General features: G+C 51.2%; 2 protein-coding genes and 1 pseudogene across 3 annotated transcripts in view; 1 reads left to right on the top strand and 2 right to left on the bottom strand.

The window, feature by feature from the left end:
• Nucleotides 1-2,591: 2,591 nt before the first annotated feature.
• On the bottom strand, nucleotides 2,592-4,279 carry LOC129148682 (eukaryotic translation initiation factor 5-like; annotated as a pseudogene).
• Nucleotides 4,280-18,117: 13,838 nt separating this feature from the next.
• On the top strand, nucleotides 18,118-48,165 carry NSMCE1 (NSE1 homolog, SMC5-SMC6 complex component). The gene is made up of 8 exons (XM_008152774.3): nucleotides 18,118-18,183; nucleotides 22,928-23,073; nucleotides 41,048-41,169; nucleotides 42,012-42,089; nucleotides 43,530-43,676; nucleotides 46,516-46,632; nucleotides 47,434-47,554; nucleotides 47,970-48,165. Exons 2-8 carry the CDS (start codon nucleotides 22,938-22,940, stop codon nucleotides 48,047-48,049), a joined length of 801 nt encoding a protein of 266 aa, XP_008150996.2. The 5' UTR covers nucleotides 18,118-18,183; nucleotides 22,928-22,937; the 3' UTR covers nucleotides 48,050-48,165.
• A 3,947-nt stretch (nucleotides 48,166-52,112) lies between these two features.
• Nucleotides 52,113-67,275, bottom strand: part of KDM8 (lysine demethylase 8) — a 19,322-nt gene continuing 4,159 nt past the window's right edge. The window contains exons 3-8 of one of the 2 annotated variants that reach the window (XM_008152773.3): nucleotides 67,240-67,275; nucleotides 65,342-65,474; nucleotides 59,468-59,512; nucleotides 54,360-54,509; nucleotides 53,462-53,554; nucleotides 52,113-53,386 (exon numbers count right to left, since the gene is read on the bottom strand). The exon at nucleotides 67,240-67,275 is cut by the window's right edge and continues 131 nt beyond it. In XM_008152773.3, the coding sequence (XP_008150995.2) occupies nucleotides 53,222-53,386; nucleotides 53,462-53,554; nucleotides 54,360-54,509; nucleotides 59,468-59,512; nucleotides 65,342-65,474; nucleotides 67,240-67,275 (622 nt within the window). In that variant the 3' untranslated portion in view covers nucleotides 52,113-53,221. The remainder of the gene's footprint in view (nucleotides 53,387-53,461; nucleotides 53,555-54,359; nucleotides 54,510-59,467; nucleotides 59,513-65,341; nucleotides 65,475-67,239) is intronic. The other variant, XM_054714445.1, reaches the window with a different exon arrangement.

Genomic DNA, 67,275 nt, shown 5'->3' with positions numbered 1-67,275 from the left:
CCGTCCTGCTGTCAGCCCGGCGACTGGGGACCTCTGCTCCTAGCCCCTCCCGAGCCCCAGTGTCTCCTAATAGGGTCCCGAAGCTGCGCCCCCAATCCTGCTGCCCTCTCCTCGCCAGGGACTGGGGCGGCGGCATGGGGCGCAGGCGTCCCATTTTCATTAAAATGTTCAACCCGCGCCTGCTCCACCAGTGTCTGCAGGAGGCCCGGGGGCTGGCAGTGATCCAGGAGGCACTCGCCACCCCCACCAGAGCTCAGCCACGATGGTCCAGGGTGAGACAGCCCCGCCAGGCCCCATGGCTGCGACTTGGACTCGCTTCCTTAACCAGGGACCTGGTGATGGGTGGGCGGCAGCAGTGCTTCCTCCCCAGCCCGTGCTGGAGCGGGTCCCTGCAGTTTCAGAACCGAACTCCGAGGGCCTCCCAGGGTGGCAGCGGCCCTGAGCCCGCCAGCTCTCCCTTGATCCCGCCAAGGCTTGCTTCTCACACTTGCTGAAAACCTTCTCGGTCCATTTGCCATAGTAATCAGTTCAGGCTAAAAGGACTGGGGGACTTCGGCTGCCCCCCTGGCAGGGCTGAGGGGACTGGGTGCTGCCATCTTGTGGCTATGGGTGCTGGCATCTTTGCGATGGTGTGACGGTCAATTTGCATATTCCGTCTTTATTAGATAGGATTGCTACTTGCAGTGGATGTTGGTTGCCTACCCAACAGTCGTCCCAACTCCTTTTTTCCACTATAGAGACTGACAGTGCCATGTACTCTCCTTCCCATCCTTGCTTGGGGCATGAGCATGTGACCCAGTCTGGGCCATGGTACTTGGATGGAGGCATGCAAAGCCTTCTGGGAAAGATGACCTCTCTGATCAAAAGACAGAGAGGTAGAAATAGACTTTGTGTTTTTTTTTTTTTAAATTGTAACATTGTTTTAATCAAGTAATGTAGCAGTTTAACCTTTTGCACTCGGATGTCGAGTGTGACTCGACATGGTTAGCATCGGTAGCAGCAATCGAGAAAAAGCAAGCGAGTGCAAAGGGTTAAAACAGGGAATTTTAAGACAGTTGAATAGAGCAAAGTGAAGGATCACTCTATTAGGATAGCCTCTGTGAATAAAATTTTTATGTGGATTTCAATCTTTTGGAATTTTGGCACCAGACTCAACACCAGTCTATGCAAAAATTTTATTTAGTGTTTAGAAGCCCTAAATATAGTTTCCTTCAGGTTAAAAGGAAAACAAAACAAAAGCCTCTATAACAGAACCTCATTAGCTTGACACTGGGTATGCTGAGTGCAACCTGGCCTATACCACCAGTATCTCCTATAGGATGTCAGATAATGAAAGCAAATTAGTCAATGGCAAAGCATTTGAAACCTAGGTGAGATGTGAATTTGCATCTCACCTTTTCTTTGGTGTGACAAAGCACATTCCCTCCAGATACAGCGTCTGCTTCACTATCATCAAAATCGATCAAAAGGCAGCTGGAGACTAATTCATTCTCTCCAGTAAAATTACTAGATTGTAATTTCTTAAAATATCAAGCTAACAAGACTTTATTATATCAAATGTTTGTATAATTTCAAGGTGAAACATTTTCTACATACATTTGTTAAGGTCTCATTATAATCTGAGATGGATCAAAGAAAATCAGAGGTGAATGAAGAACGCCCATGCTCCAAAAACGAATCCCGTGATTCTTGATTCGCACAGAACCCTTTTTATGCTAAGAAATAACTGCAACAATTTCTCAAAACCCTTTTAGATCATCTTTTTGGGCAAAGAATTCACAAGAAGTTATTTCCAAATCTAAAGACCAGGATGGGCTGGGCCAGGCCCTAATCACTTCTATTCAGTGGCCATCACCAGACTTCATGAGTGTCTAACTATATTCAATGTGAAATAAAAGGCACCCAAGTCTCCTGCCAAAATATAGGCTGACTTAGAAGTACAATTTTAGTTTTCTTTTTAAATAAGACATTTTTTTTTGGGGGGGGGGCGGGGAAATCAAGCTCAAGATATAGCAACACTAATTTTGGCAAGATAACAACCAAAACCTATATATTCAAATGTAAAAGGCATTCTAGAACAAGCCATAGTATTAGGGAAAATCCACACTGAACAAAATATACAGTATATGTCTAAACATTTTGAAATTGTAATTTAAACCATAAAAGCTGAAAAATTATGCTGTTTTTTGCTAGAGATTAAGTGCACCTTTTTCTTCCTCCCCCTCCCCCAAATAAAACCATGGAACTTACTATCTAATCAGACCCCAAAGCTTGAGCTTTCTCTCAGCACAAAGCAACAGCTCCATAGATATAAAATGCTCATTTGTTAATAATTCCTCTGGCTCATCCAACTCGCAATGCATATGACTTCAAAGACTACAGTTTGGGGCAAGGGTATGTGAACTGGAAAAAAAAATTCAAGTTTCAAAACCTGCTCTTAAAAATTAATTATAGGACACTCAGGTCATTTTTACTCTTAGTAAGATAAAGGTGTTGCACTGTCCACCTTGGCATGGTAAGAATGTACAGTACCAGATGCCAATTTGAGGGACTAGAGATAAGACTTAAAAAAGTACTGTATTTATTAGTGGCTAAATAAGGTAATTAAAATAAGTTTATGCTCACATTCTGCTAAAGACCTGTTTACAGTCTCAGCACCGAACAGTTTCTAACAGGCTCCAAGAATCCCTATGAGGTTAAATGATGGTACAGTGTTTTTAAAAGGAGCCAATGGTTTCAGCAGCTTAAGTCATTCAGAGCCAAAAAATTTAAGAACGACCAAAATCAAATCTTTATTTTTATAACTGTATAAATGTGATCCAAATGTGTCCACCACTAATTTTTCAAAAAGAAACATGCTATAAATAAGCAAACTACATCTGTTCACTGATATGTGTATGGACTCCCGAGGTGTCTCCTTGGGGCTTTAATTACAGACCACTCACAGCAATACGTTTTTAGCAGAAAGTGTAGCATGATGTTAAGCCATGTTAGCTTTTGCACAGACATGTTGCACCTCTGGCTGATGATGCAGGAAGGTTCTCAGCATTACAGATCAGCTGGGCTGCACCCACCCCTTTAAACGGCATCAATGTCAATGTCATCGTCCTTGCTGTCAGACTTCACAGCTTCCACTTTGGGCACGCTGGCCGTCTTCGAGGACACCACCTCCATATTCTCATCTTCATCTTCACCACCACCAGAGATGCCTCCTCTGCTTCCTTCAGCCACGTTATAAATGGTTCTGCTTTGACACGAATCTCTTTGGCAAGTTCTTTTGAAACATATTTCTCTGAGGCCTTTTCTGACCAGCTGATGGTGACGTCTTCTTCCAAAAAGTCTGCGTCATACATTTCCTTCAAGATGTGTGGAATCTCGGAGAGCAGCTGAGCTTGATGCATTGCTGCCACACACTCCAAACCATGAAGAAGGTAACGCTGAGCTTTTTTATTGTCGTGACAAAATCGTAGGAAATGGCATCTGTATTTTTTTAATCTGTTCTCTAATCTTCTCATTAAAAGGAACTTCAGTCAAAACAAGAGGTCCCATAGCTTTTACACACAGTCTTTCTGCTTCAGCAACAATTTCTTTGTCCGATGAGTCGATAATACCCTCTTCTTTCTTTTTCTTAACAAAATCAAACAGGATATTGACCCTTTCTTCAGCAGTTCTTTCCAAATCACCACTGAGTGTTAGAACTTTTGCATGGTCACTGATTTCGTCCATTCTGCGCCTCTGAGCTTCCTCGGTCGTATCCTCCCCAGTCACCATCCTCTTCTGCTTCCACCGCATGTGGAGGGAGACGGATTTCATTGGTGGTGGTGGAGGTGGTGTCTCACTGCTGGACACAGCCATTTTCCTTGTCTTTGCCCTTCCTACTTTTCTTTTCTTTTCCTTTCTTTCCTGCACCACTGCCACTGTTCTCAGGTGGGTTTTTGAGAATGAATGTGCAGAGTTTATGATGTGTCAAGCATGCCTCGATAACCGCAGGCTTTACGGGAATTAGCTATTGTTCGCTTCTTTGGATTGACATGCAGCTCTGTTTCAGGATTCTCACACTCAGGACAAAGAACAAATTTTTTAATGAATCCATCCAACATGTCTTGCAGCTTATTCGCCTCATGAGATCCATTGACAATGTAATGGTCATTCTTAACATCAGACTGGGTCTGTGTTCCCAGCTCACAACCAACATATTTGGTGGGATCTTGGCAATCAGACGGGGCATCTTGTAGCGATAGAGCTGGTCTGGCACGCTGCGGTGGACGCTGACAGACATTCTGGCTTATTAGTGGCTTTATCAATACGATGAAGAGGTCTTTGATTGCAACTTTTTGGTATCTTCTGTCTGGAGAAGAAGGGATGACATAAACGACTGCAAGAGTTATCGGTCTCTGACATGAAAAGGTTTTCGCCACTGAGGCTGTCAGCTCCTTGCTTGTGTGCTATTTCCCCCCAATACAGGTACCAAGGGCTGCGCAACTGCTCGTTTTCGTCAAATAAAGACATAAACCCAACGCTGCTCGCCCGGGACTGGGATGAAGTGAGATGCTCGTGAACCCGAGTCCGGGACTGGGATGAAGTGAGATGCTCGTGAACCCGAGTCCGAGGAGGGGCGGAGGAGTGCAGCAAGCAGCGGCCGGGCAGGTGCCCCGGAGCAGCGGGGAGGGGCTCTCCCAGCGACATCCGGGGTCCACACCCTTCAGCGCCCGAGGCCTGGCGACCTCTGGAAGGTTCTCACTCTGACTCTAGAAATAGATTTTGGACTTAGTCGTGGAGAGCGGCGATGCCTGGAGCTACGGCAGCCAGCTCATGGCCGAGAGGGCAGAGCTAAGGCTAAAAGCCAACAGGTGGAAGCTGTCAGAGCAGAGAGGGACGGCGTGGGGCCTTTACAGCATTGCAGCAACTACCTGAGAACACCTTGTTCAGTTACATCTGAAATGTCCTTATTGTAAAGGCCACTTGTCGCTGGGTGAGCATCAGCAGCTGAAATAGAGTTCATTGAATACGTTATCACAGAAAGTGATACTTGGCAACTCTTGAGAGAAAGTGGCAGTGCCAGGATGGAGACCCTGATCACCGAGGCCCAGGTGAGCGGGCTTTCGATGCGTGCCCCTGGTCTCCAGCCCCCACCCCCTCCAGACTCACATTAGGGAAAGAGCTGGCTGCCAACTGCGGTCACGGCTGGGTAATGCTTCTTGTCCACCGGCACGTGTGCTGGCTCGGGCAGCGGTGCAGTCTGCCCGTGGGAAAGTGGGCGGACACGTGGCAAAAGCGAGTGCCAAGGAAGGGAAGAGTCCGAAACCCGGGGCTTTGTTTTTGCTCAGTCTTATCCCTTGTTCATTGAATACGGGCATCGCAATCTAAACTGCAACCTTGAGTTCAGTCCGCTGCTGGCTGGCTAAGAAACCACTGCCTGCCATCTGGCCTTGCTTCGCCGGTGTTTCTAACTTAGTTTTGGTCCGTCATTCATTCTCTTCTACGGGGGACTCTGCCTTTCTGTTGCTGAGAAAAGGGGGAGGAGGCTGTGCTTCTCTTGTTTCTGGTTAATTTTGTGGCTGGAAAAGTGTTCTGGGAAAGGCACCGGCACAGCACAGTTTTACCACAACTACCGGTGCGCCGGCCACGCAGGATGCAGCAGGGATGACTGGTGTGAACCTCGAAGAGGTTCGTGTAATACTTACATTCATGCTTCTAGGTGTGCTGGTCCTACGGCAAGTCAAAAACTAGCTAAAAAGTGGTGGGTGGTGGGGTAATTTTAGGAATATGATTGGCCACCTGTAGCCAGCAGTGTCCTCTCTGTGCCCGATGCTTTCTGAGCTGGTGCTCTCTGCTGGTGTCACCACGCTTCCGTGACTCTGACCGTATTTCATCTCCACCTCGCGCACTGTCCGGGGTCAGCAACGGCGGCGGCACCGAGCGCACAGGCCTCTGCTCCGGTCCTCGCCTCTCCTCCGGCTCAGCGGCCGCTCCTTCCTCACGGAACGTTCTCCTGCGCTGACTCACAGGACTCGGGACCGACTCTCCCATCACGTTCTCTGACTTTTCATCCTGTTCTCTGAGTGGAATCATTCCCCGCGTCCTCCCTGTTCAGCTCCTTCAGAAACTCCCTTTCCCCTCACTGGGTGCACGTCCACTTGCACAGCTTCAGCGTGTGTGCGTACGCAGTCAGCGGACATTCCCCCGGATCCACTGCGCCCGGTGCCCCCGCCCGGGAGGCGCCTGGAGGAGCCCTTGGAGATGCGCGTGCTGGGGACCGCGTGTGAGCAGAGGCCTCGGCGACGGCGTGGCTTTGACTGCAGCGCCGCGCTGATGCCCGTCCCTTCATCGGGCCCTGCCCGGGCTCCCACGTCCAGTGTTGGGCGCCCACACCGTGCAGGCATTTCCCCCGCTACCCCTCTGACCCCTCACACCCCAAAGGCCTGCGACCAAAGTCACCACCCTTCTCCAGCCCTGCTCCCCTCTGCGTGCTCAGCCGCAGTGCAGGCGTCGCCTCCAGTTAGGCAAGTTGGAAACGATGCCATCATCTCTGACTTCCCTCTCTGTCTCTGTCTCTGTCTCTCCCCGTCTCTCTCACGTAGACAGCCAGGAGCCGCCGTGGTCTGTCCGCTCCACCTCTGCATTCCTTTTGGCATCTGGCCTATTTCCCTCTCCCACTGCTTCTGCCCTGGTCCAGGCCCTAACTCCCTCTCGCCCAGACTAGGGGGACCTCCTTCCCCGCTTTCTGTTGCCGGTGGCAGCCGCTGTGCAGAGCCTACCCAGCCCCATTGCTCCCTTCTTCCCTCCACTCCATCCAGCTGCAGGGGCCCTGCCGGAGACTGACTCGTGATTGGCAAAGCCAGTGACAGCGATCCTAACCCCCCAGCAGATCCCCACTGTCCGGCTCCTTTGCAGCACGGGGTGGCAAGGTCCCCCTAGCGGATCCCCACTGTCCGGCTCCTTTGCAGCACGGGGTGGCGAGGTCCCCCCAGCAGATCCCCACTGTCCCGGCTCCTTTGCAGCACGGGGTGGCGAGGTCCCCCCAGCAGATCCCCGCTGTCCCGGCTCCTTTGCAGCACGGGGTGGCGAGGTGACTCGGTCTGGCCGATAGACATGCAGGGGAAACCCGGGAAGAGGCCCGCGGAGAGGAAGGCCTCCGCTCACTCCTCCCACCAGTGCCATCACCAACGCCCATGAAGCATTTACACTTTAGAAGTTTACTCTCCAGGCTGGCATGTAAGGCCTGGACCACCAGCTCTCCACTCCTTTTCCTCTAGCTTTTCCCACTTCTCCCCACCTTCCTCACAAGGAGCCTGGGGGTGGGAAGGCCAAGGGCAGGTATGTCCTCCACGGTAGCTGGTCCCAAGGATGGCCCCGCATGAACCATCTCCCGGTTCACAATCCTGTGCAGCCCCTCCCCCGCGTCTGCCCTGGGCCTGTGAAGCAGTTTAACTCCCCGGATGCAAAGGGTGTGAAGCTGTGCCACCTGGGCCACAGGGACAGACACTCTGCTTCTGCCCCTCAGTAGTCCCAAGCCACCCGATGAGCCACCAACGGCGCCGAGACCACCGAGCGGTGAGGAAGTGCAACCCGACCACAGGAGAGGCCCAGCCAGCACAGAAGAGCAAGGCCCAGACGCTGAGGGAGCTGGGGCTACACCAGCCAGCCCTCCCCGCTGTTCCCCTGAGCTGACGCCGTGTGGAGCACAGGCAGGCAGGGTAAGCTGGGGTGAGAAAGTAACTAAAAAGTACTTCTAGTTAAAGTCCATGATGGCTGCTCTTCCGCATGCACGCTTTGCTTCTATTGCCCCTTCAGCTTAGACTAGCTCTCCTTCTCACCACACATACCCATCTGTCAAGACCCTTCTTGAATGCCACCTCTTCTATAAGACCTTCTCGATTGCGTCAGCTCTGAGCACTTGGGTATTTTGACCGGCTCTGGAGCAAGTATGTATTTTTGCCCACCTGTAGCAGCACACCAGTTTTGTTTGGATACATGATCCCTCCCCCTTTGTGGTGGAACTGTCAATCAAGTTGTCCACTTACCCCTGACCAGGCCAATCAGCTGCTCTCTCTCTCCAGGGCAGATCCTCATGGAGGACAGCCTGACCGAGCTCCTGCAGGCCGGGTCTCCCAGCTGCTCTGATCCCTGTCCAGGGCAGGAGTTGATTCTTCAGCTTTTCCTTTGAGTCTCTGAGCCCCCCTGGAGCAGAGACAGCAAGCTCACCAATTATTCCATGTGTCCCCAAACATTTATTTCTCACCACCTGCAGTGAGGGCAGACCTTGTAACTAGCTCTGATGGATGACATTAGAGTAGAAATGACACATGCCAGTTTCAGGCTGAGGCAGTAAAAAAGCCCCCATGCAAACCTCCATCCCTAGAGACCCCTGCATGGTCATCGAGGAGGCTTTGTGTTTCCGGTGTTGTAGGTGATGCAGCTGCAAGAGCGCGGATGCTCTGTAGGCTGAGTCCCTGAGTGAGTGCAGAGTGGAGTCCCTGCAGACCCACGTGTGATATGTAGTATGACCTAGAAATAACCATTTGGAGGATGTTGTTACAGCACCATAACCTGGCCTATCCTGAATAACACATACCCAATACCCTTCCAATATGCTTTTTTTGTTTTTGCTCAAGTTACCCGAGTCACGTTTCTTGCACCTAAAATTGTTTAACTGACAAACTCTTAGCCCTTAGCAGTTTCTTCTTTATACACTTACTAATGTGCATCTGTCTTATTTTTCCTTCTCAGCTGAGAGCAACTTTGCATCCTATCACACTAGCATACACGTATAATGCTCTTGATAATTATTTGTTGAATGAATGCAAAAATGGAACGAAAGTGAAAAATTTGATGAATCAACTAGATACTTTCTGTTCAACCTTAGTTTCTAAATCCATTTTCAAGAGAGCATTAATTAAAAGGAATCCTAAAATATGATTGCACCTCTGGTTTTATGATGATGGTGGCATATATTTTCAATCATATTATGATGTCATGACTTCAAAAACTTTATTAAATGCCGAAGAGTAAAATACCTTGGAAACATCAGAACAACAGCAAAATTCAGTGAGCTCTTAACTCCTGACAGACGCCACATGCCGGCTGCTTAGTTTTTTCATCTTCCTGTCCCACCCCACTCCCAATCCTGATGTTTAACATCGGATTGTAGACAAAAGGAGAAGCAGCAATTTGGAAGTATTTGTCTATTGTTCCTGAAGAAATTAATAATTTTTACACCAGTAAAAAAAAAAAAAAAAAAAAAATAGTGCCTCAGGACTCTGCTGGACCAGATCCTCCACTTTAAAAGAAAAACCTATAATAATTCTATATAGAAAAAACCTATAATAATTCTATATAGAAAAATAAGCTTATCTTGACATAATGATATTAAAGTAAGCTTGTCCCTCATTATTTAAAAAGTTGGCAATTTTTTTGCTTAAATAAATTATGTCTATACAAAGTAAAAAATACATAAATAAAAGTAACACCTATACCCTGGGTCTGGGAGAGGCCACGCGCCCCTGGGTCCGGGTGAAGCTAGATCCTGGGTCCGGGTGAGGCCGTGTGCCCCTGGATCCGGGTGAGGCTGGGTCCCGGGCCCAGGTGAGGCCACGCGCCCCTGGGTCTGGGAGAGGCCACGCACCCCTGGGTCCGGGTGAGGCTAGATCCCGGGTCCGGGTGAGGCCGTGTGCCCCCGGATCCGGGTGAGGCTGGGTCCCGGGCCCGGGTGAGGCCACGCGCCCCTGGGTCTGGGAGAGGCCACGCACCCCTGGGTCCGGGTGAGGCCTCCCGCCCCTGGGTCCAGGTGAAGCTGGATCCCGGATCCGGGTGAGGCCGTGTGACCCTGGATCCGGGTGAGGCTGGGTCCTGGGTCCGGGTGAGGCCGCTCGCACCTAGGTCCTGGTGAGGCCACGCGCCCCTGGGTCCGGGAGAGGCCACGCGCCCCTGGGTCCGGGTGAGGCCACGCGCCCCTGGGTCTGGGAGAGGCCACGTGCCCCTGAGTCTGGGTGAAGCCGTGCCCCTGGGTCCGGCCGAGACCAAACCAGAGGGAGTCGGACCTGCATTACCACCATTTGTCCACCATCCAGAGCTGAGGGGTCAGTGCCGACATATACACATAAGGAACTGGTGGACATTAAAATTGGGTCTCAAAAGAACTGTTGGTCCAGAAAGAAACTCACTACAGACTGATTCATTTGCCTGTCAGCATAACTATTATTGCTCATCTCACATTCAGTTCTTATAAGTATATCTCTAGTGACACATGATCTCGCTCATCTAGGGGAAATGATGAACAACATAGACTGATGAACAAGAACAGAACCAGAAACAAGGAGGCATCGATCGGACTATCGGGCCTCAGAGGGAGGATAGGGGAGGGTGGGAGGAGGGGGGAGAGATCAACCAAAGGACTTGTGTGCATGCATATGAGCCTATCCAACGATTAAGTTCAACAGGGGGTTGGGGCATCCGTGGGGTGGGGTGTGGGATGCGAATGGGGGGATGAGGACAAATATGTGACACCTTAATCAATAAAGAAATTAAAAAAAAAAGTAACACCTATACTACTGGCAAGTGTGGCCCAATGGGTTGAAGCATCTTCCAGTGCACTAGAAGGTTGTGGGTTAGATTCCCGATCAGGGCATGTACCTGGGGTGCAGGTTCGATCCCTGACCCCAAAATATCTTTGGTGAAGATTTAAAAAAAAAAAGAAAAAAGAAACACCTATAAATGAAAATGGTTTACAACCTGCTTCCAATGAAAGAGAGAGAGGGACAATCTGCTCCCAATGAAGAGAGAGAGAGAGAGAGAGAGAGGTTTCAGAAGTATTTTACTCTTTGGCATTTAATAAAGTTTTTGAAGTTATGACATCATAATGTGATTGAAAAAATATATATGCCACTGTCATGATAAAAACAGAGGTGTAATCATATTTTAGGATCTCTTTTAATTAGTGCTCACTTGAAAATGAATTGGGAAACCAAAGTTTAGTGGAAACCCTCTCTAATAAAAGAGTAATATGCAAATTAACCATCACTCCACTACATAAGCCACACCACCAGCCAAGCCACGCCCACCAGCCAATCAGGGCGAGTATGCAAATTAACCCCAACCAAGATGGCTACCAGAAGGGAGGCTTGGGTTTCCCCGGCGATAGAGGAAGCCAAGCTTTACACACACTCTGGCGGGCCCAGGCCTCCACTCAAGGATACAAAGTTTCAATTATAGAAGGTAAACAAATCCACGGTGGAACAGGAGGCTTGGCTCTGCTCCAGGCTACAAAGTTTCAATTGTACAAGGTAAATAAATTCCAGATACCAGGGCCTCTGCTTGGGTCGCCAGGGGCGTGGCTGGCCTGCAAACCACCACAGGCCCCTCGCTCAGGCCTCTCCACGCCCCAAGGGAACCCCACCCTGATCCAGGACACCCTTCAGGGCAAACCAGCTGGTCCCCACACGTGCACCAGGCCTCTATCCTATCTAATAAAAGAGTAATATGCAGATTGACCATCACTCCAACATACAAGATCAAGATAGCTGCCCCTATGTGGTCAAAGATCCTGCCCCCATGTGGACACAAGATGGCCACCACAAGATGGCCAGCAGGGGAAGGGCAGTTGGGAGGGACCAGGCCTGCAAGGGAGGGCAGTTGAGAGGGACCAGGCCTGCAAGGGAGGTCAGTTGGAGGCGATCAACCCTGCAGAGGAGGGGAGTTTGGGGTGACCAGGCCGGCAGAGGAGGGAAGCTGGGGGCAAACAGGCTGGCAGGGGAGCAGTTAGACATCAATCAGGCTGGCATGGGAGTGGTTAGGGGGTGATCAGGCTGGCAGGCAGAAGCGGTTAGGGGAAATCAGGAAGGCAGACAGGCGAGCAGTTGGGAGCCAGCAGTCCTGGATTGTCAGAGGGATGTCCAGTGGGATCGGGCCTAAATGGGCAGTCAGACATCCCTCGAGGAGTCCCAGATTGGAGAGGGTGCAAGCTGGGCTGAGGAACACCCCCCTCACCCCCGTGCACGAATTTCGTGCACTGGGCCTCTAGTATATATATACTAGTATAGAGGCCTGGTGCATGAGATTCGTGCACTCGGGGTGGGTGGGGGTGGATGGGGAGAGTTCCCTCAGCCCAGCCTGTGCCCTTTTGCAGTCCAGGAGCCCTTGAGGGATGTCCGACTGACGGCTTGCCAGCCGTGAGCCTGGCTTTTGGGGTTCTGGCTGAGCAGTGCTCCCCCTGTGGGAGCGCATTGACCACCAGGGGGCAGCTCCTGCATTGAGTGTCTGCCCCCTGGTGGTCAGTGCGCATCATAGCGACCGGTCGTTCCACAGTATGGTTGCTTTGCATATTAACCTTTTATTATATCGGGTTTTTAAATATATATTTTTATTGATTTTTTAGAGCAAGAGGAAGGGAATAAGAGAAACAACAATGAGAAACTTCAATCGGCTACCTCCTGCATGCACCCTACTGGTGATTGAACCAGAGACCTCTTGGTTCATGGGTTGGCACTCAACCACTGAGCCACACCAGCCTGGCACAATGTTTTAGTTGGAATAAACTTGAAGGGCATGGGACATCGGATATGTGAATAAATTTAGGTGTGTTAGACCACGTGCATGTGATTCACTGGGGATCTTGTTAAAATGCAGATTCTGCTGCAAGAGGTCAGGGCGGGACCTCAGACTCTGCTGCCGCTGGTCCACAGCCCACCTTGGAGGAGCAAGCTGCAGATGCTCTGTGTGTGATAAGAATCACCACGGCGATTCAAGAGCTCCTGACAGGCCCACCTGGGACCACACTGAATTGGGGTTTTGATCAAGTTTCCCTGAATTCAACCTTTGATCAGTTTTCTTTAAGTCTGTTAGGATATCACCATAACCTTGTCTCTTATCTTGAAATCACTTCTCCAGGAACTTCACTGTCTCTTTAGAAACGAGTTGAGAACACAGAAGCAGGCAAAACAGAAGCCTGAGAAGTGAAAAAGGTGTAACCAATTTCACACACTAAAACGTGTGCATTTTACTGGTATTTAGCTTTATTTATTTTCCCCATTTTACAATAAGACTGGCTATTTATTTGCTCAGGCCAGGGGTTGTTGAAAGAAGATAATTATAAGAAGAGATTAGGACTGCTGATACTTGACATTGAGGGAAGGACATGAAAATACTATGAAAAGCTGACTCTATAATACAAAAAATGAAAAACTCATAAAATTAATAATGAAACACAGAGGTGTCAGAGGAACAGGGATAGTCTTGGGGTGAAGGCAAAAAGCCTGAGATGTAGAAATTGTCCTCAAAGACATTGCTGTGCCCATCATGTCATAGGATAGAGATAAGTATATATTTTAGGATTATTAATACAGGGAATAGAATTTTAAAAAATGTTTGTGCTTAAAAGGGTAATCTAGTTATATAGAAAATTCACTAATGTATAACAATTCTCTGATGAAGCTGGATAAATGTGGCTTTAAGTATATTCCAATTTTATATAGTATTGATTTCATTATATCTAAAATCTTTGTGATCACATAGAGTCCATTTATCTTGAAAAATAGTATTTCTTGTGATTATAAAACATGCTCCTGGAGACAGTTGAAACACATAAAAAAGTGATAAGAAAAAGTTTACCTATAATCCATCCAATCAGGAATATTCACCAATAATATTTTGGTATATAGTCTTCTAGTTTTCTCTCTCTCTTAAAATATACCGCATTATGGGTTTTTTTCCTTCTTACATCAAGTATTCTTTGAAAACATGATTTTCAGGCTGCGTAAGATTTTCACTTATTTCGACCATTTTCCTTTGTATTTGGAGACATGTGAGCTGTTGCCATTTCCCCCGGAAGAACCAAGGCTCCGAGGCACTTCTCTGCACATTCACCTTGGTGAGCATCTCTGGTTATTTCCGCGGGCAGGTCCCAGAAGTGGGATCACCAGGTCAGACAACATTCACGTCCAGGCTCTTAGAGAGTGCGCCGCCCCACCGAGTGCTCTGGGCTGAAGGCTGAATGGTCCGCACTGCTTCCACCGTGTGCATACTTCCCCGGCCAGTGTCCAAGCCTCCCCGGGCTTTACACAGGGACCGTTTTAAAGATGACCTTTGGGGCCTGTCACCATCCCTCTCTGGTGAGAGCTAAGTTGAGGGGAATCATTGTCCCTCTCTGCTTCACCAGCACATACCCATCACCTCCACCAGATCCAACTGAAAATGTAAGACATAAATAAAAATGTGAATATACTGTTTCCATAAGCAACTTTATTTTCTTTTGCTTCTTGTTTTACTCATTTCTTTTTACTTTTATTTCCTTCCTTCCGTTTTCTCTGTGTTTATATATTTTTCTACTTTTTAAATAGATACAAATTAAATTTTGTTTTCTTGTTTTTAGTAAGTACACTGAAGGTTATAAATCCCCCTCTAATTATTGTTTTAGTTGGATTCCACAGGTTTGATTATGTAAGACTTTTGTCATTCACTACTATTTTGTAATTTCCATATTGATTTAAAAAAAAATATGTGATTTTGTTTCCAGCCAAAACCGGTTTGGCTCAGTGGATAGAGCGTCGGCCTGCGGACTGAAAGGTCCCATGTTCGATTCCCGGTCAAGGGCATGTACCTTGGTTGCGGGCACATCCCCAGTAGGGGGTGTGCGGGAGGCAGCTGATCGATGTTTCTAACTCTCTATCTCTCTCTCTTCTTCTCTGTAAAAAATCAATAAAATATATTTTAAAAATATGTGATTTTGTTTCCAAATGTATGTTCTTTTTCTTTTTAAAATGTATTATAAAACCTGTCAACATAAAAAAGTATAAAATATAATAAAACTAGAACATATGCTTATAAATTTTATTATTGATAAGTCATAGATGTATAAGATAAACAAACCATCCTGTCCTCCTGGTCCTTCCTCAGAAGTAACTGCCATTATTAACGTTATATTTTACGAATTGTATGGGTTTCTTTTTGGATATCTTTTTGTTGTTGATTTTTTTAAAAAAATATATGTTTTACTGATTTTAGAGAGAGGAAGGGAGAGGGAGAGAGAGAAACGTGGATGACAGGGCATGTTGCCCTGCCTGGGAACAAACTCAAGGCCTTTTGGTGCACAGGATGTTTCTCAACTAACTGAGCCACACCAGCCAAGGCTTGTTGATTTTAAATTTTATTTCATTGTGGTTCGTGAATGTGATCTATAGATTCTTCGGAATTCACTGAGGCTTCCTTTGTGGCCAGTACACAGTCAATTTCTGTAAATGTTCCAAATATGTTTGAAAAGACAGATATGCCAATGTTCTTTTTCTGAAATACAAACCAGATGTCACCACTTCCTCTCTCAGCCTCAATGGTCTTCAGGCGAAAGACGGAGCCCCTTAGCCTATGATTTGGCCCTAAGCTTCCTCTCTAGCCAAGGCCTCGGCCACCTCTCTATGTACAAAAAATGGATGTTCACATAGCTTTGGTACCTTGTAGGGTCAACTTTCTGAAACATTTGAACTGTCAGAGTTGCCTTGTAGCGGAAAGTCCAATGTCTGGCATAGCAAAGATCCTAATAGAATCTCTCTGAATGAGGTGTCTTCTGAGGGTGGAGTCATGCTGAGGTTGGATAGTTGCCCTGTGGTGGGTCACTCCCTCATCGCCAGTTCCAATCTTCACTCACTACCTCTTCCTTCTGAACCCAACCCACCTCTCTGAGACCTCTAGTTGCTGTGACCCTGCACGCCAATTTCTCCGCACTTCCGCCTTCCTACCTCTGCCTGCCCATTCCATGGTGGATCACTTCAAGGACCCTTCCACAATGCTGTCCAGTTGCTTTGCCTTCTAGAGACAACTGCATAAGCCCAACAGAGATCCATCCCAGGTGGAGTCCACACTGAGCTTCTGCTCGGAGGCCCCTGGCATGGGGATGGGAGATTGTGGGGGAAATCAGGTGAGCAACTGTCCTCTCTACACGTTTATGGCTTCAACCTTCGCTGGAACCTCACTTTTGTATTTCCTTCGGAATCTGTTTCAACCTTTTTGATCCCCTTCACATCTCCCAAGCTCCTTTATTCAGTCCAATGATCGTTTGCTGCTTTATGGAGAAAACAGAAAACATTAGGGTGAGCCTTCATTTAGCCTTTTCTACTTCCCTTCCTCCTGTTTCAGAAGTGTCTCCCTTCTCCAGGGTAAGAGTAATCCTGTCTCCATATACCCTTGACCCCATCCTCTGTCTCCCCTGTGTTTATCTATTGATTACTCACTCTGATCCCGAGTCTCCCCTTCCAACACCATCCTTCCTAACAGCAATCAGCACTCCTCTTGGAGGCTGACATTAGCTTCCTCACCTCTCTATGGGCTCTTATTGACCATTAACTTCTAGATCAGCATAGCCTACCTTTTATTTATTATTTAAAAAAATTTCTTTATTGATTTTAGAGAGAGATAAAGAAATAGAAACATCAATGAGAGAAATATCGATAGGCTGCCTCCCGCACTCCCCCTACTGGGGATTGAGCCTGCAACCCGGGCATGTGCCCCGACCAGGAATTGAACAGGTGACTTCCTGGTTCAGGGGTCGACACTCAACCACTGAGCACACCAGCCTGGCAGGCCTATCTTTCTTGATTTCTCCAGATCACTGACAATCCTGACCACACCCTGCTTCTCAAAACTTTCTCTTACCTTTTTGCCTCTGTTACCACTCAATCTTGACTCCCTTTCTTCTCTCTCTACCTCCTTCTTTGTTCTTTGACCCTGAAATGTCAGGGTTCCAAGTGTTTTCTATTGACAATCCTCACTTTTTATTTCTTTACACACCAGGAAAGCACACGTTTCATTTCAAAAGGGTAGAGTTTCTACGAAGCTCTCAAGTGTGGTCTATTGTTGCCACATTGCCCCATTTTTCAGGAGCTGTCAGGTATCAGTTTTATGTGAAATCCCTTAACTTTAAATATTGAAAAGGAATTCAAACGTGTACAAAAGTGTGCAGGACAGACAAAACACGGGTGGTCCTGCTTAGGGCTGTTCTCTTATTTGACGGCCCCTAAGGCAATTTGTAAAGTACTTCATTAGTAATGGTAGCTCACACGTATTGAGGGCATACTATGTGCAAGACACTCTTCCAAGTGGTTTGCACGTATTAACCCATTTAATCTTCACAACAATTACATCAGCAAAGTGCAACCATTCTCCTGCGTTATAGATGAGCAAACTGGAGGGATGGCTTCAGTAGTTGTCCTGGTCACAGAGACGCGGAGTTTCAGAACCTTGACTCAAGTCCAGGTGGTCCAGCTCGGACCTCAAGCCTTGAACCACGACCTTCCGCGCGCTTCCCTGCTCAGCAGAGGAGGAGACTGAGGTCCGGGGAGGCGGTGAGGGTGTCTAAGGCCACGGGAGTGGGAACTGGCCGAGCAGGATTTGAAGCTCCCGCCAGGGAGGTGGGTACTGGCGCTCTGTGCTCCTCCATGATTGGCACCGTTTCCCGCCGGGCTGCGCTCCCGGCTCAGACCTGCGACCCGAATACACACGTGGGCCAGGGGCGCCTGGAGACACACCAGTCATCCACTCCCTGCTGTTGACCCCTCATGGACCTCTCACAGCACTCCCTGCAGGGCAGCGGTAACTTTCAGTGGGCGCGGCCACGTGTGTTCTCTTGTCAACTTCACAAACACGCTGTCTCCCAGGGACTGTTACCCCGATTCACAGACGAAAGAGGCTCAGCGCCGCTCAGTGACTTGTCCAGGATCCAGCAAGTAGCGAAGGGCAGAGGCAGCATTCCAGTCAGGATATCTGACGACGGAGCCCTCATTCTTGGCCGTGAGCTCACACGACCAGTTCTACACACGGGGGAAACTGAGGCCCGGGCAGGGCAGTAGCTTGTGTCCGCGGAATCGCGGCCATGGCGTGGGGTACGCTGCCCTCCTGCTCTTCCTCCTCCGGGGTCGCGGTCTGTCACTGCTGGGCAGACGCGGACGCCCTTTCTCCGGCGGCACGGAGAGCGGAGAGCGGCGGGGAAGCGCGCACTTCCCTACCTAACGGATGCTCCCGCGGCACCATGGCAACGGGCCGGGCGGGAGAACAGGAAGTGTGTAATCCAGTGGGCGGGGCTAATATGCGTAACCACCAATGGGAGCGCCGCATCCGCGTTCGCTCCGCCCGGAAGGAGGGCCGAACCGCTTTTCTGCTAACGCCGCCGGCTGGGTGACCCGCGCTTCGGGGCCGCGGAGGGTAATTCGGTGGCGCGCTTGGGGGCCGAGGGGGCGGGGGCGAGCCGTCCCGAGAGGCGAGGGAAGGCGGGAGGTGGGGTCCGGCCCACGGTCGGCCCGCGCTGTGCCGAGGGGGCGCTAGGTGCGGGACCCGGGGGTTTCCCATTTCCTGAGGGGGAAACCGAGGCCCAGAGAGGGGCAGTAGAAGCAAATAGACCTGAAACTCGTCCCTCTCACACAGACAGCCTTAAATCGTAATAGTAGGTGAAAAAAACACTTTTAATCATATTAGGTGAAAAAGTAAAATACAAAATAGATCTGAACTGAATTCATAAATAGGCCTTCGCCGAGCACCCTCCGTTATCTCGCCGCACTTGGTGCTCCCCTCGGTTTTGTGTATGAAACTTCTCTGTACAGGCCCACAGCCCCTTATTTTAAAGCCCTGGGGCTAGCTGTGCTCAGAATCCCGCATTTCTCGGGTTTCGGGAGGTGATATGGTGCATATCTATGTTCTGCATACATTCAGCAGGCTCCGGGGCAGTGTTTGAATCAATACATTAGTATGTTCACAGATACATCTCTATCTATCTATCTATCTATCTATCTATCTATCTATCTATCTATCATCTGTCATCTATCTATCTTTCTGCACTAACTCTTTAAGGGATAAGGAACAACCATAAGTAGCTTCACCTGAGATCAGATCAAGTTTTCCAACTTAAGAGATTTTTCAGAAAAAAGATCGGAGAATTGCAGATAAGGGACTGGGCTCCTAATATCACTGTCTGCTCCTCCTTCTCGCGGCCTGGGTGTGCCACAGTTGAACTGTGCTCTTGTATGGGCACCCCCTGCCTCCATCACTAACCGTGTGTGCCACCTGGTGCCCTCTCAGCTTCCTCATCTGTAAAATGGACTCAGTGGAGCTTTCCTCCTGAGGTTCTGGTGAGGAGTGAATGAGACCATGGGTGCGAAGCACTCACACTGTTGTCTAGCACGTGGCACAGATGGTTATGATGGAGATTTGCTTATTCCACAAACGTTTCTATTTTGGAATTATTTGGATAGGCGGTACATGCCCATGGTTAACCTCCCCTACCCAGTCAGTCTTCAGAGAGATCACTGATTTCTAGACATAAGCAGGCCTGTCTGTATCTCTCACCCCATTTCCCTCTTACCCCAGATTAGAGCATTCTATACCTTCCTGTACTTCCTTCTCCTTAACATTTATTTTGGCTGTTACTTAACACATTTACATAACTTCTTCTTTATTAAGATATGTAACATACCTGTAAAAATGTAAGTTTGAAGAATGAAAATTAAACGAACACCACCAACTTAAGAAATAGAACATTTTCATATCTTCAGAACCCCCACTGAATCTTTTACTCCTCTTGCCAAATACTGTGTAACCACTGCTCTGAGAATTGTAACTAATTTTCTTGTTTTTCTCTGTAGTTTTTTACTGTTGATGTATCACTCATGAATGCAATGCACGGTTTTGCAAGGTTTTGAATTTTTTATAAATGGGATCCTAATATATATTTTGTGTGACTTGACTTTTGCATATAATATAGATGCATCCTTGTTGATGTGAGTAGCTCTATTTGGTCTTTGTTGCTTTGAATTCCATGGTATGATTATACATGTTTTATGTAGGTGTTCTTCAGTTGATCGTCATTTGTACTCTTGCCAGATTTTTGCTATTACTTGGTGCTTTTACAAACGTATTTCCTGGGGCCAATGTGGAAAAGTTTCTATAAGGTATATATCTAATAGGTTTCTAAGGATACCCAAATGAGCTAGCAATAGCAAGTTGTCTGATGTGGTTGTAAGAGTTTATACTCTGCCAGTGGTGGATGAAAATTTTGGTTTCAGCCACTCTTAAGGATTTTTACCTATCTGGTGATGGTTAAGACATTAATCACGGTGGTTTTAATATTCATTTGTCTGATGACATTGAGGTTGAGCATCTTTTTATGTATTTATTATTTGTGTATCCTCTTTGTAAAATTTGTTCCTTATTTTTTTCTTATGGTTGTCTTCCCCTTATTTGTAGGCGTTCCCTATATGTTCTGAATACAAATATTTTGTGGCTTAAATTTGTTTTAAATACCTTCTGGTTTGTAGCTTGTCTTCTCTTTCTCTTTCCCATTCTCGGGTGTTTTTGGTGAACAGAGGTTATTAATTTTAACAAGGCTGAATATATCATTATAATCCTTTATGATTTGTACTTTTTGTATCTTTTAAAGAAATCCTTCCCTACTTTTGGTCAAAATGATATTCTCCTAGGCAATGTGGCCTGGGTGGGGGAGGGACGGTGGTGGTGGGGGAGATATTCTCAATGTTGTTTTACCAAAGTTTCACAGTGTTTCCTTTCTTATGGCTTTAATCTTTAGCAATAGATTTTTGTACATAGTGTGAGGTAAGGGTCTCGTTCTTTTTTTCTTTTCCACGTATGGATAATCAGTTGTTTTGGCACCTTTTATTGAAAAGTTTGCTTTGATCTGGCATTCCATTTCTCCAACATGTCAAGTACCCATACATATTTACAATTCTGTTTCGGGGTCCTTTATTCTGTTTCATTGATCTTATTTGTCTATTTCTACACCATTATCACATTTTATTCATTACTCTAGCTTTACGATTACTTGGTACCTGGTAGGACAAGTCCTCCTCCTTCATCTTCTCCAAGAATGTCTTTGCCGTTTTGCCTTTATGTTTTCCATGAAATTTTAGAATCATCTTGTCAGATCACACCCAGACATAAAGCCTGTTGGGAATTTGACTGGAATTGCGTTGATTTAGTTGCATTGGATTAATTTGGATTTAATTTTTTAAATCCTCACCTTAGGATATGTTTTTATTGATTTTAGAGAGAGAGGAAAGGGGAGAGAAAGAGAGAGAAACATCACTGTGAGAGAAACATCAATCGGTTGCCTCCCACACACACCCCGACTGGGGATGGAACCCACAGCCTTTTGGTGTGTGGGATGAAGCTCCAACTAAGTGAACTACCTGGCCAGAGCCTAATTTGGATTTTATTTATTTATTTATTTATTTATTTTATTTATTTTTTTTAAAAAAATATATTTTATTGATTTTTTACAGAGAGGAAGGGAGAGGGATAGAGAGCTAGAAACATCGATGAGAGAGAAACATCGATCAGCTGCCTCCTGCACACCAGTTTTGGCCCTAATTTGGATTTTAAAGTGATTGCTTTCAACATCTTGTCCCTAAGTATTGTTTGCTGTAGGTTTTTGTAGACAAAGGAATTTCCTTCTCACCTGAGAATATTTTTTCCATTGATTTTAGAGAGAGTGGAGGGAGAGGAAGGGAGGGATAAAGAGGAGAAAGGGAGAGAGAGAGAGATAGCCGGATCTGAGATTGAGGGCAACGAGGATCAGGTCTGTGGTGTTTGCATGACTGGACTGTACCACATAAACCAGGTGATTTGCAAAGAACACTTGGGAGGAAAAGGGTTGAAGATGCTGAAAGGAGAAGGAATCCGGTGTAGGATTTGTTGAGGTTGAGATGCTGGTGAAAGGCTCGAGGAAAGCTAGTAGGCAGGCAGAGAAACTGATCCTGAGACTGCCATCATCTTTCCAGCTTGGAGGTCCAGTTGGTGATGCTGTTGAAAAGAACAGTAACTAGTCTTTGTGTGTCTCCTATGTGCAGGTCCTTGGCAAACATTTGGTGGTCATATCTCATTTAAACTTATTCCTTAAATATAGTTATTATTATCCTCATATTATAGATGAAAAGACTAAGGCTCAGGGAGATTAAACGTGTTAGCTAAATATGTTTCTGTGTTATATTTGCCTAAGTAATGGCAACTTTCTTGTCAGATCATGGCATAACCTGAAATGAATGTTAAAAGTCTCAGAATCCCAGGCCTTTATGCAGTCAGAACCTCCAGGAAAGAGGCCATGGATGTGTATTTTTAATACACAGATGACGTGGTTTTTAAGCTCAGGCAGGCCTAGCAAGAACTGGTCTCAAAGCCATCTGTCCAGTTCTGAGCCCACGCTCTTCACCCCCTGTGAACAACTGGACCTCTGGCAGGCGCGGGCTTTTTGATCAGCTCTGATCTTTGTGGTTCGTGGAAAGATACTGTTTTAATAGAGAGCAGGAGATTTAGAAAATACCCTGCAGTCCTACGATGTCAGTTTTATTAGTGGTTTGGGATAAAGGAAGGAAACTAACACTTATTCAATGTTTGCTAGCATTTCTCTAAGCAGTGAATGTTATTCTAATTTTTTAGTGAGAATATGGGACCTCAGCTAAATTTATCCAGGGCCATAGAGCTGGTAAGTGACTAAATCAAGTTTCAGATCCAGAATCATCTAATAGTGAAAATAGCTAACACTTATTTAGTGCTTAGTCTGTTACCAGGCTTCTATGTGTATTATTTCATTTAATCCTCATGGTAATTGTGTGGAGAAGGTTTTTATCATTATTCTGATTTTACAGATCAGAAACTGAAGCACGTGAAGGTGATGTCTCCCAGTTTCACACGCTAAGTGAGGGAGCAGGCTGTGAATGCAGGCCTCTGGTTGGCTCCCGAGCCCACGCTTTTCACCACTGCCCAGCACTCATTTGACTAGCCCCTGACTTGTGTCCTTTTCATTTTTGTACTATTCAGCATGTTGACCTGGATTTTTAAAACCATAACAAATTTATATTTGATAATGCAAATTCATACAAAATCTAGAACATTGCTTTTGGTGTGTTCAAAGATAAGTTGATTTCATTTACTTCTTTTTTAGCTCCGTCACCATGCAGGGTAGCTCAAGAAGAACGGGCACCATGACCGATGTCCACCGGCGGTTCCTCCAGTTGCTGATGACTCACGGCGTGCTGGAGGAATGGGAGGTTAAGCGCTTGCAGAAGCACTGCTATAAGGTCCATGACTGTAAGTATCGTTTTCCTGTGCCCAGAAGGCTCTGGAGCTGTGTGATCAGGGACTAGTGACATTGGTATAATGCCAGGTAACCAGTCAACCCATACTCCTGACCTGGCCATTCAGGTCTCTCACAATCTCCCTTTAGCCCATCTTTCTCATCTCATCTTTGACTTGTTTTTTAAGTAAATCTTACACTTAGCCCAGGTTAGGTAAGACTTGACCTCTGAAGCAGTAGAGTCATGGTTCACAGCAGGGCTCCAGCACCTCCTCGAGCTGAGTTTCTTCACCACTAACATGGGGATAATTAATTGTATTTGACATTCTATGGTTCAGAGACCTAAGGGCCATGATACATAAGAAACACCTGGCACAGGAAAAGCGCTTAGTTGGCTATTGGTAGTCAGAGGGCAGCTTAGCATAGTGGTTCAGGGCGCAGCCTGGGACTTGGCCATCCCTGGAAAAGTGCCTTTCCTGCTGGTGCTGGCTGTAGGCATTTGGAACATCTCAGTGGTTGTTGGGAGGGTAAATAAGATAATGCATGTGGAGCACTTAGAGACAGGACCGCTGGTGCGTACTAAGTTTTCAGCAACTGGAGGTTTCAATAAAGCAATGGGATCAATGTGGATAGATTGATAAAATCAGTATTAGGTCTTGTCGAATGTCAGCATAGGTAGGTCTTATGGAGTGAAAAGGAAAGTTTATATTTTTAAATATTTATTTATTTATTGTTAATCCTCACCAGAGGATATTTTCCCATTGATTTGTAGAGAGGGTGTAAGGGAGAGACACACAGAGAGAAACATCGATATGAGAAAGACACATTGATTGGTTGCTTCCTGCACGCACCTGGACCAGGGCCACAGATTGAGCCTGCAACGGAGGTATGTGCCCTTGGCTGGAATTGACCCGGATGCTTCAGTCCGGGGACTGATGCTCTATCCACTGAGCCAAACAGGCTAGGGCGGAAAGTTCATAAATTATTCTTGTTGTATGATGTCGTTGTGTTAGGTTCTGTGTAAAGCTTAGTGATTTTTATTGTTCATGAGTCATACATCTGCATGTGAAAATATGAAAGTGGACTGGAAAGATATGCAGCACACTCATGCTTGCCTTTGGAGAGAGGAAGAGAGGAATAGGCTTGTCAACAGAAATCAAAGGACTTCATCTTTATCCTGTTTTGTTGTTTTATTGTAAAAAAAAAAGACTTGAGGCAAACATGGCATTACTAGTTTAGTCTAATGGTTGTCACTTCTGATGAATGGGAATATAGGATTTTTATGCTATGTTTTTGTATTTTCTCTATTAAAATTTTTTTTAATTCTTACCTGAGAATATATTTTTTTACTTATTTGAGATAGAGAAGAAGGAAGAGAGAGAGAAAAAACACATTAATGTAAGAGAGAAACATTGATCAGTTGTTTCCCCCACGGGCCCAGATCAGGGATCAAACTCACATCCTGGGCATGTGCCCTGACCAGGAATTGAAGCCCCCACCTTCTGGTGTACAGGATGATGCTCCAACCAATTGAGCCACACCAGCCAGGGCCTCTCTCTATTTTTAATTGTTAAAAGAAGAGTGGAAAAAAGACGTGAGCCAAGTCAAGAGGGGTGAGGAAAGGTATGGGGGAGGCTCCAAGTGCCTAGGTGAAGGGACACGAGGCCCAGGGTCACATTGGAGAACTGCAGTCTGCGGCATGATAGAGGCGGAAGCCAGATCCCGGAGGGTGGAGGAGTGTGCAGTCAGAAGGCAGAGAGTACAGAAACAAGTCCATGCATGATATGCAGAAGGAAGGTGGAGAGGGTGGCATGTTAGAGAAGAGGCACGGATTGAGCCGCTGGTCCATGGAGGTGTTCTGTGGGGAATTCTGGAAGCTTTGTTAGACATCCACAAATAAAGGCTTGGCGGGTTCTACAGTAAGGAAACCTGTGTACCCAAACTTAATCCTGTGTATCCAAACTTAACTGACAAACAGATAACATACTTCAGGAAACCCTAGATAAAACTATATGAGGTGTGGGAAGAGAATACGTTTTTTGGTGTGTAGGTTTACAGATCTGGAAAAACCCATAGTATGTATATCATAGTAGTGGTTTTTTCTTTTGGTGTGTGTGTATGTGTGTGTGTTAATCCTCACCTGAGGATATGATTTTATTGATTTTTGAAGAGAGAGAGAGAGAGACATTGATGTGAGAGAGAAACATCGATCCGTTGCCTCCTGCATAGGCCCCGGCCTGGGATCGAACCCACAACCTAGGTATGTGCCCTGACCTGGAATTGAATGGGGTGATGCTCCAACCAACTGGGTCACCCGGCCAGGCCTACCATAGTAGTGTTGTTCTCCCCTCTTAATTCTGTAGACAGTGCAGACCTCCAGGAGGATTTGAAGCTAGAAGTGACATAATTAGTGTCGTGTTTGGGAATTCTCCTGGTGAGAACATATCTGCTCTCATTGCCTGCACTGTGGTGGACGGGGTCTTTGGTGAGAGCCTCCTTCATGGAATATTACACCTGTCAAGCTAGCTTCTCTTGCTCTTTAAAAGGCACAACAAGGCTTTAAACATACCCCTCAATATTCTTCAGTGATGGGCATACCAGGCTTTTCTTGTCTCTACGTAACAATTCATTCCTTCTCCCATTAGTATCTTATATATGTCTGGGATATGAACTTCACTATAGATGGGGCAGTTTCATAGCTCACTGCAAAGAGCCATATGATGCCTTAATACTAAGATTGAAAGTGTTTTTGCCTTTATTTGACCTTTAAAGTAGTTATGATCTAATATAGAAAAGTCCTGTAGAATATGTCTAGGAAATGATTTATTCTCGCACTTTATGTATCATTTCTGCATATCAAGATACGGTTATGGTCATCAGGATAGAACTATAGTTTGTTTTCTCTTGTTGTTCATTAAAAAAAAAAGGTCACTCACAGTATTATTCTTACTTGAGAGGTTTTAAACAAAGAATGATGGAAAGAAAAGACCTAAAATTAAGTAAATACTTATAAAACCAATATTATCAATCTCTTATCTTTTGAAGAGATACCTAGGAAAGGCCCCTTTCACCAACTGGAAACATATTTAGTTTTTAAGAGAATTAAAAACAAAGGAGTAATTGAAACTGCAAGTTACTCTAATTGCAGTTTCCTTGGGTTTTGTCCAGTTTATCAAAGAACTTCCTATTTTGGGGTCTCTTCTTACTGTCACTAGGGGAAAAAAATTTCCCAAATCTCCCGGCTAGTGAAGAATTTAGACTTTGTTCTGATGTCCTGGTGGAAAGTCTTTCTGAATGGCATTGGGACTTGTATTCTTAGTGCCCCTTGGATTCTGTGCCAGGGCTTGCATACATGCATGTGGTCGTTCAGCACAACTTCCTGAGACTCTCCCGGGCACCAGGCCTCTCTGCTAGGGACTGCTGGTACAGAGATCAAGTTTTGCTGCATCTTGGGTCTTGTGTGTCCTACAGATTTAGAATCAGATGATTCCAGTAGACACTCCTTATGGAGGTAGGTACAGGAGGCCTCAGGAGTGGTGGTTATGAAGACTTGGATTTGCCCTAGCTGGTTTGGCTCAGTGGATAGAGTGGCGGCCTGCAGACTGAAAGGTACCGGGTTCGATTCTGGTCAAGTGCACATACCTTGGTTGCAGGCTCCTCTCCGGCCTGGGCCCTGGTCAGGGCGCATGCAGGAGGCAACCAATCAATGTGTTTCTCTCTGTCTTTTCCTCTCTCTTGCACTCTCTTTAAAAGATCAATGGAATAATATCACCCTAACTGGTTTGGCTCAGTGGATAGAGCGTTGGCCTGTGGACTGAAAGGTCCCAGGTTTAATTCCGGTCAGGGGCATGTACCTTGGTTGCGGGCACATCCCCAGTAGGAGATGTGCAAGAGGCAGCTGATCGATATTTCTCTCTCATTGAGGTAATTGATGTTTCTAGCTCTCTATCCCTCTTCCTTCCTCTATCTAAAAAAATCAATAAAATATATTAAAAAAAAATATCCTTGGGTGAGGATTAACAAAAAAAACAAACAAAAAAAAGGAAGACTTGGATTTGAGGATTTCTGCTTTGGATTGAGACAGAGTAACAGGGACCAGTTTATCCTCTGTCTGAAATAATTAAAAATGGACAGACTATATGAAACACTGGGCATCCTATCTAATAAAGAGGGAATATGCTAATTGACCCTCACGCTGTTGCAAAGATGGCGGTGCCCACAGCCAATAAGGAGGGAATATGCAAATTGACTGCCCCGCCCTCAAAGATGGCGGCGCCCACAGCCAATAAGGAGGGAATATGCAAATTGACTGCCCCGCCCTCAAAGATGGTGGTGCCCACAGCCAATAAGGAGGGAATATGCTAATTGACTGCCACGCCCTCAAAGATGTGGCACCCATAGCCACAAGATGGCGGCGCCCAGTCTCCTCAGCCCCGTGGGGTGGCAGGCAGGCTGCAAGGCTGGGCCAGCCCCCACGCAGGCCCGGCCGCTCCGCGCGCCTGCCTCCAGAGTCCCCTAGTCCCCTCAACCCCCCAGCCACCCAGGGCTGGCCTGAGGCGCAGGCAAGTCTCAGATGGTGGCTGCCTAGCCTCCCATGGCCGGCCCGAAGCGCAGGCAAGCCTCAGATGGCGGCTGCCCAGCCAAAGCCCGAGGCACAGGCAAGCCTCAGATGGCGGCTGCCCAGCCACCCAGGGCCGCCTGGGGCTCAGGTAACCAGGGCCAGCTGAGGCTTGTGCTGCCGGCAGTGGCAGCAGCAGAGGTGTGATGGGATGTCGCCTTCCCCTGATTGCTGGGTCACCTCCTGCCCCTGGACTGTGAGAGGGGGCAGGCTTGGCTGAAGGACCCCCCCCCTCCAGTGCATGAATTTTCATGCACCAGGCCTCTAGTTAGTCAATAAAGGACAGTAATCTTTTGATAGAGAGACAATGAGCATTTTCCCCCCTTTTATTTTTTTTTAAATCCTCACCAAAGGATATGTTTTTCATTGATTTTAGAGAAAGGAAGGGAGGGAGGGGGAGAGAGAGGAGAGAGAGAGAGAGAGAGAGAAACATCAATGTGAGAGAGAAACATTGATGGTTGCCTCCTGTACATGCTCCAACCTGGGATTGAACCTGCAAGATAGGTATGTGCCCTGACTGGGGATTGAACCTGAAACCTTTTGGTGCACAGGACGATGCTCCAACTGAGAAGGTTACCCCCACTTCAGATTACAGTCACAAGTCCAAGGCCACCCTACTTCTATGACACCCTCCTCAGGTTCAACAATTTTCTAGAATGGCCTACAGATACCAGGAAAACACTCTACTTATGCCTGTCTGGCCTGTTGCAGCAGATGTTTCTTACAGAAAACTAAAGAGACCCTAAGGAACAGGGCATAAGCAAGATAAACAGATCCTCTGGGCTTAGAGCGAGAGAGGAGGGACTAGTCAACAACTATCTGCACAGAGTTTAAAAAGCCAACTGCTAAAGGGTTTCTGATAAAAACCCTTAAAAAAGTAGGAAAACTAGGGAACTTCCTCAGCTCAATAAAGGAGACCTTTGTAAACATCACTTAATTGTGAAAGACTTAATACTTTCCCCCAATAGCAGGAGCGAGACAAGATCATCCATTTTCACCATTTCTGTTGTAACCAGTACACTCAGGCAAGAAACAAATAAAGGCCTCTAGACTGGAAAGGAAGAAGTAGAACTCTATTCACAGACACGATCTTCTGTGCAGAAAGTCTATGGAGTCCGCCCCAAAGCTACCAGTCATGGTGAGTGAGTTTAGTCAAGTTGCAGGGTACAGCATCCCACTTTCTACCCACTAGTCTTAGCGTCTGTTGGTGTTTCTTCCCTAAATTCACTCATCCTTTATGGGTTACCAACTTGCTATGAGGAGCTATTATATACTCTAGCACCAACCTTTGTAATTAATTATGCTGTGTTATGTTTTATTTTTAAACTGTTAGTGGGTTTTATTTTTTAAATTTATTATTATGTTTTATAACTCTTGGTCTTAAAATTATCTCTTGTCCTAAGGACAAATTAGATAAAATATCTAAAATTTTAGATTAAAAAATTAGGATCTGGCATTATTTCACTGAGCAGAATAAATAATATGATGTTCAGGCAAAAAAACAGTTAATTTAAATACCTGTACCAAGAATAGATTAGTGAGCACAGTATCAGAAGGACGTTGGGGTTTGATAGATAGTTTCTGTTTTGTCAAACCTTTATCCGCCTTCATCCTAGCTTTCTTTATCTCATGCTGACTTAGGAGACTAGACTTGCTTCGTTGTTTTGGTGAGTACTTAAGGACCCACGCACACAGTAGGCTGCACACATGCATGTGAGTCACAGTGATACTGTTGACATCTTGGGTTAGTGTGCCATCTCGTATCTGTATTGTAAATACCTTCTCTTTCCAAGGAGGACTCCGTGATATTGAGAAGCTGGCTCCAAATACTTTTTCCTCCTACAGTCATTTCATTGTACATTTCTCCTCTTTGGACATGATGAACAGCTAATAAACTTACCACTGTCGGCCTGCTTGCCTTTCCAGTTAATCAAGGGGAATTAGATCTGTGATCATAACTGAAAAGCGGCATTAAAATTAGCATGAAAGGTAAAATCTAACATGTAAATCTGGGCATCTGTTTGGTCATCTCAGCTTTGCTCAGCTGAAGTCTCAGGAAGAGGAAGCTTACACAGCAGGAATAGAGCGAGCTGCTCTGGTTTCAGGATGGTCGGCCATCCCCTGCAGAGCCTTCATCAGCAACTGGGGGTTCCCCGAGGCGGGTGGGAGTGGGGGCTGCCACTCATCTCAACAGACCACCTGTTTTCAAAGAATGAGACAAAAATGAAATGCACATTAACAGTATCAACAGTAAAGTTGAGGTGAAAGTGGTTTAGTTTTCTTCGTTGCCTCAGTTTGGACTTCGGGACTTGCCCTGCCTCAGTGCCTTCACGATGAAGAGTTGGTGCTGCTCTGTTGCTCACTGGAGTACTGACCAGCACAGCTCTGGTGAGAGGGATGGCGATAGGTGTGTTTCCTGCACACGTGGGGACAGGGGCCTATGTCCCTGTCACCACTCCAGCCGTGTTGTCTTATGGGTTTTAGGGCGTGCGGCTGACATGCAGGAACTGTGCCAAGCACTGTAAAACAAGTTTTATGCACTGTCATTTGAAGAAAGAACAAAGAGTAAACTTCCTAACTGAAATAATCTCTTGATTAAAAAAAAAGATTTATATATATGCACCTGGAAACAGATCTCTAAATCAAAGATTTGAAAAACAGTCCATTGTTAAAACCTTTCACCCTGTGCCAGCAGAGTCCTGAGCTAACCCACCTTGTCACAAGGCGCTGTCATTTTTCTCTTTTTGATTCAGACTCCTGAGGGTTAAGGTGTCAGGTTACATTGTTGTTGAACACTGAAATGGTTTTTAAGCTTTTATTATGGAAAAAGTCAAACAGAGAGAAAGTAGAATAATACAATGAGACCTCTTGTACCCCTCACCCAATTAAAATGATAACTCATGACTAATCTTGTTTTATCTATACTCAAACCTACTTACCCCATGTTATTTTAAAGTAATTCTTAGGCATCATTGCATATCTAAATAAGAATTTCTTTTTTCAAATGCATACTCACGTCATTTGGTCACTGCACTAAACTGAAGTCCAGACATCTGATTTCTGGTCCAGACTTTGTCACTTACTGGCCCTGAAATCTCAGGTAAGTCCCTAACCTCTGTGACCCTTAATGTCCTCTTTTGAAAAACATCCCAGCTCACCTCTGTGGAGGGTCTGATGGACCGTAAGGGGCAGAGCTTAGCACAGAGTGAGTAATGTGCAGATGTAGAGAATTACTTGTCTAATATATTTGCTGCACAAAAGACAACTCTCCTCCCTCCCTTCTTTTCAGCACTGTTCACCAGCCACACTTGGGGAGTGCCATTGTCACCTCCCATCTTTTCACTCACATATCTGAATTTTGAGAGAACCATTATCCCCTGGAAATTGATGCAAAAGCCACAGGCTGAAAAGTGACCCCTCACACGCTTCGGCCCACTGTCCCTGCTTGCCAGCCTTTCCTGGGTCTGGGGTCTGCTTTCTCAGGCCTAATGTGCTCCCCGTCCCGCCCCCCTGTCTGATCCAGGGCCCAGGCTACCCCACTGTCAGTGCCACAGTCAGCAGGACTTCCCAGCCAGCCTCATCAGATGCAAGGGCTCTCACAGGGCCCACAAGGGGTTTGGTCCCCTGGGGTCTTATTTTTTGCTGTTATTTCCTCTGCCTAAAAATAGCATTTCCTATCTGATGTCTAGTTTGGAACAAAACTATTTATTGTTCAGCAGTTAGGGCAGCAGACTTCCGATTGCCTGCTGCCCGAGAACGCAGCGAGCCCTAGGTTCTAGTACCTACTGGGAAGTGGGGGCCTTGATTAGTAAGAAGGTTTGTTGGTTAAATTAAAATTTCATTTTTTAGAAAAAGGAGATAATATGTACAGGGGTCGCCAGGAAAAGAAATCTCTCAGAATGAATTGAACCAATCCCCGCTTCTCAGAGGAGAAGTGTCCCATTTTGCTCAGTGTTGCCCCAGCCTGTCCACTGTCCAGTTTTTTAATTTCCCCAACAAAAAGGCATTTCCTGCCAGAGAAAGTGCTGTTCTGTCCTTTCCTGGGTCTTTGGCCTTTAGTTCAGCCCCTCTTGCAGCACTGTATGCTGACCCCCGTGACCTGGACCCGTGCTCAGGGCTGGACCTCCCTTCTTTGCCACGGGAGTGATGGTGATGGCCTGGGCCCAGCTTCCAGTGTGTGCTCTGAGCGCAGCCCTCTGTCTTTAGCACTCTCTCAGGCACTGCCAGACACTTCCATCCTTCTCTGGTGTCTGAGTTCCTCCTTGTGACTCCGAAGATGCAGTGCCTGGTTCAGAGGATGCCGATGTGACTGTGGTAGGGTCTGGCATAGGCAGTGTTCTCAGCATTGGCTGTGCTCTACAGAGGCTGTGGCTTAGTGCCAGGAGCCTGGGATCTGGAGTAGGGCAGGCCTGGGCTCCATTTCCAAGTTGTGGGAGCTCTGGAGAACTTATTTAACATCTCCAAGCCTCTTATATGTAAAGATGATATTAATAACTCTCAGAGTTACGGTTCTTGCAGTGATGAGAAGAAACAAGCTAATGAACAGTAGGCAGCACATTCTAAAGTGAATTACAACCCCACATTTGCAGGCCTAACAATAGCAACTTCACAGCCCACAAAACGTGCCCAGGTATAGCCTGCTGACAAGTAGAGAGAACACAGGCGGCACCTAAGATCTGTAGACCCTTGCGTGGTTCAAGTGCAGTGCTCAGTGCGTGGTGAGGGTGTCTCTGCTCTGAGGAGAGGCACATGTGATAGGCGCAGGGCCTTGTCCTCACTTCTCGTAGCCGTTCATCCCACGTCACTGACTGCGGGTCAGTAGTATCGAGGGACATGGCCTCTGATCCAGCTCTATCTGCAAAAAACCCCTGATATTTTCATACTTACATGAAGTTTGTAGTTTATTTTTTCAACTAGTTAGGGATTCTGAAGGGAGAACTGCTTTATTAATTAGTTCTGTGAAGTCCTTAAAGTGGTAGAATGAAGACTAGAAATGAAATAGTTACCTCAGAATTGTGTGACCCCGTTTTTATGTTGTGCACTTTATCTTGAGCGTGGACTCATAGGATATTGGAGCCAAATGGATCCTCCGATGCTCCTTTAGCCCAGTGTATCCCTGCGGATTTGCAAAGTGTAGCCTCTTGACCATGAGCTGTAGCCATGGGGGAGGGCCTGGGGCAGAGCAGTGAAGATGAACTGGTCTGAAGACGGTATTGGAAATACTGGTGTAACCTTGACACTTAATGAGCATGTTAGGGATCTTGTTAGTAGCAAGAGACCCCAGCTATGGACAACTTAAAAAGGAGCGTACGTGTTGAGAGGCTACTGGGGGAAGGGGCACACAGGACTGACTGATGGCTAGGTGCCAGGCTGAGGAATTGGCAGGAACCAAGGAGCACACGGGCTCAACCGTAGCTGCACCTCATGGCCAAAGCCACCTTCCCTCTGAAGCGGCTGGGCTGGAGCCACCTCCAGCTCTCTCTCCCCTGTGCCCTGCCTCAGAGTGAGTGTGTCTGACAGGCTGAGCATAGCTGCTGGGCCCACTCCTGGCTGACCTAAGATCTGCCTCTTTAGCTTCCTGCCCTCTGGTTCTCTGGATATAGGAATAATTCTCCCACCAAAATCTTACATATAGGGGAAAGACCATTTAAAACAACAAGGAAAGCTAGGGTCTGGTTAGGGTTGAAAATGGCTGCTAGGCAGCCAGATATCACCAGATGACTTCAGTGGGGCAGCCGGGTTTGGTAACTGGAACAAAGTGTGCTGTGGAAGGCAGTGCTTGGGAACTGTGGAGGATGGCGTGGGAACCGCATCTGGTCGGGTCAGGGAGGGCCTGTATAGGAGGGGACATGTCCAGGAAGCTAGAGAATTGGAGCCTGGGTGGTTGGAGCCAGCGGTGGTGGTAGAAACACGATTGGAGGGATGTGTGCGAGGCATGTGTGAAGTTGGAGGTAAGGCGATGGGTGGCCTTCAGAGATGGGAAGAAGGGAGAGACTTGCCAGGGACCCACAGAGAGGATGGCTGGAGCCCACGCACTGATGGCCCCATGGCACCGGCTGCCTCTGTTGCTGCCAGAAAGTTAAGTTGGTGGGGGAGTGTCACTGAGCAAAGGAGAAGTTTATTCTCAGGTTTATGACACAGGGTGTCTGTGACACGTAGAATATCAACAGTGAAGAGGACATGTGGCCCCTGGAGGAAGCTTGTGTGGTAGGAGAGGGTGAGATTCAAGGGAACGTGAGCAACTGAGCAGATGGCTGTAATAAGTAAGGACAGCAGTCGGAAGTAGTTTTAAATAAAAATACAGTAAAAACATTCATGTTTTGAAATATGAGACTAGACAGCAAACCAGAGGTGGTGGGGAGAGGGGAAAGTGCAGGGTGGCTATAAGCTCATGTTCATGTGGCCCAGATGTCTGGAAAGTCTGATGTATTAGAATGCTTTTCATCTGCCCCCAGAGTGCATTTTTCTGAATGGTACCCAGGAGAGGCCTTTTCGGTGGAAAATGTGAGCTATCACTTTCAGAGGGAGGTGGGACTTGCCACTGTGCCATACGAGGTGAGCAGGAGTGGTTCCTGCCTATGAAGAACCCTGTCGGTTAGTCAGTGAGAGGCGGTTCTTGCAAGTCTGAGGTTCCGAGTGGTGTGCTCTGCAGGTTAGGTTTCCAGCAAGCCCAGGACACAGGCCTATGCAGAGCAGCCGGGCCCACCCACCGTTTTGGGGGTGTAAGAAGAGGAAGAAGGTGCAGAAGCACTGCACTGGGGGCAGCAGGGAACCTTTCATGGAAACAAGTGTCATTTGAGTTGGCTTTCATAACTAGTAGGCAGAAATAGGAATGAGAAGGAGGGAGGCCTTTCACAAAGGAAGGACGTAAGCAAAGGCACGGAGGCAGGAAATACGGTTGGGTCTCACTCCTCTGATCACAAGTTTTCAGCAGTTGTGGCTAAATGTCATTGTCATTCTACTGTCATGATTCTTGTCTCTCTCCTTTATGTGGCCCACATGGCTGTGCTTCCCCTGCCACCAGCGTGATCTTCTTTCCTTTAATAATCTTTTTTTAAAATATATTTTTTTATTCATTTCAGAGAGGAAGGAAGAGGGAGAGAGAGAGAGAAACATCAATCATGAGAGAGAATCATCGATTGGCTGCCCCCTGCATGCTTCCCACTGGGGATTGAGCCCGCAACCTGGGCATGTGCCCCTGACCGGAATCGAACCTGGGACCCTTTAGTCCGCAGGTCGATGCTCTATCCACTGAGCCAAACCGGCTAGGCCTCTTTGATAATCTTTATGTACACAGGAGCTTAGAAATACCTTTCTCTTCAGAAGTCAAACACAGATAGCGTTTAAGTGCCCATCAGCTTGGTGGGTAACCTGCCAGGCCTTTTTCCCGCAGTAATGTTTCCTTGGTTTTATTACTGTTTTTAACAGAAATGGTACCACAAATGTGTTTTCTGCTGGTTTTTCCCTCTCAGAGTGATTTTTAAGGCACAAATCTTTTGAAATCAATTATTTAAAATTTTTTTTATCATTTTTTATTTCCAATTACAGTTGACATACATTATTATATTAGTTTCAGATGTACACCTCAGTGATTAGACATTATATAACCTATTAAGTGATCATCCCCATAAATTTCACACCCATCTGACATCATACATAGTTTATAGAATGTTGACTATATTCCTTAGGCTGTACTTTATATCCCCATGACTATTCTGTAACAATCAATTTGTACTTCTTAATCCCTTCACCTTTTCACTCATCCCCCCAACTCCCCTCCCATCTGGCAACTGTCAAACCATTTTCTGTATCTGTAAGTCTTTTTCTGTTCTACTTGTTTGTTTTGTTTTTTTTAGATTCAATTGTTGATAGATACGTATTTATTGCCATTTTATTATTCACATTTTCTGTCTTTTTTTTCTTCTTCCTAAAGAAGACTCATATAATACTGGTTTGGTAGTGATGAACTCCTTTAGCTTTTTCTTGTCTGGGAAGCTCTATATCTGTCCTTTGATTCTAAACGATAGCTTTGCTGGGTAGAGAAACCTTGGTTGTAGGTCCTTGCTTTTCATCACTTTGAATACAAACCTCAGTTCTCAAACATCTCCCATCTTGAACAATTCAGTTCTCAACCAACTTGTTTGTGGTAAAAATGTCTGTTGTCCAACAAAACTTCAGTTCTCAACCCGATAACCCTTTAATGCTGATACTTGTGTCATCAGTCACGTGTCTCAGGCAACAAAGGAGAGAATGCATGAGTATAAGTCAGTTTACTGCTAAACCTCACATTATCAACATCCCAGGAAATTGTTCTATGATTATTTTCATGTTCTTTTGCTTTTTGTTGCTGCATATTGTTGTCATTAAATACGTACAGTAACTCGCCATGGGTCCTAAGAAGGTTAGTGATAGCAGCAAAGTGAAAAGGAAAGTTGAGAGAACAATGATAGAGCTTAAAAAGAATATTTGCACTCTGGCTGGTGCCCCCAGTGGTTAGAGCATTGGCCTGTGCAGCAAGGAGTCACAGGTTTGATTCCAAGTCAAGGGCATGTACTGGGTTGCAGGTTCGATCCACGACCTCTGGGGCGCATGCGGGAGGCAGCTGATTGATGTGTCTCTCTTGAGTTGATATATCTCTCTTTTTCTCTCCCTTCCTTTCCATTCTCTCTAAAAAGCAATGGGAAAAATATCCCTGGGTGAGGATTTTTTTTAAAAAAAGGAAAAAAATAATTGCAAAGTATGATAGAGGTGTTTGTGTGTGTCTGATCTGGCTGCTGAGTATGGCATGGCAACATCGACTATCAGCACAATTTTAAAACATAAAGAGGCCATCAAGAGTGCTGATGTTGCTGAGGGTGTTAAAGTGCTCACGAAACAATGATCACCTGCAATTGAGGAAGGTTAAAACAGGGAATCATTTGGGGTCTGGAATGGATTAATTCAATTTACTTTATTTCTAATGGGAAAAAATGATTTGGTTTTTGAACAAATCACTTCTAGAACAGCCTTCTGGTATGATTAAGTTTGAGAACCAAGGTTCTACTGTATTTCTTGCCACTCCCTTCTGGCCTGCAGTTTCTTTTGAGAAGCCAGCTGACAATCTTATGGGAACTTCCTTGTAGGTAACTAACTGCTTTTCTCTTGCTGCTTTTAAGAATCTCTTTGTCGAAGAGAGCTGCAGAAGGGAGCAAAGCTGCGGAGAAGTAAGCAAGCCGAGGGGAGGAGAAGGGAGGAGCGGAGGCGGGGCCGGGGGCGAAGGAAGGAGAGCGGGTGGGCTGGCGGAAAAGGGAGAAAAGCAGGCAGGCTGGCGGAGAAGGCGGGGCGGGGGAGAAGGGAGGAGCACAGGCGGGGCCAGGGGAGAATGGAGGAGCGGAGGTGGGGCCAGGGGAGAAGGAAGGAGAGCGGGCGGGCTGGCGGAGAAGGCGGGGTGGGGGAGAAGGGAGGAGCACAGGCGGGGCCGGGGGAGAATGGAGGAGTGGAGGCGGGGCCAGGGGAGAAGGAAGGAGAGCGGGCGGGCTGGCGGAGAAGGGAGAAAAGCAGGGGGGCTGGCGGAGAAGGGAGGAGCGCAGGCAGGGCAGGGTAGAGTGCAGCAGGAAACCCTATTGCAGGATTTTTCCTGCAACGGGAACGCTAGTCCTATCTAATAAAAGGGTAATATGCAGATGAACAGTCACTCTGTCACAAAGATGGCGGCACCCATAGCCACAAGATGGCGGCGCCCAGTCCCCTCAGCCCCGCCGGAGTCCCCCAGTCCTGAGAGAAGGCAGCGTGAGCGGCCTGGCAGAATGCTGGCAAGTGTCCCGCCCCGGCATGGAGGGCCTCTGGTGGGAAGGGAGGCGGGCTGCAGCCTCCATGGCCAAGCGCAGGCCTGGAGAGGAGAAGGCGGGTCTGCCTCCCGCAGGATCGGCGCGGCTCCCTCCCAGCTTCTGTGGGCACCGGCAGCTCGCTTCTGCCTCCTGCGGAAGCCGCACAGCTCCCGTGGAAGCAGTGAGGCTCCCGGTGGCGCCCTCCAGTTCCTGCTGGCTCCTGCAGAAGTGGCAGGCGGCCTACTGTGCACGACATCACTTGATGGGCTACTAGTTGAGAATATAATTTGCTCATCTCTCTCCAGCTGGAATACATCACTTTAGTCCAGGCCACAACTTCTCTTACTTAGATTTCAGCAATAGCCTCCTCACTGGTATTTTTGCTTCTCTACCCTAATCCATATTCAACTCATTTTTTTATTTAGCATGTGACTGATGGAATAACACTTCTTAAGACCTTCTAACGCCTTGACATTACTTTTAAAATAAAACCCGTACAAAATAAACAAAATCCAACTTTCTCACATGAAAAAAAAAAAAAAAAGAATCTCTTTGTCTTTAAACTTTTATATTCATTTGTGATGTGTCTTGGTGTAGGCCTCCTTGGGTTCATCTTGTTTGGGACTCTGCGATTCCTGGACTAGTATGTCTATTTTCTTCACCATGTTAAGGAAGTTTTCTGTCATTATTTTTTCAAATAGGTTTTCAATTTCTTGCTCTTTCTCTTCTCCTTCTTGCACCCTCATGATGCAAATGTTGGCATGCTTGAAGTTGTTCCAGAGGCTCCTTACGCTATCCTCTTTTTTAAAATTCTTTTTCTTTTTGCTGTTCTGGTTGGGTGTTTTTTGCTTCCTTATATTCCAAATTGCAGATTTGATTCTCAGCTTCATCTTCTCTGCTGTTGATCCCCTGTAAATTATTCTTCATTTCAGTTAGTGTATCCTTCATTTTTGACTGGTCCTTTTTTGTGTTGTTAAGGTTCATTGAGCATCTTTATAACCAGTGTTTAATCTATTAGATTGCTTGCCTCCATTTTGTTTAGTTCTTTTTAAGGAGTTTTATTCTGTTCTTTCATTTGGGACATGTTTCTTTGTCTCCTCCTTTGGCAGCCTCCCTCTGTTTGTTTCTATGTATTAGGTAGAGCTGCCACGTCTCCCAGACTTGATAGAGTGGTGTAATGTAGTAGGTGAACTGAAGGGTCCAGTGGCCCAGCCTTCCTGATCACCCAAGCTGGGCACTCGAGGTGCACCTCCTGTGTGGACTGTATACACCTTCCTCTTGTAGTTGAGCCTTGATTGCTGTTGGTACATCAATGGGAGGGATTTACCCTTGGGCCAATCAGCTGCAAGGACTGGCTGAGACCACGGTCCACTGACTTCCGACCGCCATGGAGGATTAGCTGTGCAGGAGTCTACCCCACAGATCAGGACTTACATCAGCAGGTCTCTGGTGCCCACTGAATCTGCCACTTAACTGTCGCTTGTGAAGGTGGTTGGGTGGTGGTGCTTTGATGTGCTCTGAAGCTGTCCACTGGGTGCGCTGGCTCTGGGCCTCCTGGGATGTGCAGGCTAAGGTCAGGCACTGCCTGTGTTCTGCCCAGGGCCACCTGGCATGAGCTATAAAGCAATCTGCAGGTGGCTGCTACTTGTGTGGGGTTTGAAGGTGCCCTGGGAAGGCCAAGCTGTGAACCAAGGCTGACTGCTGTTAAGGCTGGGCCTGGGCCACTTAGTAAGAGGTATGGGGCTTGCTGAGGCCAAATGCTGCTTATTTGAGAGATTTTAGGAAAATCTGAAGCATGAGCCAAGAGAGGCCATTCATGTGGAAAAGCCACTGGGAAACAGCTTGGGTGGGCCCCAAAGTTGGGTGGAGCGGGGCCTCAGGGAATCTCAGATATGGCCCAGACTGCTGTCTCTGGGAGCAAAGGGCTCATCAAAGGAACAATGGCCTCTGCCAGCACTTCTCTCTGGGAGAAAGCTGCCCCTCCAGCTCTCACCCTGATGTTGGACAATTCAGTTCCCCCCATATGTCTCTGGCGCCTTTCAAGCTGCTGCCCCAGTGCTGGAGCTCAGAGCCAGTGAGTCTGAGTAAGTCTGCGCATGTGCCCTTTTAAGAGGAATTGCCTGGGACTCCAGCAGCCCTCTCTCTCACTCAGCCACAATCCTTGCTGGTTTTTATAGCCAGAAGTTTTGGGGACTTATCTTCCTGGCACTGGAATCCTAGGCTTGGGGGCCTGGTGTGGAGCTGGAACCCTCATTCCTCAGGGGGAACCTCCACAGCTGACATAGCCCTCTTGATTTTTATCCACCACATGTGGATGTGAGACCAACTCATTCCACACCTCTGCCCCTCCTACTAGTTTTGATGTGGCTGCTTCTTTAAATCCCTAATTGTAGAAATTCCATTCATTCAGATTTCAGGCAGTTCTGAATGATGGTTGCTTTGTCGTTTAGTTGTAATTTTGATGTGATTGTGGGAAGAGGTGAGTACTGTTTATCTAAGCTGCCATCTTGACCAGAAGTTCAATTGATTATTTAAATAAGTGAAAAGAGTAATACATAGTCTTGGTTTTAAAACGTGTCATAGTATAAATGGTAGGAAGAGGAAAGGTGACGCTGACCATCCTCTGCTTCCAACTCTGAAAGGCTCCCATTGCCCACAGGAGGAAGGTCACACACTCCCCTTGTCTGCAGGGCCCTGTGCCATCTGGCTCCTGCTTCCACTGCAGCCTCATCGGCCCTTCTGGCCCTTCTTCCCTCTCAGGCTCTCAGCTTTCCATTCACCCCAGACCCCTGCAATACTGTGTTGGGTGGCCCCTCCTCGCGCTCTGTCCATCCCCTCCTCTGATGGACGGATGGACTCTGCCAGTAGTAGCTGCCTTCTTGTAGTCTCTGGGCTGTGTGCCTACTGTTGGCAATGTGGAGGTGGGAGAGCAGTCAGCATGGCTGCTTTCACGTGCCTAATGGTGTGATACTTGGGGCATCAGCCCCCTCTCTGCATCTGGGAGGAGGATGGTAGTGCCTGCTTGGGGGGCTGTTGGCAGGGTCAGTGAATTACTGTGAAGAACGCTGGGATCAGGGCATCTGTTGGGAATGCTCAGTGTGAGCCACTGTTTGTACCCCTAGCTGCTGTTCTTCACTGTTGCACCCACGCGTTTGTGAGGCTGTTCAGGGACAGAGGCTTCATGTAGGGAGCTGGGACGAGGTGGGGGAGCTGGGCTGTGAGTTGCGTGTAGCAGGCGCTCAGCACAGGTTCTGGGCACACAGGGTGTGCGAGGTGCTGTGTGGGGATGGTAATTGGGCATCAGGGAGCTGTGTGGGAAAGCAGGCGGGACTGTGAGCAAAGACAGAACGACCACAGCCGGTTCAGATACCTTTTCCTGGGCCTTTCTACCTCCCAGGACCCGTTGTCTCTCTGAACAGTCCGGGAAGAAAGAAGCCACATTCACCAGAGAGGCTGGGGCCTTTGCCCATGTCTGGCTTTGCTGTCCCGTTCGGGTTGATGGATTGAAACAAGTGACACATGTCTGATGAAGCACACCCCTAACCCTTGCCTGTTTTTTTCCAGGCAACGCTCCTGTGGAGAAGTTGGAGGACTTCATCCACAACATTAACAGTGTCTTGGAGTCCTTGTATATTGAGATAAAGAAAGGAGTCACTGAAGATGACGGGAGACCCATTTATGCCCTGGTAAGTGCCAGACAGAACCCTCTAGTGGCATTTGTGAGGAACTGGGACTGAGACAACTGCCCAGTGCCCTCCTGGGGAAGAACGAGGGTGACCCGCCTCAACAGGGGCTCTGAGACGGGAGGGAGACAGACAGAAGGCTGAGCCCTGTCACCTCCCGACCCAGCCTGCTCTGTGCTCGCCAGGCCTGTTGTCTCTATAGAACCCCCTGCTGTTACCAGGGCGGGGTGACCAGAACCTGCACCTGGACTCTTGCCCTCAGTGCTCGCCTCGCTGCCCCAGAGGCACTGTGGCATGCATTTGACTTCGTTTTGTTTGTTGACCGTTTTCTGCAAGAAGTCACCCAAATGTATGGAATATTAGCATTAAAGGGGTAAAATGCTCTTCATTTGGAACAAGACTTAGAAACTGTGGAAAGAAAAGGTGTGGGGGCACAATGATTGAGATCCGTTTGGAGCCTCCTGCTTTTAGATTTTCCCTCCCAGCTAGGGAACAAGGTGAAATAGAGGTGGGAGAAGCTGACAAGCCCCCCATCTTTGGCTAGGGAACTGCCTTAGGCCAATCAAAGGAGATCAGGCTCCTGTCAGCCAGGCCCACACAGACAGGGACTCCAGCGCACAGTTTCCCAAACTCTGTACCACGGAAGAAAGGGTTGTGGAGTCAGAGAATGAAACATGTTGACGGAGCTAAAGATTTATGTCTGTAATGTAAGACTGGTTACAAATCATCATTGTGGCCCACAGCGCCTGGACACAGGTCCTCACTGGCTGGGAGGGAGCACCAACAAGTGAACTAGCTGATAAGTGAAGGCACAGCCTGACCATCTTGCTGACTTATTTTTTTAGGTGAATCTTGCAACAACTGCAGTCTCCAAAATGGCCTCAGATTTTGCAGAGAATGAACTGGATTTGTTCAGAAAGGCGGTAAGTAATAGTAACTCCCACCAGCCGAGCTTCTTATGGGAAGCCTTCATCATTAGAGATGGAAACTGCAGTCTTCAAGGGCCACCGCCATTGCTGCCCAAGAAAGCCTTTGCAGGGGGATGTCAGTGAGCGCCTCACCCCGAATTTACAGCTGCCCTGTGATGGTGGGGGGGTCACCGAGGCTGCCTGGGAGAGAAGGGCTGGCCCAGGTCTGACCCCTGACGAGCATCGGGCCTCATGGGTGTGTGATGCAGGCGAACAAGCTCACTGCAGGCACTGGCAGTGCGGTTTGGGACCGCCAGCAGCAGCACCACCGGAGCTTGCTAGGAAGGCCTCATCCCATCCTCACCCAGACCCTTGCCGCGTTTACACTTGAGCGGCGCTGCTCTGCATGCCTTGCTTCGGAGCTGGCTACTCAGTCCTCATTTCATTCACCTGGCAGAGGAGCTGGGCAAGACGGTTCTCAGCCCTGGATGCACATTACAATAACTGGGCCGGTAAAAATAATTTCGACATTTGGCCTCACAAGGGGTCTGTCAAATCTAGGTCCCTGAGGACAGAGTCCTAGAATCATTCCTTTCTAAGCCTCCTCTGGGGACAGTTAGCAGCCAGGCTGGAGAACCAGGCTCTGTGGCTCCCTCCACACCTGTGTGTGCAGGACGCCTCTCCCCCCAGTGACTCCGCCCTGTTTCGGGCTGCTTGCCTGTCAGCCTCCCTTGCCTGGGTCCACAGGGCTTCTGTGGCTCTCACGCTTGTGTTCCAGCCCACCCGGCTCTGCTTTCTGCCCTTGCTGGCTCCAGCCTGCCAGTCAGGCCGGCCTTGAGGGCCTGGCCACCTTTGAGTTGTAGGGCTGCAGCTTCATTGACTCATTCATTCACTTTCAGCTTCTCCATCCTCAGGAGGTAGGGACACGAGAGGTGAGGTGACCCTCTTTGATTTGGGAGCATTGAGGGGATTTATTTGGGACAGTGTTACAGGAGTGACTGTTGAGTTAGAAGGAGTGAACATGATTTTGTGGTCGTTCTTTTTTATTTCTTTAATGAATTTTAGAGAGAGGAAGGAAGTGGGGGGAGAGAGAGAGAGAGAGAGAGAGAGAGAAAGAGAAAGAGAAAGAGAAATATCAATCAGTTGCCTCTCACACAACCCCGACTGGAGAACGGGAGATGGAACTCACAACGTGGGTATGTGCCCTGACAGGGAATTGAACAGCCACCCTTTGGTACACAGGATAGTGCTCAACCAACTGAGCCACTGGCCTGGCAGTTTATGGCTTTTGATGCATGTGATGAGATTGTTTTCCTGGCGGATCATACCCGTGTGCAGCTCTGCCTGTGAAATGAGTAGTTTTACTACCCCCTCCCCCACCAGAATTGGTATCCCTGCTTAAAACTTGTGTTTGCCAACTTAATAGATGAATGCGATACCTGCTGTTTATTCCAGTTGGAACTGATTATTGACTCAGAAACTGGCTTTGCCTCTTCCACAAATATTTTGAATGTGGTTGATCAACTTAAAGGCAAGAAGATGCGGAAGAAGGAAGCTGAGCAGGTGCTGCAGAAGTTCGTACAAAACAAGTGGCTGATTGAGGTACTCTGCCCCATGGGTTCCCAGCTAGCGTGGCTCACTTTTTAGAATTAATAATTTTTCCTTCAGAGCCCTATTGAATCCACCCGATGTCCTTTCAGGGCCCTTATCTGCTTTGATGCCCACGTCCGGTCTGTCCAGGGGGCCACAGTCAGTGGCAGAGCCAGGGGTTGCACCCAGGTGTGTGGGCTGCAGGACTTGAGCCCGGTCCCTAGCCTGCGAGGCAGTGTGTACAGTGGTTGAGAGCACAGGAGCAGCGTCAGGTCCGGGCCTGAATCTGTAAGGGAGTTAGCATCCACCTCAGGCTGCGAAGGACGGAATGAGTGGTGTGTGTCAGGTGCCTGCCGATGGGCTCGCAGAGGAACTGCCTTCATTGCCTTGGTCAGCACTGTCATGAGGAGGACACACAGACAAGCTTGAGGCATGTGGAATCTGTGAAAGGATCAGACTCAGGTTCGAGTTTCTAGACAGCCATGTCTTGTTCTACTGATGAGCAGAACCGATGCTTCCATTCTTTTCCCACAAAAGACGGGTCCGCTCTTGCCCCGTTTACCACAGCACCCCTCCCCCCCCCCCCCGAGCTTTGGAGGAGCAGCTGGGGCCTGGGGGGTGCTGGCTGGCCCCCGGCCAGCCTTCCTGGGGCAGCACTGCGATCAGAGGGACTGCCTCAGAATGGGACCTCACTCAGACTCATCTTGTGGGCACATCGCATTCATTACGAGAGGACTCGAGTGCCTGGGGCCTGCTCCTGTGCCCTGGGCAGCACTCTATTGGGCATGGAGGTGCGGAGGCGGCTGTGCGGCCTGTCCGAGGCCCTGGGTGGGTGGTCAGGAGGCATTGGAGGTCACTTTGTGTGGTCTTCCCTGGAGGGCCTGGCACCCTGCCTGGGCACCCGACACCACCCTCCCTGTGACGCGCCCACAGGGCTGAGTAAGGTCACGAATGATGAGCACTGGGCAGTTTCAGGCATGTAGTAGGTGTTTAGTACACACGGCTCGAGCCCAACTCAGCTGAACAAGGTCCCCTTATCTTCCCTCACATGTTACCATGGGGCGAGGGCTGGGGCCCCGCAGTGCTGGGACACAGGAGCAAAGCAGACCGCCTCATGCTCTCAGGGGCTCATGGCCGGGGGTGGAGGGAAAGAGCCCAGAACTTTGTCAGACAGCTCACTGTGGTACTTGCCGATAGAAAGCAAACATGATGTCTTCATAACTTGAACAAAGGCGCCTGCCCGCGCTGAGGACTGGCAGAGCTGCAGGCTGTGGGAGGCAGCTGGGCTGGGGAAGGCTACCCATGGCTGGAGGAGCAGCCTCTGCAGAGGCCCGGTGCCCCTGAGGGGACAGGTGCTCAAGGAGCTAAGGCCAGAGCCTGCTGAGCACAGGCCTGAGGGGGACGGCGGGACACAGTGAGCTTGTGTGATGGGGCACAGGGGTTGGTTCTTCAGTCTAAGAATGGGGGCAGCCCTGAAGGGTCGAGGCAGAGACAAGGCTGTTTGCCCTGCAGAGGTCAGGGTCCTGCAGAGGGCTGCAGAGGGGCAGGAGGGGCTGAGTGCAGTTAGGAGGAGGGAAGGTGGATGATGGTGGCTGTGGACAGGGACACCATATGGATTTGGGAGCTTTTGCGAAGGAAACAGCCACAGGACTATGCCCACAACACCTGAGAGGCACAGCGCCCCCCCACTCTGGCGGCTGGATGGCCTGCAGTGCTGGACGCGGTGCCTCCTGCTGCCCTCCTTGCTCCCTGCAGCCAGCTCTGCGGTCTGACGCTCTGCACTGTGGGCCCGTCTCCCTCTGTGTGGTCACTGGGGCCACTGTGGTGGCCGGAGTGGAGTGAATGCGCTTCCTGGCTTGTCACACAAGCACACCATTTCCTGGGGCCAGGGTGAGGTGTTCAATGTCAGAGCGGGAGAGATTGCTCTTGCTTGTTGTAAAAATTAGACAGAAAGTAGCAGAAGTGCAGGAGCCCTTGGGGATGACGTGGAGGCGTCAGTCTTCAGGGGCACCTCCTGGCAAGACGCCTCCCTCGCCCATGAGGGGCCAGGCTCAGACATAACAAAATGGTCAACAGAGTCACACCCCAGTTCATTGGTTGACTTTATGAATCAAGATAAACTTACAGGGACGTTGGTGCCATTTGCCTCTGAACTGGTCCCCCTCAGCCAGCCGCCTCTTCCCTGTAACTTGGTGACAGGCCAGCTGAGCTCTTTCCTCGGGTTTTCCCGCACTTCCTGGTGTTCCCAGGGATTTTAGGTCACATGGCGTGTGGACCGAGTCTGAACCTGGGAACTGGGAGGCCCCCACCAGTGCCACCACAGTGTGACTTGGGGCCTGTCCCTGCCCTGTCGGGACAGTTTCCAGCTTTGTCTGTAAAGTGATGTGGCCGGAAGTGATCTTGGTCTCTGTGGAGGCTCCAGGCAGCAGTGTTGGGAGGCACCTGGTATGCTTCCTGGGAGCGAGGTGGGGGCTGTCTTGAGTTTACCCCTTGGGGAGATTGCCTCCCGTCCTGGTCGGCCCCCTTGTAGGTGGGCTGTGACAGCGCCTCACACGTGGGCTGCTGGGCAGACTCGTGACTCCTCCGTCTAGGCATAAGTGAGGTGCTAAGAAAATGTGAGGGTGGGGTCCTCAATTTCCTTCAGGTCTTTGCCTAGGTTCCCACTGGGGGCTCTGCTAAGGGGCCAGCGTGGACACTGTTGGCGGGGCTGGTACACTGACGTGCTGAGGGCGTCCGGGCCTTTGTGCCTTCTGGGCCTTGGGCTGTGTGGCTGCAGAGGGAATAGGAGGCCCAGCAGGGAAGGCTGGTGTGCCGGTGGCCTAAGAGATTGCTGCCCCATTGTGTCCTGCAGAAGGAAGGCGAGTTCACCCTGCACACCCGGGCCATCCTGGAGATGGAGCAGCACATCCGGGAGACGTACCCCGACGCCGTGAAGATCTGCAACATCTGCCACGGCCTCCTCATCCAGGTGCCACTGTGGGGCTCCCCACCGGTGCGCGGCTCCTGCGCTCTGAGGGCACCTCACTGAGCTCTGTGGGCCCAGGCCCCTGGCACTGCCGTCACCTCCGATGTGAGCAGGAGGGCCTCTCCTCGGAAGTGTCCGGACGACCCCATGAACGCACCGCCTGGCCCTCCGCTGGTCCCAGGGCTCTTGCTGTATTTCCTCCAGGAGGCTGTCGGGTCGGCCGCGTTCCTGTCATCTCGGCAGCTGTGTGGGGACCGTCCTCCCGCCATTGCTGGTTTTACACGGTGGACTTTGTGGGGCTTCCCCGCCGCTGAGCCCGGGCTGGACGTTAGCTTCCTCCTCATTACGTTTATCTTTGTGCGGCGCTCACTGCACTCTGACCAGCCACTTTGCACCTGCTCCCTTGGGTGCCTGGTGATGGCTTCCTTTGGCTGAATCCCTGGAAGGGGAATTCCTGGGACAGAGTGTAGGTGTTTTTAAGTGTTTGAAATACATTGCCTGGTGCTTCCTGAAAAGTTGTATCACATCCACCGCAGGATGTGAGGCCTACACGTGCAGGGAGCTGAGTTTCGGGGTGCTCTTGCTGCTCTGTGGGCCTGCCAGCCACCACTGCCTGCCCTGGCCTGTAGAGTCTTGAGCTGCGTTCGTTGGAATTCTTTAATCAACCCATTGCACCAAGGACTTGGGGATTATTATCATTAACTGGGTTCGGAAGACAGAAATGCGCAGCATGCTGGACAGTGTCCTGAAGGTTTGTGCGCGAGGTGCGAACAAGGCTCCACAGCCGTCCCGTTCTTGTTTCAGGGTCAGAGCTGCGAGACCTGTGGGATCAGGATGCACTTACCGTGTGTGGCCAAGTACTTCCAGTCGAATTCCGAGCCGCGCTGCCCCAACTGCAATGACTACTGGCCCCACGAGATACCAGGTTGGTGTCCCTGAGGCTCCTGGGCTCTCCCGGCCTGTGGGAGGGCTGGGCTGGGAGGACTGAGGAGCCCTGGGAGGTGGGGTGTGTGTGGGGTCTGCTCAGCAGGGCCGGGACCCCACGTGCAGAGGGCTGTGTGGTCAGTGGGGCTGCCTTGTTTGCAGTTCAGAGGCTCCCTGGAACTCACTAGAGTCCAGGGCACGCGGGTCCAGGTCTAGACGAGGCTCTCTCCCAGCAGCCCCTTCGGGTGGTGCATCTGTCACCGGCTCCCTCCCTGTCCTCGCAGGTGGGTGGAGGGTTAGCCGTGAGCACTGTCAGGACAGGGTCCCGGGCATGTCATGTGTCGCTGTGAACGTGGCAGTTGTCAGGAGTGCAACCAGCCCTGCCACGCAGTGTCTTCCTGGTTTTCTGTGTGTAGAAGTCTTCGACCCCGAGAAGGAGAGAGGGGCTGGACTCTCCAAACCAAACAGAAAGTCCCTGCGACCCAGGCAGCACTAGCGGCGTGCCGCAGGCCCGGCTGGAAGACCCCGTGCCTCGAGGTTCACACGCGTCACCTCCTCTGAGCTTTATTTTCCCTCATTAGCCGGTTTGAAATAAAACTTCCTGTCACCGCAGCCCCTCTGTGTTATGCGCCCGTCTGTGGGAAGTGCGTCCCGGCCGATCAGGCCTTCCCTGGAGCTCTCTGATACGGGAACCCTGGGGTCGGGTCCCAGCAGCTCCTGCACAGCGCCGGCCCAGGGGGCTCACTGTCCTTGCTCGGGGTGGCCTTGCCATCACTCTCCAGCTTTGGTTACTTGTCCCACCAACACTGGCCAGCCAGACCTGGACTTGTGAGGGCCTTGGCCTTGACCTCCCATGGTCTGGACTCTCCTTTGGCCCATGATGCAACTGGCCCAAATGGGCATGTGGCCCGCAGGCTCGGCTGAAGGTACTCTCCTCAGTGGGCCCTTCTGCCCCGGCTCAGTGACTGGCAGCCCTGCCCATCAGCTGCTCCAGCCCTGAACTGGGGATTCGGCCTCCTCCCTGACCTCCTGGATCAAACCTGTCACCACACCTGTGCAGACGCCGGGGCTAAGAGCAACCTGACCCCCCGGAGTGGGGGCAGGACAGCTCGTGTGTCCTGGCAGGTGGCTGGTCTTAACCGCCAAGGGGAGGCAGGGTCTTCCCTGCAGGTGCAGCTGAGTCCTAACTGACCCAGGAGCTCTGAGCTCCTTGCTGCTGGGGACACTGGCCCTCCTGCTACCAGTCTCCCCTGGGCTCATACCAACCTGCACTTCCTGAGGACTCCTTGGCCCGGCCCCCCCAAACCCTTACACAAACCCCCGAGTCCTTGCCTGGCACTCAAGGCCGTTGTGATGGCCTGCCCACTCCCTGCGCAGCCTGTCCTCTGCTCTGTAGCCCCTGACAGTCGCTCAGGAGGTACTGACGACCGACACTCGCTGCTCTTCGGATTTCCCGTCTGCCCCCTTTCAGGCCCTTCTCACACAGCAACACGCAGCCCACCTGTCTCCCTGGCTTAGCCCCGTCCTTCCCTCTGCTGCTATAGCCAGGCCGCTGCCCACCTGCCCCTGCCATTCTCCCGCTGCCCCCGTTGCACCGGCTCCTCCTCGCCCATGGCCGACGCTTTCCTGCCTCAGGACCGTTGCACCTGCTCTTGGAGCTCCTTCATGTCCCCACCAACCTTCCTTGTCACATTTTAACTTGTGACCCTGCTCTGTTGTCTGCATCGCACTCATCACTCGGCACTATCCCACTGTCACTGTCCTCACCCGGCCCCCACGACAGTGTGAACCACCACGGAGGGGCCTCATCTGGCTCAGTCCCTGTCTGATGGGCGGGCAGTGGGTCCTCTGCCAGCACCTGCCCTGGGCTCAGGAGACAGCAGTTTGGCCCTTTCCCCAAGCTTTTCGCAATTCTAGCTGCATATCTAGGCGACATTGGAGCCTTGCCCAGAGGACACGCCCATCTGACAAGGGGTGTTTGCTTGAGGTAGGTAGGCCTCCATGTCAGTTTTTTAAATATATATATACTAGAGGCCCGGTGCATGAAATTTGTGCATGGGGGGCGGAGAGGGGGATGTCCCTCAGCCCAGCCTGCACCCTCTCCAATCTGGGACCTTGAGGGATGTCCGACTGCCCGTTTAGGCCTGATCCTGGTAGGATTGGGCCTAAACGGGCAGTCGGACATCCCTCTCACAATCCAGGACTGCTGGCTCCCAACCACTCGCCTGCCTGATTGCCCCTAACTGCTTCTGCCTGCCAGCCTGATCACCCCCTAACCACTCCCCTGCCAGCCTGATCGATGCCTAACTGCTCCACTGCCGGCCTGGTCACCCCTAACTGCCCTCCCTTGCAGGCCTGGTACCCCCCAACTGCCCTCCCCTGCAGGCCAGATCCCCCCAACTGCCCTCCCCTGCAGGCCAGAGTCCCCCCCAACTGTCCTCCCCTGCAGGCCTGGTCACCCCCAACTGCCCTCCCTTGCAGGCCTAGTCTCTCCCAACTGCCCTCCCTGCTGGCCTGATCGCCCACAACTGCCCTCCCCTGCCGGCCATCTTGTGTCCACATGGGGGCAGCCATCTTTGACCACATGGGGGTGTCCATCTTGTGTTGGAGTGACAGTCAATTTGCATATTACTCTTTTATTATATATCCTATTATATAATAGGATTTCAGAGAGGAAGGGAGAGATAGAAACATCAGTGATGAGAATCATTGATTGGCTGACTCCTGCACGCCCCCTCCTGGGGATTAAGCACGCAACCCGGGCACATGCCCTTGACTGGAATCGAACCTGGGACCCTTTAGTCTGCAGGCTGCTTTATCCATTGAGCTAAACCAGCTAGGGCCACATCAGGTTTGAATGATCTCTGGTCCCTGACGTTAGAATCACATTCCAGATGAACCGCTGTTCTTCCACAGGAATGGGCAGCTGCCAAGGCTGGGCCCGTGGCGGAGCTGGAGCCGCAGCCGCCCTCCCCTGTGAAGGGCGAGTTCTGCTCGAGGCCCCTGTGTTACGCTCCTCCATGGCCAGCAGCTGCCATGCCTCACTACCTTCAGTGGTGTTATTTGCTGGAAATTCGTCGTATGAAACATTAGGTGAATAACTATTAATGATGCCAGATAGGGGAGGAGATCCTCACAGGCAGTTGCTCAGAGCTCGACTCCATTCTTTAGCTCTGGTGTTGGCCGTCCTCCCAGCACGCTGCCCACCTGAGCTCACTCACCAGGTCAGCTCCACCGCCTCCCTGCCACCAGCCAGCTTTCTTGTGTTTATTCCAAGTCTCCGCTCAAATCTCTGAAACCCCGAGACCTTTGTGATCAAGTTCAATCTCCTTGGCCAGTTACATTAGCCGCTATTTCAGCTTTCACCACCGGCTTTCCACCCCTCTCCTAGTTACCGGGTGGCCTCAGGTTCGGGTCCTGGTGCTGGAGGACGTGGAGCTGACCAGCTGGGTCACCTCCTCCCCTGGGGAGACCCGCCTGCCAGAGGAGAGACTGAAACCAGGCCAGGCCAGCTGTGGCGGGAGGGAGGCCCGAGCCGGGGCTTCCTCCGCAGCATCCCTGTCACGGAGCCACTGCCCCTGCTGTCTCTGCTTCAACGGGCCGACCTGGGTTCCTGCCACCAGGGAGCCCCCGCCGGCTGGCAGTCAGAGCCGGCACAGCCTCGACTCCAGGACCTTTGATTTCATCCTTGCCACGGCCCTCACCCCATCCTGGCCTCTTGCAATCCCAAACGCAGGAGCTGCCCCCTGCGTCCAGGTCACACCGTGTCTTCTGTGTGTCCTCCCAGACGCCCCCGGTCCCGTTCTTCCTCCTCCGTGACCACCTCACATGGTCCCACCAGCCTCCAGCACCGTGATTGCTGCCAACGAGTTGGACTGCCCCCGCCTGCCTGCCCGAGGCCTGGGAACAGCCTGCCCTGTCCTGTGCTCGGTGCCCGAGTGCTGCCTGCCCAGAACAGCCTTGTGGGACAGCCCTTACCTGTGGGATCTGACCCTCCTCCGGGAGACATGTCAGAACCGAAGTAAACTGCGGGACACCCAGCTGGTGAGCTGGTGTCAGGAGTATCCCAAGAGCCTGTGTGTACTGAGAAGGAAAACAGTGGGCTTCTCCCTTAGCACCCGCTGTTACAGGCGACGCCATGGGCACTGAGTACATGGTCTCCGACCGGCCGTCTGCTGTCTCCTGGGACGGGTTCCAGAAGCGGGATGAGCAGACCCAGCGGCGTGCATGAGCGTGTGAGGCTGGGCTGCTGCGATCCTGTCGAGCTAAACTGCCAGCAGGACATCCTCCTTCTCAACATGGAGTACGAATTTTAAACAAGTTGCTATAATTTAGCTGGGAGCTTTGTCCTAACTGCGTATTTTTGAGTATCAGTAAGATTGTAGTACCTTTTTTGTTGTTATTCCTCTCCCAAGGACATTTTTCCATTGATTTTTAGAGAGAGATACATCGATTGGTTGCCTCCCGTATGCACCCCAACCGAGGATCGAACCCGCAAACCAGGTACATGCCCTTGACTGGGAATCGAACTCACAACCCTTTAGTGCTCAGGCCTGTGCTCTGACCACTGAGCACACCAGCCAGAGGAAGATTGTACTTTTATGAGTGGTTTGGAACAGATCACTGTTTACCTCACAGTCATGGAGTGACAAGTGTCAACTCCAGGCAGTCCTGCGTAAGTGGCACCATGGGGGTCTCGTGGCCGGCGAGCAGGCCGGGGCGTTTCTGGTGTCGGCTGTTGGGATCTGCCTGCCTGCCTGCCTGCAGTCACAGGGCTGGGAAAGCCTTAATGGTCACACACAAACAACACACTATTTCATACAAACAAAACCAACACATTTATACGAACAAGTAAACATGGAGAGCCTGACGTCCGGGCCTCTCCCCAGAGAGCAGTGAGCTGGGAGGCCGGAGCCGCCGGGGGGCAGGGGGGGCTGCTCGGCGCTGGTGAGGGCTCGCTTTCTTGCTTTGGGAACAGCCTCCTGGGAGGGCGCCCGGGGAATGCACCGCGCTGAGATCCGCGCAGTCCCCGGAGGCAGGTCACCTCAGCAGTGACAGCACGGAAACGGAGCTCGGCTGGTGTCGTCCTGCTATGCCAAGGTTGCAGGTTCAATCCCCGGTCATGTAAGCGTCAACCAATGAATGCATATATAACAAACTGATGTCTCTCCCTCCCTTCCTCTCTCCAAAATCAATGAACAATAATAATAAAAAGAAACCACCAAAAGGAAGAATGTCCGTGCACTTCCCATTGCCCAGCAGAGGTCTGAGCTCTTCAGCAAGCTGGCAAGGACTCTCCCCGTGACCAGGGCCATGCCCACCTGGCTCCAGGGCCTGCAGGCTACGGCGTGGAGAGGCCCCGTCATGACAGCTGTGTGACAAGCATGACTGTCCAGGCTCTGCACACGCTCCACCTCCCAGACCCCCCGTGATGAGGACCAGTGCCCCGTTTTCCAGGTGGAGACACACTTGCCCAAATCACACGGCACTTAAAGCAATGGGTCCGGGTTTGAATCCAGGCAGCCAACCTCAGAGCCAGGCTCTGCCAGGGCACACGCTGCCCGCCCATGTCCCAAACACGTCCGGCCTTATCATGCCCACGCCTTGCCGTCCGGCCTGGAGTGTCCTGGGCTCTCGCCGCACACAGCCGGCCGGGCGCAGAGCAGGCCTAAGACCACCAGAAGCTGACGGAGAAGCTCAGGTCCAGGGCCCGCACGTAATGCCAGTGTTTAACGGGGATGAACAGGAGCTCTCCCGGGGACAGGATGCAGGACAGGAACGGGGCCTCGGCAAACTTGGGGAACTTCTCCAGGTCAGGATGCTCCACGTCAACCTGGAGAGAGCAAAGGGAGTCAGTGCCTGGTCTCCAGACGGCGGGCGGGGGAGCGGCGATGCCACACGGTCCCACCTGGCTCGTGTTATGAAGAAGGTGCGTGTCATGAGGATACACAGCTTCCGACTCCTGCGGGGAATACAGGCGGATGTATTTCCTCCCAAGCACCTGGAAGAGTGACCATCAATGAGCGGCCGTGACCTCCCCTCCCGCCGCTGCCCCACACCGACTGCAGGTCCCCGAACCCACGTCCTCCCTGCCTCTCTGCACCTTCCACACGCCGCTCCCCGCACCAGCCAGCCCCACCCCCGCTGCCCATGTGCCGAGTCCAGCGCCTGTCCCTCCAGGTCCACTGCAAACCAGCGCCTGTCACTGTGGCGACCGCTAGGCCCGCTGTGACAGCCACCGTCCCAGTGCTTCACGAGGACCAGCTGCGACCCGCAGCAAGGGGGCGGGTTCTCCCCACCACAGAGCACAGGGCCGGCGAGGGCGTGAGCTGCCCGGTTCACAAAGCGCAGGGCTGAGCGGTGTGCAGGGGCAGCCTGCTCTGGCACCCATCCGCCTGGCTGGAGGCATGGTCCCATGGGTTCGACCCTGAGCTTAGGAAACACTAAGGCGGCTGCACAAGCTGCCCTCCTCTGGGTCTCAGGGAAACCAGGGGCCGCGCAGCTGCTCCTCACGTGGAGGGTGCTGGCAGGGAGAGGCCAGCCAGGCAGGGGCGGGAGGGGCGGCAGCCGTGAGGCGGCGTGGGGCCTGCTGTGTGGGAGTGAGGCGCTGGGCCCGAGGATGAGCTGTCCGTCCAGGAATAACATCTGGAAGCAGCCCCACACGCCCCAGCCTGGTGCCATTCCTGCCTTCCTGTGTCCACGGCCCTGTTGGTGGTTCAACTCTCTGGTGTGTGAAGGTGGATAATGGCGTGGGCGCGGGCTGGGCCGGGCGCGGGAGGCGGCAGGTGCTCTGGAGCGACTCCCACCTGGGCCAGGAAGTTCTGCTGGGGATCCTGATGAAGGGGGGACACGGTGCCTGGGGGCCCAAACCAGGCGTTGATGGTGATCTCTTCCTCCTCCCCGTCGCCCAGGCAGCAGTAGTCAGGGATGCTGATGTCCTGCTTCAGCTCCGGGATCTGTGGGTGGCAGAGCAGACCTGGGAGGTGAGGCCAGGCCGGGGCCACGCCAGCCCAGAAGTCACATGACTACCTGACAGAAGGGCCAAATACACGCTGTCCTCCTGTGTAATATACGACTGGACCCACACGTGCTGGACAGGAATTTAAAACTCAATTTGAAAAATATAATCACCAGGGAAGAGATATGATGTTATGTCAGATTTGTTTCCATGTCATATGCATTTTATGTTTGTTTCCTTTTAAAAAATCCAACACCAGTGCTTCGTCTTTGTACTTAAAGGTAAACCAGTTCGGGGCGTCCAGACATTTTCACTTAAATGCACTCATCTTCCCTCTGAAGCTGCACAAGGGGGCTCAGGCAATCTACGTGAATATAATTTCTTATAAATGTGTCTTTAATGGGTTTAATTCACCCTTTAAAAAAAGTTAAACCAGTTGGTAATTTTCTTTTTTCTCTTTCAGTTAGTAATTTTCTAAAGAGTTAATTATTTTAAAAAATCAAGTTAAAGAACAAACAAAAAGAAAATGGGACTGACAATCTGGAGGGGTTTCCCAGATTTACTAACGGCAAAGCAAGGACAGCGGCACGCGCTACGTAACTTACTTATAAAGACCAATAGACCAGGCACTCTACTTGAGCAAGTGTGGTAAGGAAGGGTTAATGTACACAGTTCACAGGTACATGATAAGGATCCCAATACAAAGGGCAAAAACGAGAGAGTACACACTAATGAATCAGATATAAAGGCGTGGTTCAGTCCCTTTAGCAAAAAATCCGAATGAGATGGTATCGTCTCCCACCAAGGAGACTGAGGTGACGCAGCCCCGTGGTGAGGATGTGGTGGAAGGGGCGCCCACGCTGGGCTGCTGGTGCCCAGACGGGAAACCATTCAGAGAGCGGCGGTCCTGTGCACCAGGCTTCAAAGCCTGCGCCTTTGACAGGGGGGAGCCAGCTCGCGCTCCTGCTCCCGTGGGGGCTGCGGTGCCTCAGGGGGCTGTGATGTTCCGCTCCAGGAGGAGGCGGCTGCGCCAGAAAGCAGGCGGCAGGCGCTGTGGGCTCCCTGCCCCACCATCAGTGTCTGCCATCTGTCTGCCGTCAGTGCGTCTGATAAGATGTACTTTACACTGTCCCCTCGGCTGCTTCCTCACCGCCCCCTGCCTCCCCAGCCCACGCCCTCTTTCGGGCAGAGGCAGTCTGACATCTTTGCCGCAGGAGGAGGATGGAAGGAGGACACTGAAAATCAAGGTGGCTTCCTCCTTTCCAAAGCCCAGGAGGGTATCCCACAGCTTCCAAAGCGGGACGCAGGCTGGCGCAGGAACCGCCGAGACAGACAGTGTGCGCGCAGAGTGAGGGGAGACCACCTCCTGGACATTCCCGCTGCGAGCCCAGCCCGTCTTACACTCAACCCGATTCCTTTATGGCTTTAACACAGCGATTCCCTTTGGGCCCAGGCTTCCGTTTCCCTTGAATGTCCCAAAGCCTCAGGCCTCTGCCAGCGCGCTGGTCCTGGCCTCATGTGGAAAGAACCAGCCAGCGGCTCCCAGTGAAGACACCTCTCCCCGAGTGAACCCACCTCCTAACCCGACCCCCAGGGCTGGCCCCACCGGAGCAGCTCCAGCCCCACCCCAGGGAGGTGGGTCCCTCACAAGCCCCTGGTGGGGCCAGCTCTGAGCCCAGGGGCACTTCCCAGCCTGAGAGGGATGGAAACGGCCGGAACCGCCTCTGCTACTCGACCCAGGTGCTTTCAGAGGGAGCGCCCGGTCTGAAGGGGCCCAGTGGCCAGGTGCCCGGTGTCCAGGGCAGGGAGACTGGCCTCGCCATCCTGCAGTGCGGCTACTGCGAGTTCGGGGGCTGAGCCCAGCTGGAATGTCCTGCAGGCACCCGGACCGTGTCTCCAGCAGCCGGTGTAGACACAGAACCGGGTCTGTGGGCACTGCCCTGGGCTGAGGGAGAAGGCCTGTTCGAGGTTTTCGGGGATCACCCCATACCAGGCCCAGTGGAATGCTGAGAAGCTCACTGCTTCCTGATGACATCATCAGGATTTCTGAAAGGTGATTGGTGGATGTTATCAGAGCACTGGCCCAGGATTCAGAGACCCCAAGAGAAGACCCCTCCTGCCCCGGTAATATGACTTATAGTTAAAAGCAGGCCCAGTGCAGTAGCCAATATACCCTAAGCCCGGGGTCTCTGGGAGGAAGTCAGTAAGACACTGGGGCAAGAGGTTGAGTGGGAGGCCCTGAGCCTCACGTGGGCAGAGAAGGCCCGGAGAGCAGCCCAGCGGCCGCCAGCCCCTCTGCTCCACATCGCCCCCGGGCCGGGCTGCTCACAGCAGAGGTGAGAACGCCCCTGGGGACCCCAGATAAAGACTCCGGGCAACAGCCAAAACATCTTCAAAATAATCACAAGCTGCCTTCTCTTAAAACAGCTCCTCTTGTTCTAGCCCAATGGCTGCTTCGGGGCCGGGAGCCAAGATTCCTGTGGCTCACGGGCCCCCTGGGAGGCCGTGCCCAGTGTGACAGAGGTCTCAGATCACACAGTAGGGGCGGGGGCAGCCTGCTCTGTGCACCCATCTGCCTGGCTGCTGATCAATTAGAGCCCCCTTCTCCTCTTAGCAAGAGAGGTCAGGAGGCAGGACCTGTGAGCCCTAACACGGGAGGCCTGGGGAAAAGACAATAGAGCCCACCCAGCCCTCCTTAACTTTGGGGTGGAGGTTCCTGGAGGCTGGCGCAGCCCCTACTGAACCTGGGACCCCCTCACCCCACCCCGTCAGGACAGGCAGTGAGCACAGCGCGGGCAGACGGGCCCAGCCCATGCGTGGCTGTGGTCCTGCCACTGACTCACTTGCCTGGCCTCGCCTCCTGTGGGAACTGCCCTCCCTCCCTGGGCATTTCCTGCCCCCCCCCCCCCGCCCCCCGGGAGCATCTCTGGTCTGGCTGAGACCGCACCAGCATCTCTCCTGGACTCCTCAGCTTCATCCAATGAGTCGGTTGGCTCCCAAATCTAGGCATCCTCCTTGATTCTCCCTTTCCCTCAACCTCGGCCACCCACAGTGTCCAGGTGCCAGCACCCCACATGCTGGAAACACCACCCTCCAGTCCCCCATCACATTCAGAAAACTGTCCTTCCTCACCCAGCCCCACCTAACCTCAGCCCCCACCTGCTGCTCCTGCCCCTTGAAGGTGCAAGTTCACTCCTGTTGCTCTCCTCGCCAGCCGCCCTTCTCTTACCTCCTCACGTGGCTGGCCACTGCTCATCTTTTGGGTCCCTGCTCCAATGTCACCCCGAGACACCTTCCCTGGGGGCCCCACCCAGAGAGCCCGCTCTCCCGCCAGCCTCCTCCTGGGAGGCCCTTACTTTCTCTGGGGCCTCATCACCATCTGAGGGGGTGGTCTTAGGCCCACGGGGGCAGGGAGGGACTCTGACATCTTTAGCCCCGTATCCAGGGCAGAGCCCAGTGCTTGGCGCACAGGGGCCTACAGAGGAGCCCACTCCCTCGTGGCCCGGGGTCCTGGCCCAGCCACACCCCCAAGTGCTGAGGGAGAAGGGAGGGGTGGGCGCACGGAAGGGTCTGGACAGAAAGCCGAACCTCACTCCTGGCGGCCTCAGTAGACGGCGCTGGGACCGGAGCGCACCCTCATCCGGCCCCTTCCCTTGGTTCTCGTGTGATTTGCATTTAAAAACAAGTCTACCTTTTCTCATTATGATGAGCGTACATACTCATCCTAGATGATTTGGAAACTACAGAAATGAGAAGGAAAAGACCGCCCAGCGCCCACAGACAATCACTGCTATCTTCTGTGGCATTTCCCGTCCTCAGCGCAGCGAAGAGCATCCTTTACGTAGTCCTGCACCCTGGTTTTCTCACGCCCCACAGCCAGCAGGTCCCGAGCTCCCATGACCGCTTCGTGAGCTCCAGTTTGGCGGCTCTGGAGCCCCGTCACCTCGAGCCCAGCCACCGAGCCCAGGGGTGGAGGCCACATTGCTGGGAGCTCCCAGTGACGCCCATGCTGGCCGGGGCCGTGCTCTGCTGTCTGTTCACAGGTGCTGAGTTGTGACAGCGGCACCTCTGCTCCCTACTCTGTGCTCCCCTCACCCCCCACCGCCCCCTCACTGTCCCTCACAAGTACCCCGGCTCCCTGGCTTCCTGCTGGATTCCGTTGGAAATACCGCCTCTTACTAGGAACCCTCCTGTTAAAAACCTCACAGGGCTCCTTGCTGTTTTCCGGATAAATCTGAGTTCTTGGCCTGGCCCCAGCCTCCCCCCATTGCCTGCTCCTTGCTCTGCAATTCTGGACAAACCCTCCCAGGCTGGTTGATGTGCCCAGCACACGGCCATTCCCCTGGGGCCCTCTGGCCTCTGAGTGAGGCACTGCTCGCTGGGAGCTCCTCCAGCCTCTGGCCTCGCTGCGCCCCCTTCCTCCCAGCTGCAGCCTGCGCCCCCTTCCTCATTCAGTCTTCAGCAAGTGTGCCCACCAGGCTGGGCACCCAGGGAATCAAACCCGGCCCCTGCCACGAGCCGCAGGCCCAGGGTGGGGAGAAGCCTTGCCGGGGGACATCTGAGACTGGTGAGGGCGGTGCCAGGACCTGCCCAGAAAACTGTTGCAGGGAAGGCAGCGACTCGCTCTTCCTTGGCCAGGTCAGTCTGCCACCCTTGCCTGCTGCCCAGGACTCCTTCTCCAGTTCTGACCACATCTGCACCCCCCCCCCCCCCCCCCACCCCGGGCCCTGGGCTCAGCACACCCGGCCTCTCAGGCCTGGTGGCCTTGCCTGCTCTCCTGCCACCTGCTGGTGAGGAAGGCAGTGCACAGGGCACCAGTCTGCTCTCTGCAGGGAGCAGCACCAGTGGGTGGCAAATGAGGCTGCTACCCTTTGCTGCCCTCTGGGGTCAGGGCCCAGGAAGGGAGCAGGGGAACTGGGGAGAGCGAAGGGCGGAGGAGCGCAGTCTCAGACTTACCTGGTCAAAGAGCTGGTGCTGGGCCAGGTACCCGACGTCCCTCGGCTGGTCCATGGGAAGAAAACCAGAGGCGACACAGAAAGCCCGTTAGTGGTGATGGGCGCCCTCCAGGTGCTACTCCTGTTTAGCTGGCTCTCAGCACCTGCACGCCCCTGCCCGCCCCGGCAGCCACCCAGAGGGCCCCTCTGTCCTGCTGGCCCCCCTCCTCCCTCCCAGTGGCTGATGTGATCTCAGGATCAGTGCTGCCTCTGCCAGAGGTTGCTGGAGTTTGTCAGCCTGTGCCCACGGCTCAGTTAACTCAAATTAAAAGTGAAGGGGCAGGCCCTGGCCGGGTAGCTGAGTTGGTTAGAGCATCGTCCCCATACACCAAGATTGTGGGCTGGATCCACACAAGAATCAACCAATGAATGCAGAAATAAGTGGAACAAATTGCTGTTTATCTTCCTCTCTAAAATCAATGAAAAGAAGGGCAGATACGTTGGTCAGAGCACTCCTTCCTGCCGTGGAGCGCGGAGTCAGCATCGCCGGTCTCCCCTCCCGCAGTCGTCAACACGACGAAGTCTGAGTCTCGCCAAGAGCCAACCGCTGCCGAGGCTCTTCCTCGGAGGTTTGAGCTTTGAAACAAACGAGGTGAGTCGGAGGAGCCCTTCTGAGCCAGGGGGACGCTCAGGCTGTGATGTGATCAACCACAAGCGCCCTGGGCTCTGGGTTTGTCACGATGCCACTGTGGAGCAGGTGGATGCCGCCACGGATGCCAGGCCAGCGAGGGTGGGAGTGTGGAACCGGAGGGCGGTGTCCAGAGGGGTCTCAAAGACCTGGTGCCCACCGCCCTGTGAGGACGATTGAAGAAGGCACTGGAGAACTCACCTGAGAGGCTCTTCTCAACTGTGGGAAACGGAGTGACTGAAATCATGGCTGAGCCAGGCAGTGGAGAGAGGAGGTTTGCTTTGGTAACCTTTGATGGCCGGACTCCATAGACAAGACTATCATTCGGAAATGCCATCCTGCGAATGGCCACACTGAGAAGTAGGCAGAGCCCTGTCCAAGCAAGAGATGGGCAAAGAGGTCGAAGGGCTGTGGAAACTTCGGAGGTGGCCGTGGAGGAGTTTTGGTGGGAATGACGACTGGTCGTGGAGGGGACTCTGTGGTTGAGTGGCTTTGGTGGCAGTGGGCATAGTAGCTGTCATGGCTTTGGTAATGATGGAAGCAGTTTTGGGGGTGGCGGAAGCTACAGTGATTTTGGCAATTACAACACTCAAGTCTTCACATGTTGGACCCATGAAAGGAGGAAACTGTGGAGGCAGAAGCTCGGGCCCCTATGGTGGTGGAAGCCAACACTTTGCCAAACCACGAAACCAAGGTGGCTGTGGCGGTTCCAGCCGCGGCAGGTGTAATTACTGCCAGGAAACAACGCTCGGCAGGAGAGGAGCAGGAAGGGCCAGGGAAGCTGTAGGTTACAGTGATCTGTGAACTCAGCCACACTCAGTGGCGGCAGGGCCTCGCTGCGACCAAGACGTGGTTCAGACCAGCGGTCGCCAACCGGTGGCCGCAGACCACTGTGGTCCGTGAGGTCTGAAGGGTTGGCGACCACTGGTTTAGACAACACTCATGTGAAAGGGCAAAAACCTCGTGGACTGTGCTTGTGACTAACTGTGTAACAGGTTATTTTAGCTTCTGTTCTGCGGAAAGTGGAAAGCAGACTTCTGGCACCGTGCTACTGATTGCTAAATGGAAGAGTCGGATCATGACACCGAGTGACTGTCTTTTAGTACGTGTGCTGTGTAAAGCTAGTCTGCTCTGAAGCCATCTTGGTAAATTACCCCAACGGTGCAACGTGGAATCACTTCACAGTGATGTCAGGTTCCACCTGAAACGTATTTACAACCTGCTGGGCACAGAAGCCAGTGTCTTCAGAAGCCCTGTGTGCTGAACTCACAGCTCCTGTGTCGAGGCCTGGAGTTCACCGTTAAAAGGGTCACCCAAGCAGAGTCATGGAGTCTATTCGGTTATTAACGATTGTTGGCATGTCCTGTGCAATACAGAAACACTGAATTACGGCACCAGATAAAATTACAGATGGGAATGAAACCTGTGTAGCATCCATTACCATGTGTAATCAATAAACAATTTAATATCCTCTTGGAGAAAAAAATGAAGGGGATGATTTAAAAAAATAAAAATGGAATCATATTATATGTATTACTTAGAAATCTGCTTTCTTCATTTAATACACCACGAATCTCTCTTTCAAGTCAATACATATGTGTCTGACTCATTCTTTTGATGGACACATGCTTTATTGACAGATACACTGTTATTAACTCACCTCTCCCTCTACTGGTGGACACTGGGGTTGTTTGCTAGTGTTTCAATCAACAGCCTAATGATCTGGTCCTTATATTCATACTAGAGGCCCGTTGCACGAAGAGATTTGTGCAACAGGCCTTCCTACCCTTGGCTTCCAGCACCAGTTTTCCTCCGGCACCCGGGACCCAGGCCTTCACTCCGGCCAGAGTCTGCCTTCTTTGTCTTCACTGCAGACTCAGGCCGGAGTCTGCCTTCTTCGTCTTCGCTGCAGATCTGGAGTCTGCAGTTTTATCTTCGCTGTGGCACTCTGTTCCTGTAGATCCCTTCACCCCCCTGCCCCACCTGGCCACTCCGCGCCTGGAGCAGCTGCCATCTTTGACCTTCTAATTTGCATACTCACTCTGATCGGCTGTGGGCATAGCGGAGGTACAGTCAATTTACATGTTTGTCTATTATTAGGTAAGACTAGAGGCCCGGTGCACGAAATTCGTGCGGGGGGAGCCTCCCCTTCAGCGCAGCCTACACCCTCTCCAATCTGGTACATCCCTCTCACAATCCCGAACCGCTGGCTCCTAATTGCTCACCTGCCTGCCTGCCTGGTTGCCCCTAACTGCCCACACCCCCGTGACGGCCTGATCACTCCTCACTGCCTCTGTGTGCCTGCCTGATCGCCCCTAACTGCCCCCCCTGCTGGCCTAGTCACCCCTAACTGCCCCCCGCTGTTGGCCAGGTCACCCCCAACTGCCCCTTCCCTGCTGGTCGGGTCGCTCCTAACTGCCCCCTGCCCCTGCCAACCTGGTCATCCCCAACTGCCCCCCTCTGCTGGCCTGGTCACCCCTAATTGCCACCCCTGCTGGCCTGGTCGCCCCCAACTGCCCGTCCCCCCGCCGGCCTAGTTGCCTCTCACTGCCCCACCTGCCGGCCTAATTGCCCCTATCTGCCCCCTCCCTGCCGGCATGGTTACCCCCAACTGCACCCCCCTTGCCAGCCTGGTCATCCCTAACTGGCCCCCCTCCCCCACTGCTGGCCTCATTGCCCCCAACTGCCCCCCCCTGCCGGCCTGGTCGCCCCTCACAGCTTCCCTGCTGGCTTGGTCGTCCCACGCAGCCTGCTGTTCAGTTGTTTGGTCGCCCCTCACTAACCCCCCTGCCGGTCTGGTTGTAGACAGCCATCTTATGAGGGCGTGGGGGTTAATTTGCATATTACCTCTTTATTATATAGGAGGATACTATGTCCAAAAGCAGAACTGAGTCAAGGAGCATGTGCTTTTTAAATTTTCATAGCTCTGCCAGGTTATTTGCCCCAAAGTTAAATGATTTAGACTCTTTGCAGCAATTAATGTGAGCACCAATTTTCCTACATCTTTGGAGGTTATCATTGTGTGAAAAGGTCAGTTTCACACACCGGCCCAGGCGGAGGGCTTCTCTGCAGGCGCCTGGGCCTCGGTGAGGATGCACTGGAGGAGCGGAGGGACGCCAGGCACACCTTCGGGCTCCAGGGCGGAGTTGGCTTGGCCTCAAGCTCTGAGGCTGAAACGGTGTTGAAGTAAAGTTCCTCCAGGATTCCCTGAAGATCTGTCTTTCTGTCTCTCTCCTTCATTCTCTCTTCCTTCCCACAAACAGTTTACAAAATGCCAGACCCTGCGCTAAGCCACTGGGCAGAGCCAGATGTGACGTGACCTCTGCCCCCTGGCACAGAGGACACTGAAGGCCAGGACACTGAGCGCTGCGCTGTGCTTGGAGCTCCACGTGCTACTCTCGCAATGACCCTAGGAAGCTTCGGTAACCTCTCACTAACCCCAACCGACCCTAACTAACCAAAGGTCAGGGCGCTGGCGATCCGAGAGGTTAAGTAACCAGCCAACGACACACAGCCGGCCAGGGCCCGTGCTGGATGCAGTGCTGTTCTGCCTGAACCCCAAGCGCACACCCTCTGGTTCTGCCTCTGCCGAGCAAGCAGGCTTCCTCCTGGCGGAGGGAGACGTCCCAGGCCTGCGGGGCGCATGTCTGAGCAGAGGTGGACGTGCGCACGGCGCGTCCCTAGCCCACAGCTCCCTTCCCAGGCCTCCCGGTGACAGTGAGCTGAGCAGGGATGGGGTTGGGAGGAACGCAGACGCAGGAATGGAAGGACGTCTGTGAGCCCGGCCAGAGGAGCCCGCAGCCAAGAAAACCACCGAGTGCCGTGGAGGAGGGGAAATGTAGGAGCGCAGAGATGGGGTCAGGAAGGGTCCCGGGTGGTCCGTCAGGAGTTCAGTCACAGTGGTGAGAAGGCCAAGAGAGGAAACCTTAGCCCCATGGTCACTGGCCTGGGCCGTCAGTTGCAGCAGACCCATGGCCAAACCGGTGAGAGCTTTACAGAGCCCGCGGGCTGGGGGCGGGCTGCCGGGGCGGCGGGAGAGCTGCGAAGCACTGACGCTAACTGCGCACACCTTGTGAGGACCTTGCCCACCACAGGTGCGGGTGGACACCCCCCCCCCCCCCGAAGGGTCCGGGCACCCACTTACAGGCTCCCCTTGTGGGTCAGGCCCTGGGCAGACAAGCTGCGTCCTCTGCCACCGGCCCTACCAGAAGGAATCTGAAACGACAACGTGGCGCAGCGGCTTTGGAAAACAGTTTGGCAGTTAGCTCCTCAGAAGGGTGAGCACAGAGCTACCACGTGGCGTCTCCAGCAATTCCACTTAGTATATTCCTAACAGAAGCCAAAACGATGGCCACACAAAACTACACGAATGCTCACAGCAGCATTTCTTTTCTAAGTCCTCACCCGAGGATATGCTTTTACTGATTTTTAGAGAGAGAGGAAGGAGAGAGAAACATCAATTGGTTGCCTTCCATATGCGCTCTGACCGGGGATTGAACCCGCAACCTAGCTTTGTGCCGATAGGGAATCGAACCCCCACCTTTTTGGTGTACGGGACGATGCTCCAACCAACTGAGCCACCCGGCCAGGGCTCCAGCAGCATTTTTGATACTGATGAAGAGTGCACACAGCTCAAATGCCCATCAGCTGACGAATGGATAAACGTGTGGTCTCCATACAATGGAATATGATCAGCCTTACAAAGGAATGAAGGGCAGCACTGACGGATGCTACAACCTGGATGAGCCTTGGACATGATGCTCAGTGACAGAAGCCAGACACAGAGGGCCACATGTTGCCTGACTCCATCTATAGAAAATGCCCAGAACTGGCAAACCCATAGAAACAGTAGCAGGTTAGCAGGTGCCTGGAGATGGGGGAAAAGGGAGTGGGGAGTGACTATTACTTAGTTTGGGGTTTCTTTTGGGAGTGATAAAAATGTTCTGGAATTACATAGTAGGGATGGCTGCACAATCTTAGAATATACTCAAAACACTGAAATGCACAACGAAGTTTTTGAAACGAGCCCCTCATGTCATGTCACGTGCCCACCTGCCTACCCAGCAGCCTGCCTTCCTGGCTGTGGCCGCCTCCGGACAAGACTCTTAGAGACTGACTGCTCCCAACGCTCCGGGGCAGTGCACGGAGGCTCTGTGCCCAGACGTAACGTGTCCCCCGTAAGTATTAGGAAGGAGTCAGATGACACACCTCGTTCAGGATGTAGCAGCCGATGAACTCACTGACCGTCATGAGCCTCTGGGACCATTCCTCGTCGGTGTACCTGGAGCCCACTTCCACGGGGACGGTCCGGCAGCCAGCAATTTCCTGTATATACTCCAAGCTATCAGAAAACAGATACGTCATTTCATCACGACTGCTCGTGCTTGCAGGGCACGCTGGACACTGGTCTCCTCTCAGCATCACCACTTGCGAGGTGGAAGCTGCCACCCCCATTCACCGACTAGACCACACGGGCAGGGGTGAGGCTGCGCCCACCCGGTGCTGGGTGGCTTTGCAGACAGATCCAGTAAACCTCATTTGCCTCAGTTCTCCCCAGGCTGCTCTGCTTACGGCTGGCCAGGAGCCTTCTCTCCGCACGTTGTCACTCAGCTGAGTAAATGGCCGACAGTACAGGGTGAAGTGCCTGGGCCTCAGCCCTAGTGGCCCGGCATTGTCTCCAGACCCTGCGGCAACAGACCTGGGGATCTTGAGCAAGTTACCTAACCTCGCTGAGCCTCTGTTCATCACTGCAAAATGGTGCTGACGACTGTGCCTGTCCCACAGGAACCAGGATAAAGAGGGTTAAACATGGCACGGTCTTTGGCGCCTGGTACGCAGTGAAACATGTACCATGCCTGGCACGCAGCAAACATGCAACACTACTGGCATGCAGTGAAACATATAACACGCCTGGCACACAGTGAAACATTCCTGGCACGCATGCTGCATGCTTGCTGGGACGTGGGCTGCTGCAGTCAGAGCTCCTCCTCCTGTCTCAGTGGGAGCCACTCCCTCCACATGGCTACCACCATGACAGGCTGACTCGCTCACCCTTCCCTAGAGACCCTCCTCATTTCCAAAAAGACGCACAGCTATGGCAATACAGCCACTCTCCAGCGGCCTGTCCCCCCGAGCCTGGGCCTGAGGCGGGACTACTGGCAGGTGTGAGGAGGAAGCAAACACAAGAGCCGTGGTGCCCAGAGAAGGGGACAGGCTGTTTCTGGGGTTCTTATTTCTACTCTGAAACCTCAGGGCCCTCGAGAAAGTGCGCAAAATTCCCAAGATCCTACAAAACTGCGTAGGAGACTTAACCTTGGACTGTCCCTGAAGCCCGCATTAAAAACAGCTCTGGCAAGCATGCGGGAGGCGAGAGTCTTAGATCTGGCGGAGATCCCGAGCTCTGACTGTTGCGGTTTGTTTTTAATCCTCACTCGAGGATTTATTTATTTATTTATTGTTTAAAGTATTACATATGTCTCCTTTCCCCCCTATTTTAATTTTTTTAATTTCAGAGATGAAGGGGGAGAAGGAAACACTGACGTGGGAGACACATCAATCGGTTGCTTCCTGTATGCACCCTGACCAGGATTTGAACCCGCAACCTAGGTGTGTGCCCTGACCAAGAACTGAATCTACAACTTTTGTTGTTGTTGTTAATCCTCACCTGAGGGTAATTTTCCCATTGATTTTTAGAGAGAGTGGATGGGAGGGATGGAGAGAGAAAGAGAGTGAGAGAAACAATGTTGTGAGAGAGACACATCGACTGGTTGCTTCCCGAATGCGCTCTGACCAAGGCTGGGGACCGAACCTGCAACCCAGGTACGTGCCCTTGCCCTGCAGCCTTCAGTGTGCAGGCTGATGCTCTAACCACTGAGCCCCACTGGCCAGGGCTGAACTCACCACCTTTTGGTGTAAGGGACAACGTGCCAACCAGCTGAGCCACCAGGCCAGGGCTGTCAGTTCTTGTTTAACCCTCAGCCACCCACCCCAGGGCCTGGTAGTGACGTGTCCAGGGGCTGTGCTACTTGGGGGTGCTGGGGAAGAGTGCGGGGAGTCTGGGAATGCTGAAATGGAGGGAGAACCTCTGGCCCTCAGCAGCCACCCACCTCCACTTCTTCATGCACGGCCAATGGTCGGCCACG

The sequence above is a fragment of the Eptesicus fuscus genome, chromosome 4 (genome assembly GCF_027574615.1).
Source record: "Eptesicus fuscus isolate TK198812 chromosome 4, DD_ASM_mEF_20220401, whole genome shotgun sequence".
Taxonomy (NCBI): Eukaryota; Metazoa; Chordata; class Mammalia; order Chiroptera; family Vespertilionidae; genus Eptesicus; species Eptesicus fuscus.
This window is presented reverse-complemented; position numbering and strand designations above follow the sequence as displayed.

What these genes read in the sequence shown, in the direction of transcription:
- NSMCE1 (XM_008152774.3), top strand. Translation starts at nt 22,938, where the DNA reads ATGCAGGGTAGCTCAAGAAGAACGGGCACCATGACCGATGTCCACCGG. An exon ending in GGAGACCCATTTATGCCCTG is followed by an intron (nt 41,170 to 42,011) that starts GTAAGTGCCAGA and finishes TTATTTTTTTAG; the next exon opens with GTGAATCTTGCAACAACTGC. An exon ending in GCCACGGCCTCCTCATCCAG is followed by an intron (nt 46,633 to 47,433) that starts GTGCCACTGTGG and finishes TTCTTGTTTCAG; the next exon opens with GGTCAGAGCTGCGAGACCTG.